The sequence below is a fragment of the Oryctolagus cuniculus genome, chromosome 18 (genome assembly GCF_051225735.1).
Source record: "Oryctolagus cuniculus isolate XC-2025 breed Fujian yellow rabbit chromosome 18, ASM5122573v1, whole genome shotgun sequence".
NCBI classification, from domain to species: domain Eukaryota; kingdom Metazoa; phylum Chordata; class Mammalia; order Lagomorpha; family Leporidae; genus Oryctolagus; species Oryctolagus cuniculus.
The window spans coordinates 69182206-69254294 of NC_142884.1; the positions used below are offsets into that span (position 1 = coordinate 69182206).

The window sequence follows — 72089 nt, forward strand, 5'->3', positions numbered from 1 at the left end:
AGGACCTGGGCCATCTTCTACTGATTGTCCAGGCCATAGCAGAGAGCTGGATCCGTAGAAAAGCACCCTGGACTAGAACCGGTGCTCATGTGGGATGCCAGTGCTGCAGGCGGCGGCTTCACCTGCTAGGCCACAGCGCCGGCCCCAGCTGTTAGTTTCTCAGGTGGTTGGACATCCAGTTGAGTTGAAAGCGTGGGTTTAATAGTACTCTCTAGACTTTATTGATCATCTAAGTGGGAAGTATTAGTACATTAGAATATCAATCATGTCCAGGCTTACAATGTTATATGCGGTAAATCGGGAGTCAGTTTTTCTTTTCCCCATGAAATTGGGTGATAATACTGACTTCACACAATTTTTCTGAATATAGTGATAATGTGTTTGGTTCATTGGTTGTTTGGTTGAGTAACCAGAACAGATGTAATACAGGGATTCTGAAGTTTACAAATTCAGTGGAGGAGATTGAAGGTACTGATTCTAGTTGGGGTCTCTTTCATAAGTCCAAGAAGAATATATAATAACCCCACACACCAGACTAGCACCAGATGTGACTTTCTGTCTGACTCACATGAAGAGTTTGTTACAGCAGGTTTTGGGCATTGCCATCAGTTTCTTACCCAGTAAGTCTTCTCACTAGCTCCCATGTGATAGTGATCCAGCTGCTCCAGGGACCAGGTTTGGAGAAGGATTGCTCTAGGAAAACTACCGCCATTGTGGCTGCACTGGGACCTACCTGGGAGGCAAGAAGTTGCAAGGTGAGTGGAGATTGGGTGCCATTTCAGACCAGTGAGTTAAGGAAGCCGGTACTGCTGCTTCTGCCTCCTGACCTCCAGGAAGCTAACTGACTACAGAAAGCTCCTTCAAGGTAAGCCCCGTGTTTTTGTGGTCGTGCCAGTCAGTTTGTCTTCTGTTCATCTAAAGGAGATTCTGAGAAATGGTTTCTTGTTGTTGCGGCTGTATTTTATTCAACTTCATTAACTAGAACTGGAAGGTATTGTTCAGGTTGAGGCTGAGTGACCCATTTCGGGATCACCAGGACAGGTTGTTAGTGGTTTTGGTGTGTGGGGAATTTCTGTTCATTTGGGATCTTTGCACTTGGCAGATTGTAGAAAGGGGATGTTTCCGTTTTTTGAAGCGATTACATGATCTCCTTTCTCATTGCTTTTTGTTACTTGTTTTTGTATAACTAAAATGTTTGTGCTGGAAAAAATCAGACTTGCAGAAAACTTCATGAGCGTTATTTTCGCCTCCCATATCTCCCTTCATCCAGATCATGCAACGTTAACATTTTGTCATGTCTGCACTCTTGATTCTATCTGCTTAGTGTTATTCTCATGTTTTAGCTGAATATTGAGTCATTGGAGAGATCATTTTTCACCACTAGATAAAGCAGCAGATTTTGACAAAAAACCGGTGGTATTTTCCTACATAATCACAGTGAAATTATCAATCTTGTAGTTTAATATTGATTCAAAAATGTTATCAGTAGAATTCCATAGTCTAATGTTGCCAATTATTCCCCTGTTATCTACAGTATTGTTTTTTACTCTAACCCAAGGTCCAACCCAGGTCATGCTTTCTCAAGTGTGTTAATCAGAACAATTCAGATTTTGCCTTTAAGGCATTGACAATTTTGAAGAATTGGCTGGCTGTGTTGTAGTCAGAGTGTAGCTGAATCTTTGTTCATGCTTCGATTCAAATTAGGTGATATTTTATCTAGGTGGGTGGATCAGACACCTGCCATCACTTTGGTTCCATTAATGGTAATGCTAACTTCGTTCAGGTGGTTAAGGTGGTGTGCACGAAATTTCTCACCTACAAAGGTACTTGGTTCCTTTTGTTACTCAGGGTGCTCACTGGTGAGAAGTTTTGAGACTGAGTTACCTGATTGTGTGCTAGTTTCAAAACGGTGGTTTTTCTACATTCGTTCTGTACTTTAAGAATTGGCATCCGACTCAAGGAACAGACTTTCCTCGCCTCCCATTTATTGGTTTGCTTGATGATACTGTGAGAGTGTATGAAAGGACCATTTTGTCCAAAGTGGTTAATGGTGTCCTGACAGATCTTAAAAATATGAACCAGACACCCACTGGATTTGATAGTAGCTGTGTGGGAAATTTGGTACAGGAATCCATGCCAAGTACAATTTACTTGAATATTAGTGCTACAGAATCTTTGCTATTTCTGGGTACACATTTGACTGGTATATGGAAGGAGTTTCAGGGAGTGCCAGCTCTTGGAATTTTTGTGTGGTGTGGAAACAGGATACCAGTAATGTAGAGAGGCTGAGGAATCTTAGTCTGCATACTCAAATTTAGAAGCATGCTTTTACATCCTTGGGTCTCTTAGTGGTTACTCAGAAGAGATGGTATTTTGCTTTTCTCAGCCAGTGAACCAACATATTTATCTTTCCAGTTTGGACCAGTTGATTCTACATTTTACATGTGCACATATGGAATATGTCAGATCTGTTAATACATTGTAAATGCTTTGATTTACAATGCTTTTCAAATTTTTTAGTTTCTAGAAATTTTTGTGACAATGAAATTATTAGACGTGATGGTTAGTTTACAGTTCATCCATCCATTTTATACATATTTTGTTGCCCCTGTTACCTGATATTTTGTCAGAAGCCATAGATGTGGACCAGGCACCTACACTGAGCCCATCAGATCAGACCAATAGTTATATCACAGGAATGCCTGAAACCTGGTTGTTTACAAAAGATTTTGTAGCCTATTAAGTAATGACGCCATGAACAGTCAACAAAATGAGTCTTGAGCCATTGACTGGTTGATAAACTGAGCTATAGACAGTCCAATTGTTTCCTATGCCTCTACTTTATTTTTCTATAAATGTTGACTGGCTGTGTTCATGGTTAAGGTTCTCAGAACTTGCATGGTTCTGAGAGCTGACCGATCTACACGTGGTCTTTGTTATGCTTTCTGAAGTAAAGTCTACTAAACTCAGTTGATCCAGGAAATTTTTCTTTTAATACCCATAAAGGCTAGATGTTCTGTTTGGAGACACTCATATTCACATCAAATCTGTACTTACTGAATCATGTGCTCCATCTTCTGTTTTGCTTATAGAAAATAGTTCTCACACAACATAAAAGTAAGATGAGGATTGAAAATAGTGCATCTCGCCAAAATGTAGCCTACTGTGTAAATACAAAAAGTAGTTTATGTATATTTTTAAAAAGCACAGAATACATTTTCTTTGGTTGTATCAACAAAGGTAAATTAAGATTTTCTGAAGTCACCAGGTCAGATTTTTCGTTGGCTATGTGTCAGGCTCTTTTCTGTTTAGTCATTTTCCTGCAAATATTAAAGTTATGTTGCCCATAATGCATATGCTACAGGTACCATCCTTGCTTGATACCTTAATAGAGACATACTGTATGCATTTGGTATAAAAATAAAAATGAACCCAAATCCTGTTGAGATCCATGGAGATACTACTATCTTGTATACTGAATACAGACCCTGCCCCCATTGTGTCTCCATGGGCCACTCTCCATTGATGAGTGTTGGGAGGGAGTAAATACTGCTCTAGTCAAAGATGTGATGAGAAGATAAAATGGAAGGGCGGGATTATGTAGCAACTTGTTTTGACACTATTTTTTCAAGCTACTCACACTAGTTTTTCAAGCTACTCACATGTATTGGGTTCCTTATGGCATGCAGAACAGATCAGAGCAGAGGAAAAGGTCAACTTTTAGAGGTGTGAAGAGTTTCATCCATTACAAGAATGAAATGAACTAGAGGCCAATTATCTACCATGGTTAAATTTCTTAAGTGATGTGAACTACCACTTCATCAAGGCGAGTTCATTACAGCGATGACTCGAGAAGGGGACAGATCGTTTGCCATCGGCACATTTGTCACTCTGCAGAAACTCAGCCTTACATTCTCCTGTGTGTCAATGGAGCGCTGGCCCTAGTGTGTTTGTCTCAGTCGCTGAAGGTGACATCCTCTTCGCAATCCCTAGATGTATATTAATTTGTAACTTAAAGCTTTTCAATGTCAAATGAAATACAAGTTAGGTGCTTTTTCAGCTTTCAAAATATATTCTGAAATGATACTCTTCTAAAATATAGACTGCTGGAGACCATTTGGTCCAATGGTAATATCCACATGCAATAGTAATTATAGTAATCAGTAACACATACCATGGACCATTTTACTAAATACCAGTCTCTGTGCTAAGCCCTCTGAATATAGGAATTTGTTAATGTCTTTCAATAAGTCTTTGAATTTGGATTTGTTTTGCAAGTGAGTGAGTTGAGTCTCAAGGTTATGTAAATATACCGAAGGTTATTCAAGAAAAATTAATTTTATGCATAATCTGAGATAATTGATAAATATGTGAAATTATGTAGTCACTTTGCATCTTTCTAGAAAACATTAACCCATGTATTAATATATCAATATGTAGTTATTTCAGTTACAGTCTAGAAACTATTTCTAACCTAGGGTTCTATAATATGTGACAGTAGCCAAAAGTGTAATTCCTGTTGGCAAAGATATATCCTGGTGTTTTCATAAAGATCTATTAAATTGTAACAGTGGCTGTGGAACTCGTGTTAGCTTCGATGAGCTTTCAGACAAATCAGTCACACAGATAGCACTGCAGCATTCATTTCAAGGGTTTTTTGGTCTTTATTTTCTTTCCATTATATTTTCTTTCCATTATATTATTCTTGAAAGTTGATTTGTGTTGCGAACTGGGCATTACACATGATTTTTGTGTCTTTTGTTCCTGCTGAGCTTGCTAGGATGTGTGTAAGAGTAAATATGTGTCAAAAAGGGGATTACACATAGTATGGGTGAAACCTAATAGATGCTTCTCAGGGAAAACACCCCACATTTATCTTCTGCTGCTCTTCCAAACAAATCACAATCGTTCTGTAGATACTGGATTAATGGATTCAGTAATGTTGGGGTGTGAATGCATTTGTGTATACATGTTGATGTGTGTACCTGGGCTCATAAACTTAATTTCATCTTGTGGGGAGCAGCTCGGACTAGACTAAGTTACTGGAATTAAGACTTATTCTATGCATCTGCTCTCCTCTGTGGGGAGCAGCTCGGACTAGACTAAGTTACTGGAATTAAGACTTATTCTATGCATCTGCTCTCCCACAATATGGCGCTGGGAGAGAAGTAAACAGCTTCCGCACAGCTGCCTCCAGTTCAACCAATAAACTGTAGGACCTGCTCCTGATTGGAGAGCAGCGTACTCGGCGTGTGGGCAGCCGAGTTGGGATTGGCGGAGGAGGACTATAAAGGAGGAGAGAGACGGCATGCACCAGGAACATCTATGGGGAACATCTAGCTGAAGGAACACCCGTGCAGCCCCCGAGAGACCCGGCCGGCGGTGTGCCGCTCCCCTGCGGAAGTGGGGAATGCGGCCAGGGGGAACTGCCCTTCCATGGAGGTGGAAGGGATAGTAGCCAACCCGGGAAGAACCAGCAGCAAACCCGGGGAGGGCCGAGCAGACGAAAGAACAGCGCAGGGTCCTGTGTCGTTCCTCCACGAAGAGGGGGAGCGACACATCTGAGTGAAGTTGCTGTGCTTGCCTGCTCCCCATTAAGGATGACCTTTGGGGAATTATTTTGCTGCTTTTCCTGAGTTTGTTCCCCAATTAAGAAATTAACTCTCTGATTTAAATTATGGAAGAAAAGAAAAGGCATGAGCAAACAGGGGAATAGTGGAAGAAGGGCAAGGAAGATGATTGGTGAAATTTTTATATTAAGTGGAATATCACTGTTGAAAAATTTATACCTGATATTAATTCACTAATAAAACTGAGACCCTTAGGTGGATTTCATTAGATGCCCAAATGCAGTACTGTGAGGAAGTTGATGACATTCGCAATATCACTGGGTTAGAATTTTCTCTAATGTAAAATCAAGAAGGAAAACTTGTAGATCCTCTGTCGAGGTGTTTTCTGTTTCTGTCACAGTTGACAAAGAGACTGCTACTTTCCACGTGGATCAGAAACATTATAAGTGACTAGATAGTTCTTGGTATTTGCATTGTCAGACTTGCCGGAGTCATTTTGGGAGAATGTTAGTTGTCCAAAGTCCTTGGAATCACAGGAAGCACAGGAATGTGTCTTGTGTTTCCTTCTCCCCATTCCTGATCATGTATGAGTATCCCTGGATGGGCTGCTGCTTGATGGTAGTCAACTCTGTGAACTTGCTACAGGGGACCTAGAGCAAACCATCATGGGAGAAGCTGCCATTGGAGCACACAGAAGTGTAGGTTGAATTCCACAAGGCTGAGGTAAACAGGGTAGGGAACAGAGCTGATTTGGTCCCTAACAGGGTTCTCACTTCCAGAGCAGACCATCCAAGGCAAAGGAGTACTTCATAGTCTGTCCGGATCCCACAGGTGCTTCTTACCATAAATAAGTTCTTTGTGTAGAATTTTGGTAATGTGACCCTGTTACTCGAACTAAAATGAAATAGTCAAGATTCTGTAATCAGTGAACAAAAATCAACTATAAAGTAGTGGATTCATTACTTTGTTCAACATATTTTGATGAATCACGTGTTCGAGGCATTGACTGAGTGCCTGCATATACAGCAGTAGACAAAATGGACAAATGTCTTTATCTTTTCACTCCAGTAGGGGAGAGAGGTAATAAGAATGTGAAGTAAAGATGCTGATATTTTCTAAAGAGAAAAATTAAAATACATATAGGACTGGAAGAAGGGGGTCAGTGGGAGGTGACATTTGCAATACTTGAAGTTTCCAAAGAGATTTCATTGGATAAATCCTACTGACCAGTTGAGTAGAGCCTTCAGAGGGCAGCTAATGGAAGAGAACAGATGGGAAAGGAAAGGAAAAGGATTCTGGGTGAATTCAAGCTTCACAGGTAAGAAGACGGCATGGCTACCATGCAGTTAGCAAGGGCAGAGTAGTACGGATGGCACAGTAAGCGGTAGCCAGGTTATGCAGAACTGTGACAGTTCTTAATTAAAAAAATAACTTTATTGGTGACAAGAGACAAGACATTAAGCACAGACGGGTGTCCTCACCTGTGGTTGAGTCCTCAGAGGTAATGCAATGTGCATTAGTGTAAATCCTGGTTATGGCATTTACATCATGTGATGATGGGATAAAGACTTAACTGTACAGACCTCAGTTTCTTAAAATTAATGTTAAAGAACTGCATCACATAATTGAACTTTGAGTATAAGAGTTCATGACTCTTTGACTTGTCATTGTTTGTTAATAGGGATCTATGGACTATTAGTCAAGGCCCATTTAGTTACCAAATTAAAAAAACTCATTTCAAAACTAACACATGATAAACTGTGCTGGAGAGAGGACACGACGCTATTATACACTGGTGCTTCGTTCATGCCAAGAGCAGGAGAGCAAGGGCAAAACTGGGATTCTCAGGACTCCATGTCTCCTGTCCCCGTACTCTGCATGTTGCTTTCCTTGCCTCTCCTGGCTTTTTCCATGAGATGGAAGCTTTGTTTTGTGCAGCTTCTGGAACGCATGCCCCAGGCTTTGGAATGGAAACTCCCCCTTTCAATTCTAACTAGAAAATCCTGGGGCTACACACCTCTCCGTCTTTGGGCCAATCCATAGGAAAACAACATCATGAAAGACAAACCGAAGACTTCCAACTCCTCTGCATCCTCACCAACATTTTTTATCCAGTGTTTTATTTGAATATTTATCATAGCAGCAGAGAGAGGGAGACAGACAGAGATTAGATGCCCCCCTCTGCTGGTTCACTCTCTGAATGCCCGCAACAGCTGGGGCAGAAGCTGGGAGACAGGGACACAATCTAGGTTTTTCATGTGGATGGCGGGGACTCAACTATTGGAGCCATTTCTACTGCTCTCTAGGACCTGCATTAGCAGGGAGCCAGAGTTAGGAGGCAGAGCTGGGGATGAAAGCAAGACTCTCTGGGGTGGGATGCAGGTATCTTAACTACTAGGCCAAACACTTCGCCCTACAGTGTTTTTGATAAGGGCTGTCCTGACAAGTGAGACTGGATGCCTCGTTGTGATTTTGATTTACATTTTCCTGTTTTTGGTGATGCTGAATAGCTTTTCCTATGTTTGTTGGCTATCTGCTATACAACATTGTACTTATCACTATCATTCCTAGCTTGTGTACATAGAAATTTCTTCAGAGGGTGGAATTTATGCCATGTGTTCTTAACACAAAGGTAGGGTAGGCCGGCGCCACGGCTCACTAGGCTAATCCTTCGCCTGTGGCACCAGCACCCCGGGTTCTAGTCCCAGTTGGGGCACCATATTCTGTCCCAGTTGCTCCTGTTCCAGTCCAGCTCTCTGCTATGGCCCGGGAGTGCAATGGAGGATGGCCCAAGTCCTTGGGCTCTGCACCTGCATGGGAGACCATGAGGAAGCACCTGGCTCCTGGCTTCGGATCAGCACGGTGCGTCGGCCGCAGGAGCCATTGGGGATTGAACCAATGGAAAAGGAAGACCTTTCTCTCTATTTGTCTCTCTCACTGTCCACTCTACCTGTCAAATAAAAAAAAATTAAAAAAGGTAGAGTGAAGCGCCCTTCCATCAAATTGAGGAAGGAGCATGCTGTCATCAGAGCAGATAATTTATTCATACATTAGACAATACTAAGCTGCTTTATAAAATTTCAAGAGGCTGGAATTTAAACTTAAGTGGACACTGTATGTAATTTACTGGTTAGCAAGCTTTAGTCACTGTAGTGTCATGGATCTCACAGGGTTGTCATACCAGAGTAACCTGCAGAAGAAGGAATTAAAGGTCAGATGCCTTTAAAGTCTTCCCTATTATGGGAAGAAAAATATTTAGTATGGTAACTACATAGGTATTACATTTTTTCTTTATTATAATAGATAAAAATTCACATTTTATACATACAGTTCTATGAATTTTGACAGAAGTATATAGTTTTGTAATATGACAGTCGAGACATAGACTAGACATGGTCCCAAATGTGTTTTCCTAGGCAGTTCCGAGGCCCTGGCTGACATCAATTAGATCTTTGTCCCAATAACCTTCCCTTTCCAGAATGTCATACAGTGGAAGCATTCCTGTTATAGAAAGTCTAGATTCTTGCATACCACACAATGCTGTTGAGATTGATGTAAGATGGTTGTGTATATTAAGAGTTTTCTCTTATTTACTGCAAAGTAGTACTTGGTAGAGTACATGATGTACCCATTCAGCAATTGAATGATTTTGGGGTTGTTTTTAGCTTTTTGAAAACTATGAATGGAGTTTATCAGTGTTCATATGGTAGTACAACTTACTTTTCTTTTCCCATAAGTAAATACCTGGGTATTTAATGTGATGTTGTTGGGTCTTATGTTGACGTAACTGAAGTCCTTTCAAAGCAGCTGTATCATTTTGCATCATTGCAACCAACAAGAAATGAGGGTTTGAGTTGCTCCATATCATTACTGTATTTGGCATTGTCCTTCTTACAGGTAGTGTTTGTGTGTGTGTGTGTGTGTGTTTTGACAGGCAGAGTTTTTGAGAGACAGAGAGAAAGGTCTTCCTTCTGTTGGTTCAGCCCCCTAATGGCTGCTAAGCCTGGCATGCTGCGCTGATACGAAGCCAGGAGCCAGGTGCTTCCTCCTGATCTCCCATGGGGTGCAGGGCCCAAGCACTTGGGCCATCCTCCACTGCCTTCCCGGGCCACAGCAGAGAGCTGGCCTGGAAGAGGAGTAACCGGGACAGAACCAGCGCCCCAACTGGGACTAGAACCCAGAATACCGGTGCCGCAGATAGAGGGTTAGCCTAGTGAGCTGCGGTGCCAGCCAGTCCAGGTAGAGTTTTTAAAACATAGCTGATCGAAGAGAAAGCTTGAAATCAAGCAAAACCCTTTTGACTTGGTATAGAATAAATAGGATAAATGTGTGGCTGTTAAAGAATCAAAGGCTTTTGTTTATTTTGTGGATTTTTCTATATGGAATCCGATTTTAATGAATGATGGTTTATCACTCCATTATCAAAATATAGAAGGTCATATTGGAACAGATAGATGATGGTGTGGATTTCATTGATTCACTCTCCTAATGGCAGGATAAATCTTGCCTTTAACAAGTAACAATATTAGTAAAATTGGGTAAACTGAAGCTTTAAGAAATTACACTTAAGGCTCAGGTTACTACTTTGATCCTTAGAATAAGGAATGCGCTTGTAGCTTGGGCAAAATTGAACTTAAAGAATAAACTGACTGCATGTGGTTGTTATCTTCATCCCTTCATCCATGACCGTTTGTGGTGGATCATCTCTTGACACTATTACACTATGCACTAAAGCACTGTGCATGTCTGTGGCAGCAAAAGTTAACTTTGTCCCCTCTCTGGTCACAGATATGCCTTGTGGAAAGGCCTGTTTTTTTTTTTTTTTTTTTTTTTAAGATTTATTCATTTATTTGAAAAGCAGATTTACACAGAGAGAGAGGTCTTCCATCCGATGGTTCACTCCCCAGATGGCTGCAATGGCTGGAGCTGCGCCAATCTGAACCCAGGAGCCAGGAGCTTCTTCTCAGTCTCCCACGCGGGTGCAGGGGCCCAAGGACTTGGGCCATCTTCTACAGATTCCCAGGCCATAGCAGAGAGCTGGACAGGAAGTGGAGCAGCCGGGTCTCGAACCAGCGCCCATATGGGATGCGGGCACTTTAGGCCAGGGCGTTAACCCACTGCGCCACAGTGCTGGCCCCGAAAGGGCTGTCTTATACACAAAGTAGAATTGCTTCTGCCCTTCTGAAATTTTCAAAAAAGAATAATTGATAGCCTTTGCCACTGCACATCTTTGTATAAGCAGGAACTATTTTGAAATTCCTTGTTAGCAAAAATTCTTCCTTGAAGTTGAAGGTGCTTGGTGGCGAATATAAAACAGACTCTGGAGCATAGGGCTTCTTCCACGTTGTTTAATCCTGCAGCCAATGATGTGTACACGTGGTCTCCTAGGAGTCCTTGTTACTATCTTTCCCTCCCTTTCTTCTCCAGTTTGAAAAATTCCTTTTAGGTGGTGTCTTCTTCTATCTCTATAAGAATAGATGATATGGCCCAACCTCTGTGGTCAAGCTCCACCCCCATCCTAATGGGATTCGCTGCTTCTGCTTCCCTGCCCGCCCTCTGGCAAAGTTTTAAAAGGGCCTGTTCCTGGAGCCGGCGCCGTGGCTCAATAGGCTAATCCTCCACCTTGCGGCGCCGGCACACCGGGTTCTAGTCCCGGTTGGGGCGCCGGATTCTGTCCCGGTTGCCCCTCTTCCAGGCCAGCTCTCTGCTATGGCCAAGGAGTGCAGTGGAGGATGGCCCAGGTGCTTGGGCCCTGCACCCCATGGGAGACCAGGAAAAGCACCTGGCTCCTGGCTCCTGCCAGGATCAGCGCGGTGCACCGGCTGCAGCGGCGGCCATTGGAGGGTGAACCAACGGCAAAAGGAAGACCTTTCTCTCTCTGTCTCTCTCTCTCACTGTCCACTCTGCCTGTCAAAAAAAAAAAAAAAAAAAAAAAAAAAAAAAAAAAGGGCCTGTTCCTGAACACATGCTCTCTTGGTTCTTCTCTCTAGTCTCCTCCTCTGGTCTGTTGGCGCGCGCGCTCTCTCTCTCTCTCTCTCTCTCTCTCAGCTCCTCTCATTTCTCTTCTCTCTCTTCTCTCCTCTCTGATTCTCTTATACTCTTTCTCTTTTTCCTTCACTGCCCCTTCACTCCGGTCTGTTGGGTGTTCCCCAATAAACCCTTTCCCTTAAAAAAAAATAGATGATAACCATTTCCTAAAACGTCCTTGTGTTTCTTCTAGGAAAATTTCAACTAATCTAGTATCAGTAAGATGATAGTGAGAAATAATTCATTTGCTTTGTATACTTTTCATGTAAGGTGCCTCTTTATTATTTTTTAAATACCAAGTCTTTTATTAGTTTCATGTTATTTTAAGGATTTATTTATTTATTTGAAAGGCATAATGAAAGAGATGGAGATTTTCCACCTACTTATTGATTGACTACCCCAAATGCCTACAGCAATGAGAGTTAGGCCAGGCTGAAGTCAATAGCCAGAAATTCCATGTTGGTCTCCCACGTGGTGTCAGGAACCCAAGTACTTAGACCACCATCCACTGCCTCCCAAGAGCACTGGCAGAAACATGAGTAGCTGGAACTTGAACCAGGGACTCCAATGTGAAATGTTGGCTTTCAGAGCAGTGGCTTAACTGCTGTACCATAGCTCCTGAACCTCATGTGATTTTTTTTTTTTAGGTGCTTGATGACAATGAGAGAATTTAGCTACATACATAGGCTATGTGATCTGTATGGCAATTGAACATCTTCTCAGTTGCTTCTTGCAAAAAGTATTGTTTTGTGAAGAAAGCAACTGTGCATACAGTAGGATTTAGCAAGGTTTTGGGAACTACATCATGTACCAAAGACAGGACAAATACCCAGTATTAGTCACTGTTTCTATTTCACTTTAATCCATTCAACCATTGCATGTTTTCTACAGACTGTATTTTAACTTTATATTCCAATTGTTTTCATGAAAAAAACCCATTTTCATCACAATTGTTAGTCTTGTCATTTTTTTCCCCAAAAAGTTAAATTCAAGAGGGAAGAGTCAAAGAATAGCTATTAAGGTAATTGTCTCTGAAGCTGGTGGTTCTCAGTTCTAATCCTACCACTTCTGGCTGTATATAACTGGGAAACTTACATAAACTCACTATGCCTGGTTTTATAATTTGGAGAAGTGATTTAGTAGAAGTTCTAGTAAAAGTGCAGATAATACATCAGGCATTGTAGTATTCAACGAGTTACTAACATATTACACACACAGTTTATTTCCTGGAACATGGACAATGCTCTTGTCAGTTGCCAGTTTATGCTGTAGTTCCAGGTAGAGTAATTTCATCCTTACTCTGTATACTTGCAGAGCTATGGGCAACTGGTCCCTTGGGTTCTCATCCTCTATCCCAGAGGGCTTGTTGAATAGTTTGTGAACAAAAAGTAGCTCCTTCCCAAGAGGAAGTCTCAGGTGGGATCAATGGTGCATGTGTTTATCAAGCTGAAAGGGACTCATGTCCTGTGAAGTCATAGCCGAAATAAATGACGTAGGACAGGCATTGTCTCAGCTGTGTGAGGCATGTCTGTGAGAAGGGCCAACACTTTGTTGAAGCTAGCAATTAGCAATCACGTATGGGAGTAGATTATATCTTTCTAGGGAAAAAAGGAGTAATAGTATTTCCAACAGCATGTCTCATGAGATTTCTACAAGTCGCTGTAGGAGAGGTATTAGCCAATTTGAATCATTGCAGTGCCACTGTGGATTTCACACTGCGGTACTGGGAAAGAAAATGGACCTCAGCAACAGGAAATTCTGGGTTTGTAACCCGATCTACCTGTTGCCAGGTGTGGGTGGGGATATTAGAAAGTAACAGGACTAGGGCATCTCTTCTGAGGTGGGTAATACCCCTGTGAACACTGATTGTAAAGATTGAGGTGATGCACATTATAACCCACAACAAAATGCGCTATGTATACCTGGCAGGGACTCCATAAATTTTTATCCACTTGTCCATTTGCACACACAAAAGGGGCAGGAGAATTATTCTTTCACATCAAATTGATTGCATAATGAGCTCAGATACTCCATCTACTGCTAACGCCTGTGGAGACTTAGAGGCACCATCTATAGAAGTTCCAAGTCCAAGCTTTGGACAGTCAGAAAAGATGGCAATCAGAGGCAGAGAGGGCTGTACTCCCAACTGTGCGGTTGCAACCTGAGCAGAAGCAGAAATGACAAAGGAAATTGACATCTATGCAAGAAACCAGGGTGGAGAGCAGACAGGGGCACAGTCGGCTGACTTCTTTAATGTTCGCTGTGAGGAGAATCATACAAAAATGAGCATCAGTTTCCATGGATCTGTGGGTCAGCTGGGCTTTCGCTGACCTTGGCCAGGCCTGGCTGAGCAGCCCTGTTTCAGGCTGCAGCCCCTGGGGTGTCCGTGCTCCATGTGGCCTCCATTCTTCTTGGCTGATGATAACCAAGGCATACTGCTGTCATGGCTAAGGCAGTCACGAGAAAGGACGGGTGGATGTGCACGAGGGTGCTGTAGACCTGAGCTAGAATTGGCACAGTCTCCCTCTGCCAGCGTGTCTTAGGCCAAAGCCTTTACTTGAGTGTGCCTGCTACACAACGCTTTCATTTATTTTTGTTTTTCACTTAGAGAAGGGTTGGGAAGGGAGAGAGAGAAGCAGGCTGAGAAAGCTCTTATTTGGTGGTTCACTCCCCCAGATGTCTGCAACAGCCAGAGCAGGAGCCATGAGCTGAGAAATCAACACAGGGGTCCCACATGAGTGTCAGAGCCATCCCTGCGGCCTCTCGGGGCTTGCGTGGGAGAGAACTTGGAATCCAGAAATGGGTCTGAATCGGAACCCAGAAGCTCAGATACGGCCTGCAGGCAACTTGGCCGCTATTTCCGCCTCTAGGCCAGGTGCTTGTCCTGTTTATTGTAATCATTTATAGAATCCCAGCTGTTTGAATACAGCACATACATGTAAGGACACTTCAAAGACTTGGTGGAAAATGGAATTCAAAGATGAGCTTATTTGGATGCAAAAACCTTTGAAATCCATGCATAACTTTTCCAGAATATTTACTTCTAATCAGCTTTTTTGCAAAAACTCCTCATGTGTGTGAATTTAATTTTTAGGTACCAAAATGAAATTTTAATTCCATTTTCCCATGGACATTTGCGGTACTTTTTTTTATTATCCAACAAGGCTCACTAACATGGCCTGCAAAGCACTTTAAAATCTTAAAAATCTTTAGCTCTGTGGCCAGCATTGTGGTGTAGTGAGTGAAGCCGCCGCCATTGACACTAACGTTCCATATGGATGCTGGTTTTAGTCCAGGCTGCTCTACTTCTGATCCAGCTCCTTACTAATGCGCTCAGGAAAGCAGTGGAAGATGGCCCAAGTTCTTGGGCCCTTGCATCCACATGAGGGACCTGGAAGAAGCTCCTGGCTCCTGGCTTTAGCCCAGCCCAGCTCTGGCCATTGCTGCTATTTAGGGTGTGAACCAGCAGGTGGAAGATATCTCTCTATCTTTCTATCTTCTCTTTCTTTCCTGTCTGTCTTTCAAGTAAATAAATCTTAAAAAATCTGATCCTCATGCTATGGCCAAACCATGTATATTTGAACCATCACTTTATAATTTGGACCTCTTAATTGGTATTATGAGTATTTAGAATGTACAGAGTTGAGCCGGCACTGCGGCTCACTAGGCTAATCCTCCGCCTTGCGGCGCTGGCACACAGGGTTCTAGTCCCGGTTGGGGCGCCGGATTCTGTCCCGGTTGCCCCTCTTCCAGGCCAGCTCTCTGCTGTGGCCAGGGAGTGCAGTGGAGGATGGCCCAAGTGCTTGGGCCCTGCACCCCATGGGAGACCAGGAAACACACCTGGCTCCTGGCTTTGGATCAGCGTGGTGCGCCGGCTGCAGCGCGCAGGCCGTGGTGGCCATTGGAGGGTGAACCAACGGCAAAAGGAAGACCTTTCTCTCTGTCTCTCTCTCACTGTCCACTCTGCCTGTCAAAAAAAAAAAAAAAAAAATGTACAGAGTACTGAGTTTTTTGCCCAGTCACTGGCTTTCCAATAATTTACTGTAGTTGGTGTAATTTTTTTTTTTTTTAAAAAAGAGCTTTGATCTGGCTATTAGGGACTTTAAAATGTGGCTTGACAATGTATTTATCTTTGCAGAAAGATTTTGAAAACACAAAATACTTAGTCAGAAAACTGAACTGTTGTTACAGATTCACCTTCTGTCCCATGAAAATATTGTCAAATGCAATCCACGTTCTACAAGTGTAAACATAAATGAGGCCTCATGAAACTTAGCATGGCTCATTGAACCATAAGTAAATGGCGTCTTTTTTTTTTTGGTATTACAGCAAATTGTCAGTCATTTGCCTAAAATATCTTCTCTGTTTTAATTCATGGGTGATTGATTTTGTTTGCTCTTGAGTCTTTTTGTTTTAGCTTTTTGTTTGTGATATTTTGTGCTATTCGCTGTAGGTTTAATTGGTGGTTTACAGAGTCCCCCATCACCCATCCCTCACTGCACTCTGGGTGGTGGCCCCTCAAGCCTCATGGATGCCCACCCACTGTCTGGAAATTGCCTTCAGTTCATGGAAGCTGACTTCTCCCTGTGATGAATTACCCTGCTCTCCATCACTATATAGTCATGACATGGATATTCTGTAAAACCTCACTTTGGTTCATTATATTTAGGGCATCTTATTAATTTGTTGAGAAAGATAAACTACTTGAGTTTTACTTCTGCCTGGTTTGAATCTTAATGGTAAGTACTGGAATCGGTGGCTTATAAGGTATTGTAACCAAGGAGTCAGTCCTCTCCAGGGTGGGGACTTGGCTCACTTAACCACACAAACCACCTAGAGTGGCAGCAATGCCCGTGGAGTGAGAGGGAAACCTAAACTGAACTGGGAAGATGATAAGAATCAGTTGCCACTTAGCAATCACCCTAGCAATGGGAGCCATTTCTGTTTAGGCACCTCTACGCCTCTTGGAAGTATTGATACCCCAAGCTTTGTGGCCAGGTAGGATTTCAGGGAAGTGGGGCCTGGTTGAAGGGAGCTGCATGTAAGAGACAAACATCTCAGTGAGGCCAACGTACTCTGCCCAGACCTGGCCTCTGTGCCGCCCTGGGGAGTCTATTCTTAATGGCTGCAAATGGTGGTTTCTACTGAGTTAGGGTTGTTCCCTGCTGGAGAGAGCTGTCATTCAGTGCAGGATGCCATCTTGCCACCGACACGGTGAGCTCCGAGGTGAGGCAATAGCCAATGCTGGATCAGCTGGCAAGAAACATGTGAAAGACCACATGGCTTGTCTCCCATGGGCTCAGGGATGTGAGGGTGACGCATGCTCCCAGGCCCTGTGATGGGGCCTGGCTGGACTCTGTCCGAGGATGCATTACTTGGCTCTTTGTTAGTCCCTACCTTGCTGCTGTCACTATGCCAGGATTTATGTCCAGGGAACTTAAAGAAGTCATAGTTAAAATTTTCTTGACAAACATCTACTTACTAACAATACAGAATCATAAGAGCAATATTCTTTCAATAAGCTTTTAAAAAATACTTGAAATAACTTTAGTTTATATAGGAGTTACAAGTATAGTAGAGAAAGTTGCCATACAGCCTTTTTCACTTCTTGGAATTTTAAGATGGTACATAATCACAGAACAGTTCTTAAGTGCAAGGAACTACCCTGGGTACAATCCTGTAAGACTGCAGGCATTATTTGGATTTTAGGATTTTTCTACTGAAGGTCCTCTTTCTGTTTTAGGATTTCACCCAGCTAAGATACTTCATTTAGTTATTACATGTCTTTTAAAGAAATTGCTTTGAAAGTCAATAAGTTTGTTTAAAGGGCACCCTTAACTGTCCATTAAAAATGGTTATTAACTTTAACCTCATTTGAGAAATAGAGATATTGATCATTCTCTGGTTCATCTCCCAAATGCACATATCCGCTAGGGCTGGGCCAGGCCAAAGCCAGGAGCCTAGAATTCTATCTGGGTCTGCCCTGTGGATGGCAGGGAAAGAACTACTTGAGCCATTATCTGCTGCTTCCCAGGATGCACACTAGCAGGAAGCTGGAATCCGTAGTGGAGCTGGGACTTGAACCAGACCCTCCAATAAGATATGCGGGCCTTGTAATCGGCAACTCATGACTGTTGTACCAATGCCCATCTCCATGTCTCACCTTGATTACCAGATTCTCCCTCTTTGCCATGACCTTGTAACTTCAGAGATGACTGGTCAGGAATTTCTAGAATGGCCTTCAGTGTAGATTTTCTGCTACTTTATCTTCGTGAACCTGGAGCTACAGGTTTGGAGGAAGAATATAACCGAAGAGAAGTGGCCTCCTGTACCATCTCGCAGGCACTTGTTATCACCTTGACTTCTCAGTAGTGATGTTAAGCATCACCAGGTGTCCTTGCTGTCTTGTCCTATTTTATTTTTTTTCATTTCCATATGCTATTCTTTGGAAGCTAGTGATGAAATCCATGCCACATGGATCAGCAGAGGAATTAAGTTATTCCTCCAGGAGGATATTAGCTACAGATGTTATTGTAATATAGTATTACAGCATTATACGTGTGGGCTAATATATAATAGCTACATATATTATTTAGAATTCTTTTTTCCTCAACTTTTATTTAATAAATACAAATTTCCAAAGTACAACTTTTGAAGTATAGTGGCTTTTCCCCCCATAACCTCCCTCCCACCCACAACCATCCCATCTCCTGCTCCCTCTCCCATCCCATTCCTCATTATTATTCATTTTTAATTATCTTTATATACAGAAGATCAACTTAGTGTATAAGTAAAGATTTCAACAGACTACACCCACAAAGACACACAAAGTATAGAGTACTGTTTGGGTAAGAGTTTTACTTTTAATTCACATAGTGCAACACATTAAGGACAGAGATCATACATGGGGAGCAGGTGCACAGTGACTCATGTTACTGATTTAACAATTGACATCAGTAATCACCTGAGGCTCTTGTTATGAGTTGCCAAGGCTATGGAAGCCTCCTGAGTTCACCAACTCTGATCTTAGACAAGGCCATGGTCAACATGGAAGTTCTCTCCTCCCTCCAGAGAAAGGTACTGCCTTCTTTGATGGCCCATTCTTCCCTCTGGGATCTCACTCACAGAGATCTTTCATTTAGGTAATTTTTCTTTTTTTGCCACAATGTCTTGGCTTTCCATGCCTTAAATGCTCTCATGGACTTTTTAGCCAGATCTGAATGCCTTAAGGGCTGATTCTGAGGCCAGAGTGCTGTTTAGGGCATTTACCATTCTATGAGTCTGCTGTCTATCCTGCTTCCCATGTAAGATCATTCTCTCCTTTTTAATTCTATAAATTATTATTTGAAGACACTGATCTTACTTATGTAATAGTCAGATCTTCTCATTTTTCTTCCACCTTTATTTTTAATCATTAATTTATGTCAGTATTGACTCTTTTATTTTACTCTTCAAGTTATAAATAGATATAGTAGTACTTTTTTTTCATGAAAACCATCCAGCTTTGACTGGGGGCTTGTTCAAGTTGACGCCTTTGTCCTTCTGAATGGCCTTTTTTTTTTTTTCTTCAGCTGTTTCATTTTTCTGGCACTATTACATGTTCCAGGCTGATCTTAAATTTTTCTTCTAAGCCTATAAGCAGCCATTTCTCCAAGGAGGCATAAGGGTCACTTTTAAGTGTGTCCTAGAAAATGGAATATGTATTTCATAGAATGTTTATTATGGAATAAGTTTCTGAGGAATACAACACAGGAAAATGCATTCTGGTGCATAATTTTCTTTCTCAGCCCTGTTTTTATTTATTTTCAGTGATAACTTCTTTGGACTCCTCAACATAGACATTTTCTTTCTTTTTTTTTTTTTCTAAAATCTTGTTCCTGAACCTTTTTTATTAATTTTTTTTTTTTTACATGCAGAGTGGACAGTGTAAGAGAGAGAGACAGAGAGAAAGGTCTTCCTTTGCCATTGGTTCACCCTCCAATGGCCGCTGCGGCCGGCGCTGATCCGAAGGCAGGAGCCAGGTGTTTCTCCTGGTCTCCCATGGGGTGCAGGGCCCAAGCACTTGGGCCATCCTCCACTGCACTCCCGGGCCACAGCAGAGAGCTGGCCTGGAAGAGGAGCAACCAGGACAGAATCCAGCACCCCGAACCGGACTAGAACCCGGTGTGCCGGCACCGCAAGGCAGAGGATTAGCCTATTGAGCCGTGGCACCTGCCTCAACATAGACATTTTCATAAGTACTTTTGTTTTTCCATTAGGAGAGAGTTGTTTGTAAACTGGCATCATAATTGATCTCGATTCACTCCACCTCCAGTTACTGCTAGCAGCTCCAGTGGTTAAAGTTGAGGATGTGATGCCTTCGTCAAGATCATGCAGTGGGAAACCGAGGGCCTCGCTCTTGAGAGACGGACAAGGGGGCCAAGATGTCCTGGATGTCAGTGACTCCTCCCTGATAAGTGCCGACTCCTCCTTGTTTGCGGAGCTGCTTGGGAACAGCCCAGGAATTCTGTGCCCCACGTACAGGGAAAGGAACTAGAACAGAAGGGAAGACCACACTGTTTTCGCACTGAATACATTTGTTTACTGGCTTTTTGACCCAGGATAACAATTTGATTACATGATTAGAGAGTAGCTAATTAAAAAACCATGCACAGAAAGATAAAAATTCCAGGGGTTTTCATTTTTGAACAAAGGTTAATGTAACAAAAATGAATGAGCAGTCAAGTTAAAATTTTTCAATAAGAAATTTCCAAATAGATCTGAAATTCTCAGCTGTTCTTCGCTCTCTCTAGGAATTGCTTCTTTCTCCTACTGCACTTTGTCTTGAATATATTATGTAAATGTGGAAATGGATACCTTGTTGTGGGGGTTTACATGGGTGAGAATATTTGAATATAGCCACCAGGAAGTTTCCAATACTTGCAGTAATGATCATTGCATGTGCTGATTTATTTCTGAAGCAGGGGCTATTTGTCTGGGAATGGACTCATCTCCAGCATGTTCCACTATTTAATTAATTTCCTGAAGATGAAACTTCATGGTATCATCATTATGAATGCACAGAAAATGCTTCTGTTAAATTAAAAGAAGTCGAGATGCAAAGCTTAATTAGCAGAATATATTTACCAGTGAAAAATAATTAAATACACATTAATCAACGAATATAAACGTAGCAGTATTCTTTTCTTTTAATAACGGTATTCATTCTCTTCTGTTGCATTAACATGTCTTCTCTTTGTTTTATTCACCATTATTCCCTGGTTCTGCCTCCCTACCCACTCCTTGTATGTATTTTTTGGCTTCTCTTTCTAGGACTTCTGTGTACTTGTTCCTCCTTAGGTTCTGGATTTAGCTTTTCTCTCCATTTATCGACGCATTTCCTGTAAGAATTAATCAGGCCCCAGCTTTAAATATTGTCCATGTAATGTGAGCCCTGGGCACTCCTCACAGTGGGAGGTTCTGACATCTGGTTATATCTGTGGCTTCTAACCCAGTCCTTTATAGAGCATTTAAACCGCCCATCTGTGAGTAGGCCTATACCCCGACCATCTTCTCCATGTCCGTAAGTGGACTCAGTATCTACCGCCTTCCTTTTGGCTAGGTTTTGGAAGTTATCCAAGAATCTTGCCTCCTCACTTTTAATGTATCATCTGTCTAACTCCAAAGTATTTCTGGAATCACCTAGAATAATAAATATGTGGCTTTTCACCTCTCATTATTGTAATATGATTTCAAGGCTCATTCATATTATGGAATGCATCAGTAGTTCCTTTTCTTTGCTTAGGAATCTTCTGTTGCATCAAGATACTAGTTTAATTTTCATTTGATGGACATTTAGACTTTCTATTTTTGGGTATAAGCAATAATGCTACTATTAACATTTTCATACAAGTCTTTGGAAATAACTTTTCCTTCACTAGGATTAATTGTCACAAGTAGCATTTCTGATGTGTAAAATATGTAGAATTTTGCCAGAAACTACTAAACTGTCATCCAAAGTTACTATACTATATTAGGTGCCCACCAGAAATGTACAAGGTCTCCCATTTTCCTACATCCTTGCCAACCCTTCTTATTTCTGCCTGATCATGATCAATTTCATTTTATAAATTTAAAATTGCTGCTAGAAGAGACAATTGACTCACAAAGTGAATATCATGTCCTATGACATGTTTCTACCGAGTTAAAAAAAATGAAATCATGGTAATGAATGGATAAAAGAAACTAGAAATGACTGAGTTGTATGCAGGACAACTACTTCACAACCTAGAAGGTCAGCTAAATCTTCCTCATCCAGTGAGGTTTGCTGATTTAATTAAGTGAGAATTAACCTGTTTCAACATAACTGGCGAGGTCGGTTTTTCAATAACCAGACAGTCACGGTACATACATCATAGGTATGGGTGGGATTAATCATTCTGCGAAGAAAGTGTAAGATTCCATATATGAAGCTGCCGATTACCCTAATGTGATCATTATACATTGTATACATTTATTAAAAGGCCATTCTATAACTCCATAAATACGTACCATTAAATGTCAGTTAAAAATAAAAATACAGTAAACAAACACATGAAACCAGTAATAAACATTACCAAAAAATGATACCCATGTCCATGGGAAAACTGAATAGATTTCATTAGCTTCTGGGTAGTATGGAACTGTAGAATATTTTTTCTTGGTCAAACCCCAAGAAAATATTGTAATTGAATGATTGATTATACAGTAACTTAAAGTTGTCCTTCAAAAATTAAATGACCTCATCATAAAAAATGAAGTGGGCCGGCGCTGCGGCTCACTAGGCTAATCATCCACCTGCAGCGCCGGCACACCAGGTTCTAGTCCCAGTTGGGGCGCCGGATTCTGTCCTGGTTGCTCCTCTTCCAGTCCAGCTCTCTGCTGTGGCCCGGGAGTGCAGTGGAGGATGGCCCAGGTCCTTGGGCCCTGCACCCGCATGGGAGACCAGGAGAAGCACCTGGCTCCTGGCTTCGGATCAGTGCGGTGCGCCAGCCGCAGCGGCCAGTGGGGAGTGAACCAACGGTAAAGGAAGACCTTTCTCTGTCTCTCTCTCCCTGTCCACTCTGCCTATCAAAAAAAAAATAAAATGAAGTGTAGGTATTATGGACAGAACATTAGCAAATAGCTGGACCTCTTAGGATAAGTATACTTTGACCTTAATAAATTGTCAAGATATTAACTAGTTACCAGTTAATGAACTAACTGGTGAAAATTAAGTTAACCATTGTCTTGCATTTGAATTGAGATCACTTTATATCCTGTAAGGTTACTGAGTTCTAACTAATTTCTATTCCAACATTTGAATTTGAAATAATGAAATAAAGAAAAAACCCACTGGATGATAAATACTGTTAGGGGATTTGGGAGTCATTGTTTTCTTTGGATGACAATGAAAAACAAGGATCTCATTACAGAGAAAATAGCTTTCTCATTGTAGACAAATAGTGCAAGAAAAGTCGAAGGGCTATTTGATGTTTCATAATATTTTGCTTGCACAAAGCTCAGGAGTTTGATATTTTAATACAGGATAATATATCATTTTTGGCAGAGGGTAATTAAAGATTAATAATCTCCCCTTTAACCTTGATGTTGAAAAGAAAATGAGTCCCACGTCTTCATTATATCCTATATTCTATGTATTTATCTCCCCTTCACAATTTATCAGCCTTCTTACATACACTAAATGTGTCTCTTAGAATATAAATCTAATATCTTATTGAGATTTCCCATATTATAAAAGCAAATGTTTGCATTGTTAATGTATTCATAGATATTTCCTTTATTGAAACTAATTGACAAAACTCATTTATCCCAAGTCTTGATAGCCCTATAGAAAATTTATGTAATTTTAATTATTTAACAAAGTGGTACACTCTGCAGGTAATTCCTAATTCAATTGAATACCAATGTGACTTTTCTAACAGCCCAAGTGGTCTCTTAAATAACTGTGCCGTTCTTGAATACGCACTTACTATGTTCCTAAGTATTATGTTAAATGCCTAGATAAATCCCTCCCACCGGTCATTGTTTAACTGTATTTACCAACTTTCTTACACAGCTTAACTAAATCTGTTGGTTTTAGACCACTCAGACTCAAAGCACGAGGTCTCAGATGGCAACATTTGGTTCACTGGACTGTTGCCCCATCCTATCCTTTTCCTAAGTCACTACTGGAAGAAACTGCACAGACACACACTGAGGTCACTCCAGGACTCAGTGTCACCAGCCGAGCCAAGGCTGCAGGGGCTGATGGCTCTCGAGGATCTACTATTGGGACTCATTGTTGGGAAAGCAGCTACATAATGAAGGGAGGATGATTCATGAAGAAAAGACACTTAGGATGAAAAGTTACAACACAACTGGTCCAGTTGGGGGTATTTTGTGTATGTTTCTGGCTACAAGTTCCCCTCTCTGTCTGTTCTAGGAAGCCCTGTATGTATTGTGGTGGTGGTTTAGAGGGACCTACTGCCGTGCTACCCCCCAAATCCGGATCCTTGAGGGTCCTCTGCTGTTCTGCATTTCTACCAGAAAACAAACCAAAACAAAGTGCCAGGTGCTGTGAAAATGTGACAGATGCCCAGTTTACCCCTAGAAAGAAAGAATTTATCCACTCTGAGCCTACAATGCTGGGGGGGTGGGGCAGTAATGTGTATGCAACAGTGCATCTGGCCTGCCCTCGTGAGGCCCACTTTCTATTTGGAAAACCGTCAGTATGTAGAAATCCAGGGAACAGTGGTCTCCGTACATCCTGGTGGCACACCAGACAGTGGAGGTCAGTGCCGGAGTTGTTCGCTTTCCTGGAAAGCAAGCTGTGGGAGTTGGTGCTAAGGACGGCTGTCCTAGTCCTCACCTGTGGAGACATCGTTGAGTTGCAACTAAAGCAACTCAGGAAGGAATCTAACCATACATCTGCCTGGCTCAAACATTCAGTGAAGGCCAAACAGACTGAATGCCACGAGTTTTGCAGCTGCTACATCTATGTAGTGAAATAATTCCAGGTAGTACTTTCCATTTTGGGTTAATGTGGTTTTGTGTGGTTTCCATGGCAGGTAGAAATGCCAAGACGAAGCTGGAGCGTAGCCTCCATCCTTTGGCAAATAAATAAGTAGTGTCAAAGTCACAACCAGTAGCTAATAGGCATACCCCGTGTGTGCTCTCAGGAAATCCATGAGGTGCCGCTGGAGAAAGGCCTGAGGTTTCACTGCTAGGAATCCCGGCAGGTAGGATGCTAGGCCCAGCTTTGAACTGATGAAAGAAACGATATCATTTGCTCCATGGTGTTGTTATCTTGGAAAACTATTCTAATAAAAGACAAATTCCATCTTAGGAAAACATGAAAATGTGTGGCTTTCAGGGGGGAAAGGAGTGAAACTGAGTACACTGGAAGTACTTATTCAAAGCTGTCTAGTTGCTGTTATTACTTGCACAAAGCAATTTGGTGGGGAAAAAAAACATTTGAGCTTCGTTCAGAGCATGACATGATTAAAGTTCCCAATTTGCATCTGAATATTATTCCCAGAATTGTAATGTGTTCAAGTAAAGAGCAGCTTTTGGGGGCACAGCGTTGTAACTTAGCAGGTAAAGCATCCCGGTTTGTGTGTTGGCCGCTCTACGGCTCATCCAGCTCCCTTCTAATGGCCTGGGCAAAGCGACAGAAGACATTGCAGGTGCTGGGGCCCCTGCCCCCATGCGGGAGACCTGGATGAAGTTCCTGGCTTTGGCTGGCCCATCCTTGGGGGTTCCAGTCATGTGGGGTGTGAACCAGCAGTTGAAGATCTCTCTCTGGCTATGTCTCTCTAACTCTGACTTCCAAGTAAAGAAATAAATCTCTTTTTAATTTAAAGAGTAGCTTTTGAATATATTTCCTAAGTTTTATCTTTGATGCTAGAAATTGTGTTTGTGCTCCCTCTGTGGGATTTGTAGATTTCCTTTTTTGGTGCAAGATTCCTCCTTTCACCTAGTTTGATAACCTTCTTACTGCTACAACAGAGCAGGCAACAGCTCAAACAAGATGTGTGCAGTGTATTATCACCGGTATGAAAACCCGTGAGCATATAAGATAAAAGCATCAGAAACGCATCATTGCCATTAATCTTTCTCAAGAAAATGTGCCGGCACCTTGCAGCTCCCAACATAGCAGCACCTGACCTTCAGGTAGGTAATGCTCTTTGTTAGAAAAAGTACATCCCCTTAAACATGCGCTTGCACGCACAATCTCTTAACTAGGCTCTTGCAAACACGTGTGTGACTACTTCACAAGAAAATGACAAACAGGCCGGCGCCACGGCTCACTAGGCTAATCCTCTGCCTTGCGGCGCCGGCACACCGGGTTCTAGTCCTGGTCGGGGCGCCGGATTCTGTCCCGGTTGCCCCTCTTCCAGGCCAGCTCTCTGCTGTGGCCCGGGAAGGCAGTGGAGGATGACCCAGGTGCTTGGGCCCTGCACCCCATGGGAGACCAGGAGAAGCACCTGGCTCCTGCCATCGGATCAGCGCGGTGCGCCAGCCGTGGCGGCCATTAGAGGGTGAACCAACAGAAAAGGAGGACCTTTCTCTCTGTCTCTCTCTCTCTCACTTTCCACTCTGCCTGTCAAAAATTAAAAAAAAGGAAAGAATAAAGGAGCTAATTAATTAGCTTTAAAAAAAAATGACGAACAGGGAGAAAGTAAAGATGATTGGCAAGAAGTGACATCACATTTAAAACCACTAAGGTGGGCTGGCTTCAGCTCAGCAGTTCCTTGTTCCTTGTCTACTTGTCTACTAAAACCACTAAGGCAAAAAGGCAAAGGTATTAGCGGTCTGGCTATCAAGAAGTTCAAGTCTTAAAAGCAGGTTTGCTATCTCCAATGCCACATTCTTTTTCTGCACATTGTGTTAGGTCAAAGGAGCACCTGAAGTTAGAGGGGGTGGGACATGTTGGGTGGGCATATCAAAAAGGAAGTAGCAGATCCTGTCCTTGACTTACTTCCTGGCAAGCTATGTACTTTTAAAATGCTAATTTACTTTCCTAATCCTTTTTCCCATTCTGAAACTTAAAAAGCAAACTTTTATATAAAAGGTCCAAGCCTTTTCCTCTCCAAACCCCAATGTCTTCTGATGTAAATTGAGGCTTACTGGTTTTTCAATGAAAAACAGATGTCAGATTAAAATGAGGTCTTAGCAAATGTGTTCAATTACTTCAACATTATTCTTCTTGAAGATTTATGTATTTGAAAGGCAGAGCAAGAAGAAAGAAAGATCTTCCATCTGCTGCTTTACTCCCCAGTTAAGGGCGACATCGAGGTCTGGGACATCCAGGTCTCCCACTTGGGCAGGAGGCCCTGTTATTTTGTTCATCTTCTGCTTTCCCGTGCACATTAACAGGGAGCTGGATAGGAAGTGGAACAGCGAGGACTTGAACCAGCCCTTAATATGGGAATTGGTGGCTTAACCTGCTGCGCCATGATGCTGGCTCCATTACTTCAAAGTTATTTTATTTTCAAATAATTCCTAGTCTGTCAAGTTCCACAAAGTATATATAGATCAAGCCTTCATATACAATGAGCTCGGGTCTGAAATGAGGTAGGACAGGTGAAAGAGTCCATTTTCACTTAATCCATGAATTTTATTTATCGAGTCCACCACTTGAACTTCACGGCACTCAAGGACAAACCTATGTCCCTACCTTCACGTCCCTCTGTGCAGCCTGCTTCCTACCCTTCTTCTCTTCCCCCTGTTGAGTCTTCAGGGCTGGGGGCAAAGTGGGGAGGGAGGTAAGAGCTGTTGAGTCACCCCCAAAAGCAGCTCCCTAGACTCCACTGTAGGCGCTGCTTTGTCGAAGTGGCTAAGCCCACAAACCTGCTCGTGTTCATACATTTTAATGTTTCCTCTCCTTGCAGAGTCTGGCTCAGAATCTAGATAGAAAGCATCACCATTTATTTTATAAGTCTGATATCTATTATCTCTTTTACCCACCGTGTTATGAATCATAAAAATGGAGGTGATTGCTTCTGAGTATACGACAATCATTTATTGTTGAAAAATAATCTGATTCCTTCAACTGAAACCTGAAAAAATACATAATGAATATTTGAGAAAATGAGAGCCAAATCTTTATATTCATGTATAAAATATACAAAAAAAAATCCCAAAAACTTAAAAAAAAAAAAAAACACAGGGTAAAGCTTCTTAACTAATAGATCCCAATCTCATAGGAAATATTTTAAATAGCTCTTCTTATTTTAAGAACAAAATAAGCCGTTTTGTCTCTTTCCTCTAATTTCAAAATGCCCATGGTTTTATTAGTTCTGTTTCTGGTGTTCTATTTTCGGAGCTGTGATGAGAGCTATTTCACATCTCTAAGAAGTGATAGTGCAGAAATAACGGGATCTCTGCACCCCAGATAATTTAACATGACAATCCAAGTGGCAGTTCTGGGAGAGATAAAGAGCAGCCATATGCACAGACAGACTCTCTTGAGTCCCAGCAAAGTCTTCAGAGTCTTGAAGAACACAGAAAGTAGGATTTTCTCTGGTAAAACGAGGGTATGGTTTGATGTTACCTGATTTTATTCTGGGACAATGTAGAGGAAGCCATGAAAAAATAAGAATCTACTAGATTCTGTCAATGTCTTGTAAGTCTGGTGTGATAGCCTTAGGCAAACTATTTCATCAACCTCGAAAATCATGTTTAACTTCTTTTAAGTGTATTCCCATAGTGAAAACCACAAGAGTGGATCTCATGAACAGTTTATGAGGGCTTCATCACCCTGATGACTGTTCCAGCTTCCTTGTCAGCAGCAGCTGTCACCGTTGACATTACCATGGAAGGCAGAAGGAACCACCTGAGAATCCCATCAGATTGTTGCTTTGAGGAAAGATGAGCTGATGTCATCGTCAGACATCCTGCTGTATTTTCTAGTGAAAGTACACAGAGCTCGGACAGGAATTTCAGGCATAATGGAAGTACAAACAGAAGATGTAGCAACATTTTTAGTAGTGTTTTCCCTTTGATGAAGGACCTCAAAACAGGGGCCTTGGTCTGGTCACTGTCACAAAGCCTATAATGAAACTGAAGCTGCCCATCAACAATACGACCTTTATTCTGTGGCCAAAGAATGGAGAAGCAGGAGCCTGCCTTGAGTATTAACTTCTCCACCTTCTGGGGGCTGAGGACTCATGGACATGGGGCAGCGGAAATGAAAGGGAGTAACACGCTAATAACTGGGAGGGTATTCACAGGTACTCTGGAGAAGGGTGACATAATTCTCAGAATCAGGGAGTCACCACCATGTTGTCCTTTTATTGTCTTTTCTGATGGTTGCCATGGTGACATCAACTGTCATGGTGCCAGTGGGCGTGTTGTCTGGCATGGAATGATCATAATGCCATTTGAGTGTTGCACAGGCAGCCGTACTGCCTCTAGCTAGTCTTGGCCACTTAGCCTGCAGAGAGGAGCTGTTGACTGCAAGGCATTCTATTCTCGCAAAGAAGCCTGGTTTGAGTAGGCATAGAAATTGAACTAGGTCCTGCGGGCATTGCCCTGGGTAACAGTGCTGTTCGCTTGTCATCTTTATCCCTTGCAACAAATCCGCTGTAAATCACAATTGGAGCATCCTGGTTGGACCCGCCTTAAATGATGGCCCCGTGTCCTGGCACTCTCTTGCTTCTCCTTGTCTGCCCAGGTGTCTGAGCCCCCATTCTGTCTCATTCTTCCTTGACAGTATTGCAGGCTTGGCTTCCTAAGTTTTTGCACAGTTCCTATATCATAAATCATACCTTAAAACCTTTAAAATACATATTTTTCTTCTAGTTGTACTCAAAATTCTTAGTATAATAGCAGTGCTTGGAGAAGGAATTCTCATCTGTTCCTTTTGTCCCCAGTACGTGGTACAGTATGTGACCCCTGCCGTTCAATAAGTAAAACACTGAATAAATGAATCAATTTAGTAGCTTTCCAAGGTTAATGAAAGATCTCGGTAGGTTTCTCATCACTGGGAGATCAGCACCTTCCTGTTAACCGCTCAGCACTAATGTCCTCAGTCAGCCAGTTGGGATTTGGAATCAGAGAGAGGGTTTAAGACAGTGTTTATTTTTACTTCATGACTTGGTACACAGGGAGGCAACACGGGGCTGCGAACGGAGATGGAATCACTGTGAGCTTTGAATGTCAAGGGAATACAAAGAGGAGAGCCAGACTGTGAATAATTGAATCAAAGCAGGCACTTCTTGGACCCGCACCGTGCACTTAGGCCATTTTGTGTCCTAAATTGTGCATCGGCCCACTAGGAATGCACACTGTTGCACACAGTTTCTTGCTGGATTTTGCCCTCTGGGTTCAGCAGCTCAGTGAGGCTCAGCGTAGGGAGATGCCAGACTTTCTGTGAAAGGCTTCTAGGCGGGAAGCAAAGCTCTCTGCAGCAAGATGAATGGAGAGATGAGGAAGAAAAGTCTCAACGAAGTCTGGCCTAAACGGTCTGTTCCTATACACGTGGCGTAGATAACCTGGGCTTGGAGCTCCCAGGGAAAGACTGATGCAAATGCAGTGATGCCAGAGCTTTGTTTTCTCCTCCCACCTCAAAAACAGTGGTCACTGGAGAAGACGCGTGTGCCATGATTTTCCCATAAGCACAGCTCTGTTGCCCTTGCTCTCCAATCCCAAGAATCTAGATCCTGCTTAGAGACAAGAATGCATTCATAGACCACCCTCACCCTTGTGATTTTGCAGATGAAAGCAAGCAAGAAACAAATACTTCTTAAGACTTTGCTACCAATTTTGCAGGCCTTACCTTCAGATCAGCACTACCTACTTTATGGTGGGCATGGATAATGAATTCTCTTATCTCTTCCCTTAGTTACCTTCCTCAGAGGACTTGATAACATCCAGCTCAAGCTCCTCTGTCAACCTCTTTACTGAAAAAAAGAGAAAGCTGAGTCAGTGTTAAATTGGCTTAAGCTTAAGTTCAAGTCGGGTATAACAGTTGCCCTTCTTGAAAACTTGATTTCCAAAGCAGCAGGTTGCTGGGCAGGATTGCTGTTACTCTATGGTGGATTCCCTCTTGAGGTTCTTGGGTTTGGCCTTGAATTGCTTGCTCAGGAGACCTTGACTTGTAGAGAATCATAACTGATGTCATATTCTGTATTTTATAGAATCTCCAGTTTATCTTAGGTGGCTTACAACTGTGGATCTCTCTATATGTAGAGTTTATGTATTTCTGTATGTGTCTAGACAGAAAAACATATTCATACCAAAAAAGCACACAAGTAGAAGTAGATCAAAGTGCTTTAGGCATAGACGGAGTAAATATAGAGAATTCAAGTCCCAGGCAATGATTTTGATAAATTTTTTTAAAGATTTTTTTATTTGTTTGAGAGGCAGAGTTAGAGACAGAGGGAGATAGACATAGAGAAAAGGGTCTTAGATCCATTGAGTCACTCCCCCAAATGGCTGTAATGGGCAGGGCTCAGTGGATCCAAAGCCAGGAGCCAGGAGCTTCCTCCTGGTCTCCGACACAGGTGCAGGGGCCCAAGACTTGGGCCGTCCTCCACTGCTTTCTAAGTCCACAAGCAGAGAGCTGGATAGCAAGTGGAGAAGCTGGGACATGAACCAGCACTCATATGTGTTGGGGTATGCAAACAAAAGGAGAGACAGGACACAGGGACTCTTCTTTATTGATAAGGATCACAACAGACTATTGTATGACACATGTGTTCATATGTCTTGCTAAACACATTTTAGTTATATTAGCTAAGCGTGTCTGGGGAAGCAGCTGCATGTCATTGTAAAGCCAATGTTCCCACAAGGACTCAATGCTCTTCTTGTTAGAAGGTCATAAACTATCCTTATTCAGTCCTTGCAGTCACTCTGTGTTCTAGGAAGAAAATAACTTCACTAGGAACGCATTGGCAGAAATCTTAGTTCCACACATATAATTTCTGGTGTCGAAGATGGAGGCTTAGCTTACTATGCCATGGCACCACCCCCTTGATGGATAATTAAAATAAATTCTTGCAGGCCAGGGTATGGCACCACAGGTTAAGCTGCCACTTGTCATTGCAGCATCCCATATCAGAACACTGGTTCAAGTCCCAAGGGCTCCATTTCCAAGCTAGTTCCTTGCTAATATGTAAGAACAATGTAGACTGGTACATGTGCTTAGACCCCTGCCACCCACATGGGGACCCGGGTGGAGTCCTAGGCTCCTGACTTTGGTGTGTACCAGCCTAGCTATTGCAACAATTTGAGGAGTGAACCCATTGATGGAAGATTCTCTATTCCTGGCTCTATCACTGTGCCTTTCAAATAAATAAATTTTAGGTGTCCTTTCTAATGCTGTCTGGTTGAGTAAATCATGCCTTCTGGTGCTAAACTGTAGGATAATTAGCTGTAGCGGTCCTACAGGGACCACAGCTTCTTACGAGCACCATTAGAGAGGAGGGAAGACAGTTGATGAAGGGAGCCTGGGAGAGAGGAGACCTTGGTTCTTAACTCTGGGTGATGGACGGCTGCTCATATTATTACAACAGTGCTCTGTTGACCATGTTCTTATCTTGACACAAACATGCAGTGGTGAATGCAAAATACTACGTATGTGAGAAAGTTGAGTTGGGAGTAACTAAAAATGTTCTAAAAGAACAAGTATAGCCAGAGGGTTTTGTGATTGTATTTGGATTTCTCAGCAAGGAAGCCACGCAGCATATCCTGTTTTTTTCCTTCCCCTTAGGGGATCATGAATGATTAAAAACTTAGTAATACAAAGAAAAATCAATTATAAAACATAAAAGGGAGAAATATTGGCTAATCATTACTTTGCAATCAGTGATAGAGAAAACAATTTCTTTCTTTCACCCTCATCAGCTTCACATCCAGGGGTGCTGCTTTGAATGGGTCACAAATTCTGTTCCAACGTACGTGTAAACACAGTTTCTTGTAGCCTACCCACTGACCCCAAATAGACCAGAGAAGGTTGTCCAGTAGAGTAGGTTAATGAAGAGATGCACATCCTAGCAGGACATACTAATGATGCTTTACTCGTGATCCATGCAGTAAGTCACCTGGTCATCAGTTTTCCTTGAACATTAAGTTCACTTCCTACATACAGCCTAGCTAACTGCAATACAAATTGATGTTATTTTCTCAAAAGATTGCTTATAACATAAACAAAATATAATTGTAGCTCATACACATTCCCAGACTCTGACACATATACCTATTATATTGTTAAAAAAAAAAGTGAAAAGAGAAAATGTAGCATAGGATTGTTGAATAACCACCTTGAATCAGCAACTGCTGATGCAACAGAAATGGATGCTAGACTAGAGAGGATGTTTTTGCAGCAAAGTTGTTGGCTGCTAACATCCTCCCACATACATGAAATCAAAGCTTGTGGAAAAAAGAACAAATATTTAAACAAACTATCGGTCCATTTTATAGTATTATATTAGATTTTACCATAAGTGTAACCTTGTCCCCCCCCCCCCCCCCCGCTCTTGGGATAAAACTAATTGGGGACTGGGCACAGTTTCTGTGGTCTGAAGTGTTTTCTTTGTGTATCCCTTGCACCTGCTACTGTGGCAGTGGGCCATTGTAGACCTTTCCCACATTGGGGGATAAGAAACAAGTGAGCCTAGCAAGCTGGTCAATAAGTAGGCATCAGAGACATAATTAAGGATCAGTGAGCACCCGAAGTGTACTCATTAGGATGAAAACGAGCTTCCAGCAAAGTGTTAAACCACAGGGGGCCTCTGACAAAAATGATTGACATCTTCCTTGGTGAGTTGCTGGAAGCAAATATAAGGTCAACAGAACTGCTGCTATGCAATGAAAAAATTTTGTTTCAGAAATGTAATGAAACCCACAACTTTGAATTTTCCTCCTGGTGTTTGACGTGTGAGTAAGAAAATGGAAACCAACATGGCATCCAGAACTGCTTTGAAGTACTGTAAAAGCTTTGTAGTGGCTGTGTTGTGTGGTAGTCAGATGACATAAGGGACAAAGACACTGTACAGCCGGAGAGAACATTCAAGGAGGCATCCTTTTAGCCCTTGAAACTTGTCTCTCACTCGTTGGAGTAGTCCATGTTAGTGACATGCTTGAACTCTAATGTCCTTGGGAGTTTCAATGGTGTTTTGAGGAGAGTATGGTGAGTCTTAAAGTTCGTGGAAAATACATATTATGTAGAAGCTATGCATGGATTTCAGAATTGTTGAGCATCAAAGTAAACTTAATTTTCAATATCATTTTCCCATGAACTTTTAGAATTTCTGAGGGGTTGGCATGGTGGCAAAATGGGTTATGCCACAACCTATAATGCCGGCTTCCCATATAAGTACAGGTTCAAGTCTTGGCTGATCGAGCTCTCTGCTAATGTGTCTGGGAAAGCAGGTGATAATGGCCCACATGCCTGGGCCCCTGGCAGTCACATGGGAGACCTGGATGGTGTCCAGGATCCTGGCTCCAGCCTGACCTACTCCTGGCTGGTACAACCATTTGGACTCTGGTTTCTCCCCCCTCCTCTCTCTTTGCAACTCTGCTTTTCAAATGAATAAATGAAAATATTTATGAGACAGATAAAGAGAGACAGGGAGAGTTCCTATCTGCTGGTTCACTTCCCAGAAATCCACATGGCTGGGTTGAAGCCAAGAGCCAAGTACCCAACCCAGGTGTCCCACATGCATGGCAAGAACCTAATCACTTGAGCCATCATCCTCTACCTAGCAGACAGTGGAAAGCTGGACTCGGGGGCAGAATGGAGACTTGAACCCAGGGCCCCCGCTGATGGGGGACATGACCTAACCAGCGTCTTCACCACCAGGCCAACCACCTGCCCTTTCCATGAACATTTTGAAGTACTCTCTTAACATGACAAATTAGGGGAAAATGTAAGGAATATTTAATATGATTTATCTTTGAGCATAAAACATTTTTAAAAATGATTAAAAATCAAATAAAAATTTTCTACTTCTCCCTGACAGTGAGGGATGGAGTCTTACTGTACATGATCCTCAGCACTGGTGGCTTTGGATGAGACGACTTCAAAAGACTGCAGATTCATGGAGACAGCGTAAGCTGGAGTTGATGCAAGTGTTTCTGCTGTTTTCTGCTTGGACGAGTTTTTGGTGGACATTTTTCTGGAAATACCTGTGAGAAAGGAGTCACAAAGGTGGTTTCCAGTGAATCATTTACCAGATTCCATAATGAAAGCATCTTAATCAACACTCTGTACTTTTTACTTTTGACATTTCAATACCTGATTCCTGACCATGAGTGATGCATGCAGTATGTGTTTATACAAATTCTAGACCCTTTCCTTTCTGGGTTTCCCATGTGAAAGAGACCGTTGATATATGTTCCATTCTTTTTGCAAATTCAACTAATGTTTTCTCAATCAATAGAAATAAGGACCACGTTCTGTCATGCTGTGCTCCTGTCAAAAATAGTTCTCCCTTAGAGTTCAAAGGTTAGACACAAGTAGATCATTAAACAATGTTGTGGAGAGCACTGGTAGGTGCCCACACCTTATCATTTTGGTGCATGCCACACTATGGTACAGCCCAGAGATGTCCATAAACTTATCCCAGAAACTGTATGTTATGTTACATGGCACAGGGTATTTGTAACTCAGGTACTGGACCTTAAGATAGCAAGATTGTTTTGAGTTATCTGGGTGTAGTTAGTCTCATCTCATGAGCCATTAAAGGCAAAGAACATTGTCCAGCTCAAGTTCAAGAAGAGCAGAAGAGAGAGTCAGTATTGACAGCATGAAAGGACCTCAGCCTACAAAGGCTGGTAGGGAGCTCATGCAAAGCACGAGAAGGAATGTGGGCAGGAGAGAAGGGGACCCCGGGCCTGCAACCCAAGAAAACAGCTTGTGCCAGCAACCTGAATGAACACAGAAACAAATTAATCCAGGGCTGGCGCTGTGGTGCAGTAGGTTAAGACTCCACCTGCAGTGCTGTCATCCTGTATGTGCACTGGTTCATGTCCCAGCTGCTCGCATTCCAATCCTGCCCTCTGCTTCTAACCTGGGAAAACAACAGTAGATGGTCCAACTGCTTGGGTCTCTGCACCCATGTGTGAGACCTGGATGAAGCTACTTGGTTTGAATCTGCTCAGCTCCAGCTGTTGTGGCCATTCGGGGAGTGACCCAGTGGATGGAAGACCTCTCTCCCTCCCCCTCCTCCTCCCCCCCTTCCCCTCCCTTGAGCCTCCAGGAAGGAATGGTACCAAACCAACAAAGTGATTTTGGCTTTGGGAACCTCTAAGTAGTAGACCTGGTTGAGCCATAATATTGCCAGAATCCTGACTCCCAGAACTGGGAGACAAGAAGCTGCTGCTGTTTTCAACTACTAAATTTGTAGTGATTGATCATGGAGAAGTAATATGAGGATACTTCATGAATCTCAGGGAAAATGGGATTAAAAGCTGTTGATTTGGGTTCAAAAATTGAAATCCATGCACATTTTTCACACAACGTGCATTGCTATGAACTTTCTGAAGGTCTCATATGCATGGGTTTCAAAATGTTTTGCGCTGACATAAACTTACTCAATTCTAATTTTCCATGAACATATGTAAGTACCCTGTGCACATATCCACCTCCATTTTCCAGTAGAACCGATCATCTTCTGAAGACTTTACCAGGCTGCCAAAGTCCTCTCTGCCCTACAGGCTGTAGGCAGTTGATGTAGGAATCGATGATCCGTGGAAGGTCACCTTTGGCGTTACACACCCCAGCTCTGTTGTACCTTTCGTGATAGAACCTCGAGTTTGTGTGTTCCTCATTGTTGCCCAGAGTTTGTTGCCAGAGCTAAGCTCCAGCAGCCCATGGAAGCACGCCTGATGACCTTGGTAATTGTCGCTCCCCCTCTTCGTGGAGGAATGACACTAAACCCTGAGCTGTTCTTTTGTCTGCTCGGCCCTTCCCGGGTTTGCTGCTGGTCCTTCCTGGGTTTGCTGCTGATCCCTTCCACCTCCGTGGAGGGGTGGGCCCCCCTGCCACTTTCACTTCCGCGGGAGAGCGGCACACCGCCGGCCGGCTCTCTCGGGGGCTGCTCAGATGTTATTCGGATGTTCCCCTTAGATGTTCCTGGTGCATGTTGTCTCTCTCCTCCTTTATATTCCTCTTCCACCAATCCATGCTCTGCTACCCACACGCCGAGTACGCTGCTCTCCTCCAATCAGGAGCAGCTCCTGCAGCTTGTCAAGTTGGTGAGAGGCAGCTGTGTAGAAGTTGTTTACTCCTCTCCCAGCGCCATATTGTGGGAGAGCAGATGCATAGAATAAGTCTTAATTCCAGTAACTTAGTCTAGTCCGAGTTGCTCCCCACAGGTAATGGCTTCCCTTCCTTCTGCCTCTTCCTTCTCTGATCTGTTAGTTTCTCTTGTAATCATTTTCCCAGTAAACCACTTGCATTTAAACCAGGGTCTCCAGGTCTGTTTCTGACATGGGCCAGTCTAAGGCAGCAGTGTTCTTCCTACCTTACCTCGTTTGGAAAATTAAATATGCTGGTAGTTAGAATAGTGGGAAAATTTTTCAAGAAGATATTACCTATCTTCACTCTCACAAGCACTTGATATCCATCGTCTGTTTTAATTTTCTAAACCAAAACAGGAAGTTGGGGCTGGATTATCCTCAGGTCTTGAACAAGAAAACTGGAGTGGGAAAGTGTTTACATGTCTGGCTCAAGAGTTCTTACATAATAAAAAGAAGGTTGGCTTTGCATCTAAAACCCATGTTCTAAATCTAAAACCCACTGCCCTCTTGTTGTGCAAGCTGGAGTACTGTGGAGTGCACAGGAACCATGTAATGAGATACTACATGCAGTCTGTACTGAGAACACAGAATTCCCCAGAGTTTGTTACATGCTGCCTGGGGTCCCACATGAGAGGGTCTATGTCTCTGCTGTTTTGTCAGCAGCTTGCCCAGCTCCTGTCACATCACCAGTGTGTGTCTGCTGAATGTATGGATGCATCTCCAATCTCCTCCATGGATTACAGTTCTTTGCTCACAGACTCTGCTCAAATTTCTTCTACTTTCTCATTTTCGTTAATCAGTCTCATTTCTCCGTAGGCACTCGTTAGGAACTTGTTGAAAGGCTGTTTTGCCAGGCTAGTTACTGATATTTTCTGAGCTGTCTCAAGTTGCCCCAAGGTATCTCTCCTAAGCTTGAGCAGAGGCAGAAGAGAGGGAGAGGAAGCCGCCCAGTGAGGGACTCTGCTCTTTGTATGGGAATGCTTCCTTCACTGGGTTCTTCCCTAGAGGCTGTTGTATACTCATTCAAGGAAGCCAGCTAAACATTTATATGCATTATTTTACTCGTGTATGTAATCTCTCAGAAGTAGTAGTCATGGATGGATGGCTGAATTGGGGAAGATCAAGAAATGAAATTATTGACTCGAGATTGTACATCAAAATAGTGATAATTCTATAATAATATGAACTTGTCCCATTTCCTGTGGCTAGAGCTCTAAGTAAACACCAAAATGTGCTAGAGTGGAGTGTATTTTTTTTTAAATACTGAGGAAATTATATTACCTACACAGGGTGCTTTTGTAAGAAAATCCTTTGAATAAATTATTTTCTTCCCTGTGGACCTATTCCCCACCCTTGAAAAAATTAGACATTGTTGAAAAACACAGGGGTAAGGTGCTATATTTCAGGGTGAGGAAAGTGGAGACTTGAAGAAAAGCAAGACATTAGCTTAAATGGGATCATTTTTGTAAAATATTAGTCACAATGCCTGGCAGTAGTAAATATTCCGTGAATGTGAGTCCTTGTTATTTGTGTTACCATTTTTACAGTGACATGCTAATAGTTTAAGCTGCAAAGGGAGCCACAGCACATGTTCAACAGCCTCACGGAGCATGACCTCCAGGCCCCCAAGGGAACCACTGGTGCGTTGTATGGAAATCTTTCTGCTTTGCGAGCCCAGCTCAGCACTTGTTAGCTTTGCAGTTCTTGGAAATTCGCTTGACAGACATAGTGGTCAGTTCTAGCTCCCATAACAAAATAATATGAACTAAATAACTTCATCAACAAAATCTACTGGTTCACAGATCTGGAGGCTGGAAGTCTGTGGTTGGGGTGTCAGCATGGCTGGGTTCTGGTGAGGACCTTCACCCTGACCGGCACACATCTGCCTTCCCGCTATGTTCTCACACAGGCAGGGCAGGCAAAGAGAATGTGTTTGGCACATGTCCTGGTCTCTCTGATTCTTAGAAAGCCTCTACTCCGATTCTGAGGATGCTACCCTCATGAGCTAATGCAACCCCAATTACTTCCCAGTGGCCTGATCTTCGGATATCATCACATTGGGAGTTAGAGCTTCAATGTACAAATTTAGGTGGAATACAAACGGTCAGTCCATCAGCACAAATTTTCAGTTTCCGTTTCCCCAACAGAAGTCTCTACTTTAGAACAAGAGATGCTCTCTTCCTCTGGATTTTTGTGTCACTGTATAAGGCTAGCCATGAGGGTGGCTGTGAAGTAGCTAACCCAGACTGGGGAGTGAATACACACTGTATTCCCTTACCCACCTCTGGGGTAGTGTACCCTAGGGTCCAGTCACTCCTCCGACATAGCCCATCAGAGGCCTTGAAGCTGGAGGGAGAATCAGTGTGATGATCATTGCTACTCTGAAGTTTTGCTTCTCTTTCTGTCTAATGAGCTCAGGTCAGAGGCTTTGGAAAATCCCAGTAGTCATCAATTTCTCTCCCAATGAGTGTTTCATGTTAATACTAAATTGACTTCTTCAAATAATTTCTGTTCTACATAGTATGTAGAATTTGAGGAGCAATAAAATTATTAAATCTAATTAAAGCTCTGAAAAATATTCTTAGGACCAGATTTGATTATACGGTTATTTATCATAAATTGTAAAAGATATATTCTAATGTTTCTCACACCTCTGTTGATGATTCTCATTAGATACTCTCTTGAACTTATTAAAAGAGTTCAGTGCTTTCTAATTTCAGAAAATGAAGTAGCTACAATTACATGGAGAATACTCATGAAAGTAGGATAGGTTAAGCAAGTTGACAAATTATCCGAAAGTAGTGTGCAAGTTTTACTCAGAGAACAATAAAATTGTTAAAATTGATTTTGACCAAAGAACAGAGAGGAATGTACTCAACATTGAACTGAAGAAGACTCTCCCATGTCCTCTTTCACTACTGGCTTAGCAGGTACATTTTGCTCCCTGGTTGGCCAATCCTCTTTCTAGAATATGTATCATAGATCTTTGTTGATCAGCATCATAGTAGTATGAACAAAAGACTAAAATTAACAGTTACTACACTAAGACTTTGAAGGTCACTTTGAGTGAAAAAAAATAAAGCAGTGGAGAAACAAGGGAATTAGTTGTCAGCTTAATAGCTTCAGGCATTTTTATTTTCTTTAACAATACTCCTTACATACTTGAGCATTGTGTTAGCAAATTAATAGCGGGAACTGGCAGAAGCTGCTTTGCAGTTCTGCTCTATATCCTATTCAACTTCTAAAATCTCCAAAGTATCTGTCCAAGCATGGCTTGTGCGGAGAAGAGTACAAGACTAAATAAAACACACATGATGCAGAAGAACTCATTGCAATGATTGCTTTTAAAATGTTACTGAAGAAAAGGAAGAAAAAATCTACAGTACACAGAATCTGTCTCTGAAATTCTTGGAAGACAAATTGACTTTGTTCATGTAATCTGGGCAATACAATGATGGCCTCCTCATAGGAACATTTTGTAGAAAGAATGCCTGCCATCTGAGTGCTGCAAATCACCAGACACTTTCCAGATATCCATATTGTTTGCATATTTAGGACAGACTATCTCTAGAAATCTATTTTGCTGGACTTCAATATATGCACAAAATTATGATAGGAAGACTTACTAAGTGATTAGTATGCCTCTTATCTGAAATCCTGAGAAACACCCTTTTTTATGCAGTTGTCTTCTCCTGGTGATTGCTGGCAAAAGCCAGGATTTGTAGAGTGGCTTTCTGGCTTGCTCTCCCCTTCATGGCTAGGAAGTAGACCACCTCTTCTAGAATGGGGAAGATGGGAGCCGTCCTAATTTAAGAAGTGATAGAACAAAGTAATAGTTGCAATGCTGTGTTTGAAACCATGCTTAAAATGTTATCCAAAATTAGATTCTTTTGGTGATTAAAAAGAAATCTCTCCCTCGCAGAAAAATGTCACAAACACAGAGGCTAAGAAGAGGGCAGAGAAAATCTAGGATTGTGCTGTTATCTGACCCATAAGGGTGGGATAGATTTTCTGAAGTGCAGGGCGATACATTTCATTCCTTTCACTGCTGCAACAAATTCCTATAAACTCAGTTACTTAAACAACAAAGATGAATTGTCTGATAGTTCCAGAATTTGGGAGCTGGAATGAGGCCCACTAAGCTGCAGTCTGGGAGTTGTGTTTCTTCTGGAGGCAGGGAACAATGTCCCAGGGTGACAGAAATAAAGCATGAGTCTGTTGGCCACACATCAGAGGGCCAATTACCAGAAATGCAGACTTCTTTTTTCCTTTGATAGGAGAGAAAGGTTTTTCCAGGCTGGTCAGGGAAGGGGTCACGCTCAAATCAGGCTTGCCTAAAGGAGCTGCAGGCAGAGGCTGGGAAAGCCCTTCGGGATTGGGTCGGAGGGAGCTGCAGTGCAGAAAGGCTGGCTTGGAATCGGCCAGGCCTGCACAGTGTGACACGTGGAGGAGCTTTCCTGAGGACGCAGAAATGTCACGGGCAGTCTGCTATCAACAAGAAAGCAGAGAACGTTGCTCTGACTTTAGAGAGACTGCCTGCCATGCTTGGCTCCTGCTCCTCTTCCCCTGGTTCCAGCTCGCATTCCTCAAACTGCAGCCCGCATGGTTGAACCACTGTCTGTTCTAGCTTTGGCTCTCTAAGATTGACATGCAAACCTTCGTCCCAGTGCACTGAGAGGTCTTCAAAGGATGTGGACCTCCTTCTTCCAGGCCTACAGCATTCTGATCAACAAGCTGCGTGACATAGTTTGTCCTGCAGCGAGTCACTGGTACTTCTCCCTTGGGAAACTGTTGCAGCACCTGTCTGAGATCTCTGAAACAGAGCCACTGCTCCCAGGGCATCCCCTCCATGTGATCCCTGCGTAGTTGTCTGCATTCACCAGGGGTGCTTGTAGTACTGTTCACGAGCTCTTGCTTCTCACAAAGTACTTGCAGGTAGACCTTGGTGTTTAAACTAGAGAATAGTTTTTCTTTGTGATGTTGTTTCTCCCTCTCTAACAAATGAGCTAAAAATACGGCGAATGAACACCTAGAGATTAAAGACTAGACAAAGTTAGAATTGCATTTTGAATATGAGTGGAGCTCATAAATATTGGTAAAATGATTTTAAAAAACGGAATTCCAGGTAGGGGACAATAGAAGAAAAAAATGCATTTGCTTAACTTACGGGGAAAAAACTCTAGGAAAGGAGTTCTATGCCACGGCAGACCTCAGGAAGCCCTTGTCAATCATGAGTCTTAGAGACAATGAGAGCAAAATGTTTGCAGATAAACCCAAAGCATGGACACCAGCAAAGCAGTGTTGTTGTCATTACGGAGTTAGTCAAGAGGAAAACCAGGGCCACAGTTCTATGTAAACTGACAAGAGAGGCAAAAATCAATGCAGATGACTTGGAAGTTGAAAGTCAAAAGCCCTGGCTGACAGCGTGAACATCCCACACAGAGGAGGATGTCCTCAGATGGAAATGAGCGCTTGGTTTTAAGTAGCTCACGGTTGGCAGACGGAACCATCTGCCATGCTAATCACTTATTAGCAATGCCGTGGCTTCAGTTTGGGAGAAAGCAGAGAGTTAAACTCAACCTTTAAAGTTTTCATCCTAGCCGTGTAACAACTTTCAGACAAAGGAGCAAGGATTGTGGTGTTTTATTTATTTATTTTCAACTACTAATGAGAAAAAACATTAAAAACAGAATTTTTTTTACAATGTATGTATAGATCTCTAACCTGTATCAAATAACTCCTGGTAAAACTTAATGCATAATAAAAGTAATTCTAAAATCCAATAGAAAACAAAACAATTGGAGGTATTGAAGTAAGGCATAAGTCAAAAGGTTTGAATTTCCTGTGGTTCTGGCGTTAGCTACATAAACAAGATAGGCCACTTAACTTTTATGGCTTTGGTTTTTATCATGTATAAAGTGGAGATGATGCCCATCTCGCTGGGTTTTTATGAAGATGAAATGTGGCCATAGATTGGAAATAGGTTGCTTGCCTTGCACTCTGCTGGCTCCCCATCAAGGATTTTTTTTTTAGTGTTTTTTGATGTGTTTCTCTTCATCTTCCTGCTCACTCTCAGTCCTCCTTTGGTGGAAGGTAATAGGTATTAGATTAATAAATTGAACTCTAGACAAGAAAAAGCCAGCGAGTCCTGCCAGTGTTGATGAAGTCAGGACATTCTGTTGAAATAATTCTGGATAGCATACCTGAAATTTGTTCTGTGAAGAAGAGAATCCCATGTTTCTCAGGAAGAAGGTGTATTCCTTAGCAGTTATCCTGGCCAATAAGAAAGACGAGTGACCCAATTTTTCAGCCTGTAGCAATAGTAGGAGTGGGTCATGCAGCAGTCATGTTGAAACCTGAAGACTTGCGTCTGCCCACTGAACAGCAAGGCAATCACTTGACACGGAGGAAGCGGAAGAAAGCAGGTGCTGCTTTGGAAAGCACAGAGTGAAGCAGCCAGGTGTGGGATGGCAGCACAGGGTCTCAGGCTTGATGAGGAAGTTGAAGGGTCTGGAATGCTTGGGGCCCTCCTTCGAGTGGTCCGTGATGTGTCCTCCTGGGAGTTTAGGTGACTGCCAAGTGGGCCTCCTTCAGGTAGGTGTAGTTTTTCTTTCTCGGAGCCTGGGTTTCCAGAACCTCTGCCAAGAAGGAACGTGGAGATGCCATCGACCACAGGAAGAAGCGCCTTCCTGAGTCTTGGGCTCAGCAGCCTGTGGGGCCGGTTGCGCCGCCCGCTGAGACTTTAAGCTAAGGGGCAGGGGATGGGGGGAGACTCCGTCACCTGATCGTGTCTAATACCCACATCAGTGGCGTGAGGGACAGGGTTCCCTTTCAGTCACGCTCCTTCCTGGCACTGCCGGCTGCTTCTGCATTGCCCAATCCTAGCAGTGGAAGTTTGGAGCCACAGACTTTCCATTCTGCAGTGGTGACTGAAACTGTTATTCCAAGGAAATTTGAAGAGAACATTTCTGTATTTAGGTGTAAATGACATTATCTTGGTGTAAGAGTCTATCTTCTGGTGCTGGAATTTATCCTAGGATTCTCAGTGCTGCTGCTTTATACAGAAATGATCAAGTGGTATTTCCTTTATAAAAGTTTATTTATTTATATGATGGGCACAGTTGCACACACATACACACACACACAGACACAGAGGAGGGTACAGGGAAGACAGAGATCTTCCATCTGCGATTTCACTTCCCACATGGCCGCAGCAGCCAGAGCTGGGCCAAGCAGAAGCCAGGAGCCAGGAACTCCATCAGGGTTTCCCATGTGGGTGGCAGGGGCCCAAGCACTTGGACCATCTTCTGCTGTTCGCTCAGGCACTTTAACGGGAACTGGATCATAAGTGGAATAGCAGGTGTATAAACTGGCACTCATATGGGATGCCAGTATCACAGGCAGAGGCTTAACCTGTGCCACAACAGGTGCTGAATAACATTTCTTTACTTAATTGCTTCTTGATTTTTTTATCAGTTGAACACATGTATACGCACCTATATGTGTTAAATGCTATATTTATAGTCTCAATTCAAAGACCATAAAACAATTGTACCTAAAAATAAAATAAGCTTGAGGTTGGTACAAACACCACGTAATGATTTCAAGTGACTTTTAAAAAAATGCCAGCACCTATGAACAAATACTTTTCAAAAATTTGTAGGAATGAAAACTGCATACAAATTTTAGTTATTGATTTTTTCTTTTTGGTTTCATGAAATAAAGTTTCGTTGTCATTATTAAGAATGCAGACATTTTATCCTGTTGGCATCATGATTTAGTAGAATGTTTAATATTTAATTCTTAAATGTGCTCAACAACACTCCTCAGAGTCCCTTGGGCAAACAGCAGTGTGTACTGCAGATGCATGAGGAAGAAAGAGCCAACCTACCCGCGTTCTGACTTGCTGGTCGTTTAAATCCTTCACACCTCAGTGCGGGAATGGACTGCTCAGTACTGGGAAGCACAAGGCTACTTGCGTGTTATAGATTTGTCATTAAATTAAAATGTGAAATGTCACTGAAAACTTCCATAATTAAAGATTTTTAAAAATGTATAACCTCCATGCATTAAGTAAAACTATTTTTTGCTGTTGTTGATCTTGGTAATGACCTTATTCTAGACCATTACATAGTATTGAGTTTTGAAGTGGCAGCAAAGGAACAAGTCCCTCCAAAATCCATCCCATTGATTTCCATTCATGCAGATGCAGTAAGTTTTACATGGGTGATGTTCCTCTTCCCGAGTGGATTACAGTCAGACTGAGGAGCAGCGTTCCACATACTGCTCAAATCCACTTTCCCACGCACACATTTCCAAGGCTTGCTCAGTGGCGGTCTTCTTTGTTGTCGTCTTTTTTTTTTTTTTTTTGAAATGGTGTGTGTGGCGGGGGAGGGAGGAACAGTGAGAAATTGAAACCTTCTATCTGCTGGTTCATTGCCAAATGCCCACAACAGCCAGGGCTGGGCCAGGTCATAGCCAGGAGCCTGGAACTCCATCTGGGTCTCCCACCTCAGTGACGGGGCCCAAAAACATGAGCCTTCAGCTGCCGCTTCCTGGGTTTGCGTTATCAGAAAGCCGGATCAGAGCAGAGTAGCTGGGTCTCTGACTAGGCATTCCAATGTAATACATGGCACCCGAAGCAGTAGGTTATCCATCGCTGTACCAAATGCCCACCCCTTGTGTATTCCTGAACAAACACTCTGACAGCTTGAATTCTATCATGTAATGAGCTTTCTTTCTTTAAAATTGTGTTGCTATCCTATAATGATTTACATTAATGATGAGCTTAGGTACAAAGAATTACAAGAACATATCATGATTGCAAACTTAGAAAGAAATAGGAGAAGACAGTGTGACACATTTATTAAATATCAAATAGATTCGGGAATGTGAAACTGTAAAGATAAAATCTACCTTGCATTTTACCCCGACTGGGAAGCAGGGAGGCAGCTGGCTGCTTACGTTGGTAGTTCTTGATGCTCTTGCAAAGACGACACTACCTGTCTATGCAGGCTGCAGTCAAGTCAAGAAGGGGAGTCTCAGTCTTGGAAAGTTTGTGAGCTTGACAAGTCAACCAAAATCTTCTGGTTTTATTCGCCACTATATATCCTCAGGTTTTAACAATTTTCCATTCCAGAAATTTCTGCGAAGCAGCAGATCTGCTTCTAGAGTCAGTTTCCTTACACTCTCTCCCGGGAGCTCCGTAGTCACTGCTCTATTCAAATGGTCATTTCCCCCCAAGTCCGTAGGCTGACACGGATTTCAGTTGTTTAATGAGTGGCATCATTCAGCTCATCTGAGCCTTTTGAAAGTGCCCAATTCATCCCCGCGTCACTTTCCATCTCCATCCTTACTTGCCACTTTCTACGTTAGATTGACAGCCAAGATCTACACATTCTAATTCTATGCTCAGTTTTCCATCCATTTCTTCTTTTTCATTTACACTCCAATTGCTTGATTTGGGGGCTCCATTGCTTTGTCTCTGGATCACTCTAAAGGGATTTATAACATATCTCTCTGCTCTGTCATATTTCCTTCCCATTTTTTATATGATTATAATCTTGGAAAACAAAAACCTTGTCATGTTACACCTCTCCACCTTTTGCTTAAATTCGTTGACTGGCTTCTAAGAGATTCTGAAAAAAGTGTCAGTATCAAACAAGAACTGTATTATTAAATTTTGGCTAAAATTAAGGGGACCAATGGACCTCATTCTTCCCACCTATACAATAGTAGGATTTCATTAGATAAGCTCTAAGAACTATTCCATCTCCCCAAGTTCTATGAATGATGAAATTTCTTTGTATTCTGTTCCTGGCACCAGGACACCCCATCTCTCCACTACTGTGTACTTTCTGTATCTCTGATGCCTAGCTTATAAGAGATGAATAAGGTTATTGAGTCTTAGGATAATTTTGTGAATGTTAATGACCGAGGACACCATGGAAACAGGATGCCTTATGTTAAGGCTGCCTCTGCAAGGAACTGCAAGATTTTCCAGATGACTGCTGACCAGGATAGTACTTTCCCGGTGTTGCTCCTATTCATCCATCTCACTTCATCACAACTCAAATGTGGCAGTCAGTGATCAGTGTTATAAAAGAGGCCGTAAGGAGATGGTTGATGCCCGTCTTTCTAAAGTCTCTATCTTCTTGATGTCACAGATCTGTTGACATTTCAGACTGCACAGGCAACACCATCAAGTGAAACAATGTCCACTCAAACATGTGTATCCACGTGACTCAAGTCAACTCAAATCTCTACTTGTGCAAAAACTCCAGGTTTTATGTTACACTGACTTATAGGAGGGACAACACTGATAGGAGACTAGGATCATCAGCATTCTGATACTGAAAATTATTCTGGGGGCTGGTGCTATGGCGTAGCGGGTAAAGCCGCCGCCTGCAGTGCTGGCATCCCATATGGGTGCCGGTTTGAGTCCTGGCTCATCCTCTTCCAATCCATTTCTCTGCTATAGACTGGGAAAGCAGTAGAAGGTGTCCCAAGTCCTTGTGCCCCTGTACCCATGGGGGAGACCCAGGAGAAGCTCCTGGCTCCTGGCTTTGGATTGGCCCAGCTCCAGCTGCTGCGGCCATTTGGGGAGTGAGCCAGCAGATAGAAGACTTATTCTCTATCTCTCTGCCTCTCTCTGTAACTCTGCCTCTTAAATACATTAACATTAAAAATATTATTCTGAAAATAATTGTTAATAGGTTTTATTGTATCTATTAATTTTAAAAGATAATCAAAACTGTATACATCTATTCAGACTTAAGAAAGTCGATATAAGTAGGTCAGAGTTTCTCAGTGTTGGCACTTTTTTTTTTTACCTTTTACTTAATGAATATAAATTTACAAAGTACAGCTTATGGATTACAGTGGATTTCCCCCCCATAACTTCCCTCCCACCCGCAATGCAGCCATCTCCCGCTCCCTCTCCCCTTCCATTCATATCAAGATTCATTTTCAATTATCTTTATATACAGAAGATCAATTTAGTATATATTAAGTAAAGATTTCAACAGTTTGCACCCACACAAAAACACAAAGTGTAAAGTACTGTTTGAGTACTAGTTAGAGGATTAATTCACATTGAACAACACATTAAGGACAGAGATCCTACATGAGGAGTAAGTGCACAGTGACTCCTGTTGTTGACTTTACAAATTGACACTCCTGTTTATGGCATCAGGAATCTCCCTATGCACCAGTCATGAGTTTCCAAGGCTATGGAAGCCCCTTGAGTTCTCCTACTCTTATCTTGTTTAGACAAGGTCATAGTCAAAGTGGAGGTTCTCTCCTCCCTTCAGAGAAAGATACCTCCTTCTTTGAAGACCTGTTCTTTCCACTGGGATCTCACTCACAGAGATCTTTCATTTAGGTTGGTTGGGTTGTGTGTGTGTGTGTGTGTGTGTGTGTGTGTGTGTGTTTGCCAGAATGTCTTGTCTTTCCATGCCTAAAATACTCTCATGGGCTCTTCAGCCAGATCTGAATGCCTTAAGGGCTGATTCTGAGGCCAGAGTGCTGTTTAGGACATCTGCCATTCTATGGGTCTGCTGTGTATCTTGCTTCCCATGATGGATCGTTCTCTCCCTTTTTTATTCTATCAGTTAGTGTTAGCTGACAGTAGTCTTGTTTGTGTGATCCTTTTGACTCTTAGACCTATCAGGATGATCAATTGTGAACAGAAATTGATCACTGGGACTAGTGAGATGGCATTGGTACATGCCACCTTGATGGGATTGTATTGGAATCCCCTGGCACGTTTCTAACTCCACCGTTTGGGGGTGAGTGCGAATGAGCATGTCCCAAATTGTACATCTCTTCCCTCTCTTATTCCCACTCTTGTATTTAACAGGGATCACTTTTCAGTTAAAGTTAAACACCTAAGAATAATTGTGTGTTAATTAGAGTTCAACCAATAGTATTAACTAGAACAAAAAAATACTAAAAGAGATAAAGTATTAAATTGTATATCAACAGTCAGGACAAGGGCTGATCAAGTCACTGTTTAAGAGGGTTGGTTGTTTTGTTGTGGAGTTTCTTGAGCTCTTTGTAGATTCTGGTAGTCAATCCTTGATCTGTTGCATAGTTTGCAAATATTTTTTCACATTCTGTTGGTTGCCTCTTCACTTTCCTGACTGTTTCTTTTGCAGTACAGAAACATCTCAATTTGATGCAATCCCAATAGTTCATTTTCGCTTTGACTGCCTGTGCTTCTGGGGTGTTTTCCAAGAAGTCTTTGCCAGTGCCAATATCTTGCAGGGTTTCTCCAATGTTCTCTAATTATTTGATGGTATCAGGTCATAGATTTAAATCTTGAATCCATGTAGAGTGAATTTTTGTGTAAGGTATAAGGTAGGGGTCTTGCTTCATGCTTTTTCATGTGGAAATCCAGTTTACCCAGCACCATTTATTGAATAGACTATCCTTACTCCAGGGATTGGTTTTGGATCCTTGATCAAATATAAGTTGGCTGTAGATGTTTGGATTGATTTCCGGTGTTTCTATTATGTTCCATTGGTCTATCTATCTGTTTTTGTACCAGTGCCATGCTGCTTTGATTACAACTGCCCTGTAGTATGTCCTGAAATCTGGTATTGTGATGCCTCCAGCTTTGTTTTTGTTGTACAAGATTGCTTTAAAAGTCTTCTGTGCCTTTATATGAATTTCAGCATCATTTTTTCCAGATTCGAGAAGAATGTCTTTGGTATTTTGATTGGTATTGCATTGAATGTATAAATTGCTTTTGGGAGAATGGACATTTTGATGATACAGATTCTTCCAAAATCCATGAGCATGGAAGATTTTTCCACTTTTTGGTATCCTCTTCTATTTGTTTAAGATTTTGTAATTCTCATCGTAGAGATCTTTAACGTCCTTGGTTAAGTTTATTCCAAGGTATTTGATTGTTTTTGTAGCTATTGTGAATGGGATTGATCTTAGAAGTTCTTCCTCAGCCGTGGCATTGCCTGTGTATACAAAGGCTGTTGATTTTTGTGTATTGATTATATATCCTGCTACTTTGCCAAACTCTTGTATGAGTTCCAATAGACTCTTAGTAGAGTTCTTTGGATCCCCTCAATAAAGAATCATATCATCTGCAAAGAGGGATAGTTTGACTTCTTCCTTCCCAATTTCTATCCCTTTAATTTCTTTTTCTTGCCTAATAGCTCTGGCTAGAACTTCCAGAACTATATTGAATAGCAGTGGTGAGAGTGGTCATCCCTGTCTGGTACCAGATCTCAGTGGAAATGCTTCCAACTTTTCCCCATTCAATAGGATGCTAGCTGTGGTTTTTTCATAAATTGCTTTGATTGTATTGAGGAATGTTGCTTCTATACCCAATTTGTTTAGAGTTTTCATCGTGAAAGGGTGTTGAATTTTATCGAATGCTTTCTCTGCATCTATTGAGATAATCATGTGGTTTTTTGTCTGCAGTTTGTTAATGTGGTGTATCACATTAATTGATTTGTGAATGTCGAACCATCCCTGCATACCAGGGATAAATCCCACTTGGTCTGGGTGGATGATCTTTCTGATGTGTTGTTGCATTCTATTAGCCAGAATTTTATTGAGGATTTTTACGTCTATGTTCATCAGGGATATTGGTCTGTAATTTTCTTTCATTGCTGCATATTTCTCTGGCTTAGGCATTAAGGTGATGCTGGCTTCATAGAAAGAATTTGGGAGGATTACCTCTCTTTCAATTGTTCGGAATAGTTTGAGAAGAATTGGAGTCAGTTCTTCTTTAAATGTCTGGTAGAATTCAGCAGTGAATCCATCTGGTCCTGGGCTTTTCTTTGTTGGGAGGGCCTTTCTTACTGTTTCAATTTCTGTCCGTTATGGGTCTGTTTAGATTTTCTATGTTTCATGGTTCAATGTAGGTAGGTTGCATGTGTCCAGGAATCTATCCATTTCTGATAGGTTTCCCTGTTTGCTGGCATACAAGTCCTTGTAGTAATTTCTGATGATTCTTTTTATTTCTGTGGTGTCTGTTGTTACGTTTCCTTTTTCATCTCTGATTTTATTGATTTGGGTCTTTTCTCTTCTTTTTTTAGTTAGTTGGGCCAATGGGGTGTCAATTTTGTTTATTTTTTCAAAAAACCAGCTCTTTGGCTGATCTTTTGTAATTTTTTTTTTGATTCAATCCTGTTAATTTCTTCTCTGATTTTAATTATTTCTCTTCTAGTTTTGGGTCTGGTTTGCTGCAGATTTTCTAGATCCTTGAGATGCATTGAAAGCTCATTTATTTGGTACCTTTCCAATTTCTTGATGTAGGCACCTATTGCTATAAACTCTCCTCTTTACACTGCTTTTGCTGTATCCCATAAGTTTTGATATGTTGTGTTGTTATCCTCATTTACTTCCAGAAAGTTTTTGATTTCTCTTTTGATTTCTTGAATGACCCAGTGTTCATTCAGGAGCATGTTGTTCAGTCTCCATGTGTAGTGTTGACACTACTGACTTTGGACAGAACAGTCTCTCTTAGGAGGTAGTTGTCCTGTGCATTATAGCAAAGTTACCAGAAGGCTTGGCCTATTCACATTATATGCCTATAGCATCTTTTTCCTAGATATGACAACCAGAAATATCTGTAGGTATTCCCAAATGCCCCCTATGCAGTAGGGGCTGCAAGATTGCTCTTGATTGAGAATTACCAATGCAGATAGAGATTTATTTATTTATTTGAAAGGCAGAGTTAGAGAAAGCAGAGGCAGAAAGGGAGAGGTCTTCCATCCACTGGTTCACTCCCCAAATGGCCGCAGCAGCTGGAGCTGGGCCAATCCAAAGCCAGGAGCCAGGAGCTTCTCCTGGGTCTCCCCCATGGGTACAGGGGCACAAGGACTTGGGACACCTTCTGCTTTCCCAGGATGTAGCAGAAAGCTGGACTGGAAGAGGAGCAGGCAGGACTCGAACTGGCACCCATATAGGATGCCAGCACTGCAGGTGGTGGCTTTACCTGCTTCGCCACAGTGCTGGCCTCCTAATTGTTTTTTGATAAGTCACTAGGAGTTAGTTTTTCATTTCTTAAGGAAACACCTGAGAATGGTAATTTATATTTTTTAAAAAAGGCTTATTTAGCTTACAGTTTTGGAGACTAAGAGTCCAGACAGCATGGCAGTGGCCCCATTGACTGTCACATGATGGTAGAAGGTATTATGGAACAAGCACGTGTGACAGGGAGACATCACCTAGAGACCCGGAGAGCCTCAGTGTGAGTCCCGCATCAGCCTTGCTGCTTTATAAAAACTTGTTCTCACAAGAATAACTTATTGACTCCCCAACACCAGTAGTGATCCCTACCAAAGTCAATGTCCCTCAGTGACCTCTATCAGCTTTTTCGTCTTCATGTTTCTACCGCCGCGCATGCTGCCACACTGGGAATGAAGCCTCCAGCCCAAGCACCCAAGGGGACGTGCTCAGACCGCAGCACTGACATGTTACTGAGCTGCTTTTCAAGAGCAGACAAGAGGTACGTGTTGATTTTTTCCCCATAGCATGAACACATTCTTTATTTCTATGGGAAAGAAAAATTAAAAAGAAATAATGCATAAACTCTGGTATTCTCAACTCGGTGAGCAAACATTTTCTATTGTGTTCTTGAATAGGAGTGTTTCAATAGCAAGTTTCTTTCTCTATTGTTTAGCCTTCCCTGCTCATCAAAGGAAATATCACATAAAGATATTAGCTGGATATCAAGGACTAATCATAACCAAGTATAAATAGAAAATGAATTCTCCTGGGGCAAAAAGAGATGAGAAACAGGACAAAGTAGGACAGGACAATCAGATTCCTTCCACTCTATTAACTCAGCAATTATAGTTCTTACTATGGACCAAGAAATCTGTAGAATATTTGAAATGTTAATTCATGTAAACCTCCTCACAATGTGGTATCATAGGTGCCATTATTACTTCTATTTCACAGTTGTGGAAACTGAGGCTCATAAAGTTTCAGTAAACCAAAATCACACAGCTAGTAATTGACAGAGCCAGAGTGTGAACCCAGCTAGGTTGGTCACTGGGACTGTTTTTCTAACAACTGAACTTTACGATGTATGGTAAGTCAGATAGTATGGATTCTACCCTCAGCTCCTGTGTTTCAACCCCCTCCTCCATTCCATCTGTGCTTTCTGCCTGTCCAAGGACACCCCCTACAATGCTTACTCTGAGATGGAGCTATGCCTGTGTAACATTGGCTAGTGTGGGCTCTTGGTATCAGTCCCTGTGGGAGAGGGGAGGAAGGAAGAAACTGAGTTCCATTTGCAAAAAAGGCCTCTACTGATCCTCTCAGAGGAGTAGTGGGAATGCCTTCTGTGTATTCTCATCTGGAGGCTGGAATAGAGTCTTCTTGTCAGTTCCTAGACCACTCATTGGATGCAGAAAGGGACTATCACTTTGGATAAGACAGCGCTTTTCAACCAAAGGCAATGCTCAGCAAGAGCCCCAGCTGGCAGCCAGCAACTGGGAGGTCAGGTTCAGCACACCTGCTTTCTTTAACTTTTCCCTGGTTGCTCATGGACCAAACAGAAAGGTATTGGTATTGAGACTGTGGACTGGGAAACTGGTTCCACAGCTCATGACCTTGAACCACTCCAAGCCTTAGCTTGCTTTCCAAGAATCATGGTGAATCAATACAAAGCCATTATCAACTGTCTACATTTGAGTGTGTCAGGGAAGAAATACAGGTGCACTGTAGCACAGGACTCCATGTGCCTTTGTCTGGGATGAGGCACCTTCTCCTGATGTAATTTTTTCTTCTGCTACTTAGAAGCCTGACCTTGGCTACAAGAATCAAAAAATTCTCCCTCCCCTGGAGGTTTTGTCCCACATTTGTGTTTGCCAATCCAGGGGAAGTGACCTGAGGGACCTCAGATCTGGCTTTCAGTTGTAAGAATTTGGGAGGAAGCAATCAGAGTTGGCAATGCCTTACGGTAACACAGATTTTCTCCAGAATGGATTAGATTCACTGCAGATCAAGTGTGCCTTGAAGGGGGTACCCTCCTCCAGAGGCGACGTGGTGACACTCATTATTTCCATCATGGGCCCTGCCTCTTCTAGTGCCTCATTCCCAGTTGTCCCAGGGATGGATTGGGAAGTGGGGTTGCCTCCCTGAAGGAAACAAGTCCTTCTCATGGCTGAACATCGTACCTTTAATTTCTTCAAACATCACTGTACTCTTCCAGTTTCTCTAGAGGATGCTCCTAGGCATCACCATGGACTCTGCGATGGGCCACTTGGTCTGCAGAGTCTTGACCTGTGAGGGCATTGAGAGAATCGCCTGCAGAGCCTTGACCAGGGGATCCTGGCGGGCACCAGGTTTCATATCAGGCGTTTCCCCTATTGATGTGCAGTATCAAGGCTTGATTGGACGAGGTCTGCTGTTGAGAGGTAGAGGTGGCAGAGTTTGTGAATCATTCTTTGTGTTAAAGAGACATTGCCGTTTAGAAGTTTCCATCTTGATTTTCAACATATCTGATTTCTCATCTTTGATCCACCCATTTAGATGCAAAGACTCGCATCCGGGGAGAGAGAATGGTGTCTATTTGGCCTTGAACTGCTAGAGTCATAACACACATGGATGCTGTTCTGAGGGCTCTGAAGAATCCAGTCGGCTGCAGGTGAAGACGCTTCTGCCAGAAGCTGCTGTTTGAACGAACTGTAGATGCCAAACACACAGTGCTTATGACAGTATGAAGGAAGATGGAGGAAGCAGCTGAGACCAGAGATACCAACAAAGGCTGCTGCACTCCCCGGTTCTCAGATAAGACAGACTGCAAGTCACTTTCTTTACGTGGACTCCAGCCACTCTCACCAACCTTGTGCTTTGTCTTGGAACATCAGCACCTGCTGACTGCCAAATCCCTCTGCTGTTGTACATGAGGAATCAAAGGCAGCTCCTCATTCTATTTTTTAAAAACTGTTTATTTGCAAAACAGTTACAGGGAGATGCAAAGAGGGTGGAGAGAGAGGAGAGAGGGAGAGAGAAAGAGAGATTGATTCCATTTGCTGATTCACTCCCCAAATGGCTACAATGGTCAGGGCTCTGTCCAAATCTCCCATATGAGAGGCAGGAGGCCAAGAACTTGGACCGTCTTCTACTGGAGCATCTGGAACTTGAACTGATAGTCCAACATGGATTCTGGCATCACAAGCAACAGCTTAGGCCAGTGTGCCACAAGGCCAGCCTCAAATAGCTCATAATTCTTAGTGGTTTCTAGTAAAGGAGACCATGAAGGAAGTAACAATTCAGTTTAAATGTGCTTTAATGGATTTGTTGAGAATCCTTGACTCAAAATTCTTATGGCCATGCCTGCTCAAAGTGTAGACAAGCATGCTTTCATTTCTTTTTTTTATTTTTTCTTTTTATTTTTTTTAACTTTTACTTAATGAATATAAATTTCCAAAGTACAGCTTATGGATTACAATGGCTCCCCCCCACACAACTTCCCTCCCACCCGCAACCCTCCCCTTTCCCGTTCCCTCTCCCCTTCCATTCACATCAAGATTCATTTTCTTTTTTTTTTTTTTTTGACAGGCAGAGTGGACAGTGAGAGAGAGAGAGACAGAGAGAAGGGTCTTCCTTTGCCGTTGGTTCACCCTCCAATGGCCGCCGCGGCCGGCGCGCTGCGGCCGGTGCACCGCGCTGATCCGATGGCAGGAGCCAGGAGCCAGGTGCTTTTCCTGGTCTCCCATGGGGTGCAGGGCCCAAGCACCTGGGCCATCCTCCACTGCACTCCCTGGCCACAGCAGAGGGCTGGCCTGGAAGAGGGGCAACTGGGACAGAATCCGGCGCCCCGACCGGGACTAGAACCCGGTGTGCCGGCACCGCTAGGCGGAGGATTAGCTTAGTGAGCCGCGGCGCCGGCCAAGATTCATTTTCAATTCTCTTTATATACAGAAGATCAGTTTAGCATATATTAAGTAAAGATTTCAACAGTTTGCATCCACATAGAAACACAAAGTGAAAAATATTTTGAGTACTGGTTATAACATTAAATCACAATGTACACCTCATTAAGGACAGAGATCCTACATGAGGAGTAAGTGCACAGTGACTCCTGTTGTTGACTTAACAAATTGACGCTCTTGTATATGGTGTCAGTAATCACCCTGGGCTCTTGTCATGAGTTGCCAAGGCTATGGAAGCCTTTTGAGTTCACCGACATCGTGTTTAGACAAGGTCGTAGTCAAAGTGGAAGTTCTCTCCTCCCTTCAGAGAAAGGTACCTCCTTCTTTGATGACCTGTTCTTTCCACTGGGATCTCACTCGCAGAGATCTTTCATTTAGGGTTTTTGTTGTTGTTGTTGTTGTTTTGTTTTGTTTTGTTTTGTTTTTTGCCAGAGTGTCTTGTCTTTCCATGCCTGAAATACTCTCATGGGCTTTTCACCCGCGTCTCCACGTCTTAAGGGCTGATTCTGAGGCCAGAGTGCTGTTTAGGACATCTGCCATTCTATGGGTCTGCTGTGTATCTCACTTCCCATGTTGGATCGTTCTCTCCATTTTTTATTCTATCAGCTAGTATTTGCAGACACTAGTCTTGTTTATGTGATCCCTTTGGCTCTTAGTCCTATCATTATGATCAATTGTGAACAGAAATTGATCACTGGGACTAGTGAGATGGCATTGGTACATGCCACCTTGATGGGATTGTATTGGAATCCCCTGGCACATTTCTAACTACCATTTGGGGCAAGTCAGCTTGAGCATGTACCAAATTGCACATCTCTTCCCTCTCTTATTCCCACTCTTATATTTAACAGCGATCACTTTTCAGTTAAGTTTCAACACCTAAGAATAACTGTGTATTGATTACAGTATACAACCAAAAGTATTAAGTAGAGCAAACAAAAAAATACTAAGAGGGATAATGTATTAAGTTGTTCATCAACAGTCAGGGCAAGGACTGATCAAGTCACCGTTTCTCATAGTGTTCATTTCATTTTAACAGGTTTCCTTTTTGGTGCTCAGTTAGTTGTCACCGATCAGAGAGAATATATGATATTTGTCCCTTTGGGACTGGCTTAATTCACTCAGCATGATGTTTTCCAAATTCCTCCATCTTGTTGCAAATACCGGGTTTCATTGTTTTTGACTGCTGTATAGTATTCTACAGAGTACATGTCCCATAATGTCTTTATCCAGTCTACTGTTGATGGACATTTGGGTTGGTTCCAGGTCTTAGCTATTGTGAATTGAGCTGCAATAAACATTAAGGTGCAGATAGCTTTTTTTGTTGGCCAATTACATTTCCTTTGGGTAAATTCCAAGGAGTGGGGTGGCTGGGTTGTATGGTAGGGTTATATTCAGGTTTCTGAGGAATCTCCAGGCTGACTTCCATAGTGGCTTAACCAGTTTGCATTCCCACCAACAGTGGGTTAGTGTCCCTTTTTCCCCACATCCTCTCCAGCATCTATTGTTGGTAGATTTCGGAATGTGAGCCATTCTAACTGGGGTGAGGTGAAACCTCATTGTGGTTTTGATTTGCATTTCCCTGATTGCTAGTGATCTTGAACATTTTTTCATGTGTCTGTTGGCCATTTGGATTTCCTCTTTTGAAAAATGTCTATTGAGGTCCTTGGCTCATCTCTTAAGTGGGTTGTTTGTTTTGATCTTGTGGAGTTTCTTGATTTCTTTGTAGATTCTGGTTATCAACCCTTTATCTGTTGCGTAGTTTGCAAATATTTTTTTTTTTTAATTTTTTTGACAGGCAGAGTGGACAGTGAGAGAGAGAGACAGAGAGAAAGGTCTTCCTTTGCCGTTGGTTCACCCTCCAATGGCCACCACGGCCGGCGCGCTGCGGCCGGCGCACCGCGCTGATCCGATGGCAGGAGCCAGGAGCCAGGTGCTTTTCCTGGTCTCCCATGGGGTGCAGGGCCCAAGCACCTGGGCCATCCTCCACTGCACTCCCTGGCCACAGCAGAGGGCTGGCCTGGAAGAGGGGCAACCGGGACAGAATCCGGCGCCCCGACCGGGACTAGAACCCGGTGTGCCGGTGCCGCTAGGCAGAGGATTAGCCTAGTGAGCCGCGGCGCCGGCCTGCAAATATTTTTTCACATTCTGTCGGTTGCCTCTTCACTCTCCTGACTGTTTCTTTTGATGTACAGAAACTTCTTACTTTGATACAATCCCAATTGTTAATTTTGGTTTTGACTGCCTGTGCTTCTGGGGTGTTTTCCAAGAAGTCATTGCCGGTACCTATATCTTGCAGGGTTTTTCCAATGCTCTCTAATAATTTGATGGTGTCGGGTCGTAGATTTAAGTCTTTATTATTATTAAAGGGATACAAATTGTGAAGGAAGAACTCAAACTATCTCTCTTTGCAGATGATATGATCCTTTACTTAGGGGACCCAAAGAACTGTACTAAGAGACTATTGGAACTCATACAAGAGTTTGGCAAAGTAGCAGGATATAAAATCAGTGCACAAAAATCAACAGCCTTTGTATACACAGGCAATGCCATGGCTGAGGAAGAACTGCTAAGATCAATCCCATTCACAATAGCTACAAAAAACAATCAAATACCTTAGAATAAACTTAACCAAGGACGTTAAAGATCTCTACGATGAAAATTACAAAACCTTAAAAAAATAGAAGAAGATACCAAAAAATGGAAAAATCTTCCATGCTCATGGATTTTGGAAGAATCTGTATCATCAAAATGTCCATTCTCCCAAAAGCAATTTATACATTCAATGCAATACCAATCAAGATCAAGATACCGAAGACCTTCTTCTCAGACCTGGAAAAAATGATGCTGAAATTCATATGGAGACACAGGAGACCTCGAATAGCTAAAGCAATCTTGTACAACAAAAACAAAGTCAGAGGCATCACAATACCAGATTTCAGGACATACTACAGGGCAGTTATCAAAACAGCATGGTACTGGTACAGAAACAGATGGATAGACCAATGGAACAGAATAGAAACACCAGAAATCAATCCAAACATCTACAGCCAACTTATATTTGATCAAGGATCCAAAACCAATCCCTGGAGTAAGGACAGTCTATTCAATAAATGGTGTTGGGAAAATTGGATTTCCACGTGCAGAATCATGAAGCAAGACCCCTACCTTTCACCTTACACAAAAATTCACTCAACATGTATTAAAGCATGATTTCATTTCAATCACTAATATTTCCCTGTTGTTTTACTGACCCTCCAAATGGAAATAAAAGTTTATTTAGTTATACTTCATTTTCTACTCTATCGCTAAAGCAAAGAAATTTACACTTAAATTATAAGAGAGGCAAAGAGACAGAGAATACCCATCTGCTAGTTCTCTCCCCAAATCCCTATAGTGGCTAGGGTTAGGGTAGGCTTAAACTGGAACCTGGAGCTTAATCCAAGTCTCTCACATGGATGGCAGAAATGCACTTACTTGAGCCATCACCACTGCTTCCCAGGGTCCTCACTAGCAGAATATTGAATTTGGGAGCAAGAACCAGGTGCAAACCCAGTTATTCTGAAATGGAATGTGGACTTAACAAATGTGTTAACCACTAGGACACCTATCCTGAATGTTAGAGTTTTCAAAAATTTGGTTTAGGTCTGGTTGTTTGGATTGGGCTCAGTAAAAACCAAAATAAACATTAAAAACACTATATATATATTATTATATATATAGTGATTTTATTATATATATTTATTTTATTATATATATATAGTGATTTTAGCCAAAATTTCAATATAGTGATTTTTTTACGATTTGTTTATATAAATGAATAGATTTCATGTATTTCATAAGTATAATTTTAAGAGCATAATGTTATTCCACACCTCTTCATTCCCTGTCTGCTCCCATCCACCCTCCTCCTTTTTTATTTTAATTTTTGCAGTGATACACTTTGAATTTACTTTATGATTACAAGCTTAATGCTCCACTAAATGAAGAATTCAGTAAGTAACAAGTAGAAAAACCACTGTTCCTCAGGAGTATAGACAAAGCTATAAACAATAATTAAGTCTCAAAATGTCAGTCATACATTAAATGTTCTTAGTAATTTTTTTTATTTTTTTGAAATTTTTTTTTGACAGGCAGAGTGGACAGTGAGAGAGACAGAGAGAAAGGTCTTCCTTTGCCGTTGGTTCACCCTCCAATGGCTGCCTTCCATGGGGTGCAGGGCCCAAGGACCTGGGCCATCCTCCACTGCACTCCCGGGCCACAGCAGAGAGCTGGCCTGGAAGAGGGGCAACCGGGACAGAATCCGGCGCCCCAACCGGGACTAGAACCCGGTGTGCCGGCGCCGCAAGGCAGAGGATTAGCCTAGTGAGCCACGGCGCCAGCATTTAGTAATTTTTAATATCCAGAACCTATAAAGAGCTCAAGATTTTCAACAACAACAAAAACACAACAATCCAGTTAAGAAATGGGCAAAGAACTTGAACAGGTGTTTTTTAAGAGGAAATTCAAATGGCCATTGGACACTTGAGGAAATGCTCAAGATCACTAGCCATCAGGGAAAGGCAAATCAAAACCACAGTGAGGTTTCACCTACTGCCATTAGAATGGCTCTCATACAGAAATCAACAAACTGTTAAGTGCTGGTGAGGATGTGGGGAAAAAGGTACCCTGATCCTCTGTTAGTGGGAATGTAAACTGGTACAGCCACTGTGGAAGACAGTATGCAGATACCTCAGAAATCAGAATGTAGACCTACCTTATGAATCAGTGATCCTACTCCTGGAAATTTACCCAAACCAAAAAAATCAGCACATGAACGAGTTATCTATATCCCCATGTTCATTGCAGCTCAATTCACAATAGCGAAGATAAGGAATCAACCCAGATGTCCATCAACTGTTGACTGGATAAAGAAATTATGATATGTATACACTATGGAGTACTACTCAGCTATAAAAGAAAAATGAAATCCTGCCTTTTGGAGCAAGATGGACGCAACTGGTAACCATTATACTTAATGAAACAAGCCAGTCTCTAAAAGACAGATACCATATGTTTTCCCTGATTTGAGTTAACTAATAGAGTATCTGAAAAGTAATATATTAGAGTGAAATTGACATTTTGAGATTCAATGATGGTTTACAACCTTAGACTCTTCCATAGAGGAACAGTGTTTTTGTTTTTTCTCTCTTCATACTACTTGTTGAACTCTTTCACTTACTGTAGGGTTAACTATACGATCGTTAAGTAAACTGAAAATAGATCTTTGTAAAAAATTGAGTGGGAATGTAAGAGGGAGGAGGAAGAAGGGTTAGAGTGTGGGTGGGGGGAGGGAATATCATGATATTCCTAAGTATATATACATAAAATATTTGAAACATATAAATTAAATAAAAATTGTAAAAGAAATAGTTTATGTATTATTTTCCTGATTGAAAGATAGGAAGTTAACAACTGGCACTTGAACCTGATTGCCTACAATGGTAAATATCATGCTATCAAATAATAAAGGACAAAATAATAGGGCACTATTGGTTATCACATTAGTTACCTGGATCAAAACAGCTGAACTGCCAAGGCCTCCTTCAGTCACTCGTTTGTTCAACAAAGGCTGCCCTATTATGTGCAACACTCTCATAAACGTGGTGAGAGGGGCAGATGTGACGATAAAACATCAAATTCCCAATTTATAAAGTCTGCACATGAGCTTTAGTCCTATGCTAATGCAAAGACACTAGGGACTCCTGTATGATCTCATGCTATGAATATTATTAGCTTATAGGGTACCTTATTTAAGTGCTCTTCCAGTTCTGTGCCATCATTCCCTGCAGCTAATACAGTTGGAAATTTTTGGTACTTGAACTTGAGACCAAAAAAAAAAAACTATCCCAATTAAATAGGTATTTGGATCCTAAGAAAGTGAATATCATCAGTTAAATAGTAAAAAAAAAATCGAGAATACTATGTGGCAAATACATAAATATATTTGTTTATCTTTTATGTCACAAGCCATAATTCTGTCTTCATGTGTTTATCTGTTTAGGGTTATCAAAACCAAAATCATGCTCATTAAAAATGAGCACGTAAATATTAATGCATTTCAGATAAAGTACCTTTTTAGAATTCTTGGCTATTTCATATATTTTTCCCAGTGAAAATAACAAATAACAAAAAAGTATGTGACATTTTCAGTATCAGTATTGTAACACTTGGGATTATGGTATTTAAAGTAAGCTGTTAATTTTTAATTAAAAAAAAAAAAAACAAGGGAAATGGATGTAGCTCTCACTGGAAATGTTTATTTTAATGCAAAATAGGACAAATTATGAGTTGTAAGCAGAGGGACTTAGAGAAGGCAGTTCTGTGCCTTTGTAAGGAACAGACATACTGTTGAAAGGAAGGGAAATGTCTGTGAGAACAACACTGGCTCAACATTCTACTTGGGAGTGCGTGTTTTTGTAAGATGTGCAGAAGCCCAGGTTAGTTTGCCTAAGTTATTTTTGGCCGTTTTTAATCTTGTCAGGTTTCCCTGTGAATCTTCAACATTTGACATCTACAGCAGTAAGAGTGACAGAAATTCACTCAGCATTTATTTTACTCTGGTTATCCTTTTCTTTTCACTGTGTTTCATTAGTTTGCTAGAGAGAATCTGTTTTATATATATAAGAAAAGAGCCATACTGGGCCTTTTAGGGAAAGCATGTGAGAATATTGTTGGTTCCCATCACAATATGCTTTTTATAGGATGATATAAACTGGTCCGTCTGTCTGTGGAGCAGAACAAGAGAAATGGCTGGAGTGCATAATTTATTTCTTTGGCTCATGCTCTCAGCAGTGACTACATCATTGCTCTCCGGCAGGCGCATGATTGGTTTCTCTTGATTTTTGTTATACTTCGGATCATTAAGCAATTCACTCTGCTTTCTCCCTGGGCAACAGAATACCATGTGAGCAGTTCAGTTTAGTTTATGTGAACATGTGAACATGGAACTGCCGCACTGAAAAAAGGCAGTACCCAAGCTGGGCTTCAACACTGCTGAACATTGCAATGTGGGACAGAGGTAGGCGTCGATTTAACTGGAGCGTCGCCCTGTGTCTCTGGCAGGATGCTCAGGTCCAGCATCCCGTTGTCATTTGGAAAACGATGTGTTTACTTGCAGATCTCTTAACACTTTGCAAACTGTGTTTCATGCGACATGATTCATGACACTCAGTCCAAAATGATAGATTATTTGGTAGCAAACGCTCTGTTAATAGAAAATGACCCACAGATCAAAGATGAGCTAAGAACACAGGTTTTGAAACTTACATGCTGACATACAAGGACAGAACTGTCAAATTCTGAGGACTTCAGAAGAATGCACGGGAAGAGGCAAGTTGGAAAAGACAACTAGAATTATTACAAGAAATATTCGACTTTTTTAAAGAATTATTCGTTTGAAAGAGATGAACAGGTCTCTCATTTGCTGGTTCACTCCCCAAATGCTTGCAGCTGCAAGGGCTGGGCCATGCCGAAGCCGAGGCTGCCACTTGGATGGCGGGGACCCAGTTACCTGAGCCATCACCTGCTGCCTCCCAGTGTGTGCGTTATCAGGAAGCTGGAATCGGGAACACAGAATCAAATTCGGGCCACTCCAGTAAGGGATGCGAACACTCAAGTGGCATCTTAACTCCTACTCTGAATGACAACCACAGTACAGGGTGTGACCTACTTGGCCCTGGGTTAGACACATACATGTCTATATAAACACTGATTCTAACAATGTTCCTAAAGCAGTATTTTTTCCCCACATTATAGATTTTTAAAAAAAGCAACCTAAGTCTACAAGATGAGCAACAAAACCTGGATCATAATATAATGAATTACATCTGAACTGAAATCTGAGTCTAATTAAGAAGTTTTTCACATTTCCATGCTGTCTCTCATTTGGTTAGGATAATTATAGTGTTGCTGAAGAAAAAAAAAAAAAGACCGTAAAATTCATAGACTTCCTATGGTCCAGATAAAACGGCGATCTCATCTTTTTATGCTTGTAGATCTTTTAGAACCCAGTCTCTAACTTTATGGTGAGTTGTTCACATAATTATAAACCTATAATTTATGACTCAAATTTACCACAAGTATCCATTAGATGATGGATATTTATTCTTTAAATAATTGTTGGAGGCCAAGTACATGCTACTGTCAGTGTGAAATATCAGAATATGGACAGAGTCCTTTATTTTTTTTTTGACAGAGTGGACAGTGAGACAGAAAAGGTCTTTCTTTTCCCATTGGTTCACCCCTCAATGGCCGCTGAGGCCAGCACGCCACACTGATCCGAAGCCAGGAGCCAGGTGCTTCTCCTGGTCTCCCATGTGGGTGCAGGGCCCAAGGACCTGGGCCATCCTCCACTGCACTCCTGGGCCACAGCAGAGAGCTGGACAGGAAGAGGAGTGACCGGGACAGAATCCAGCACCCTGACCAGGACTAGAACCTGGGGTGCTGACGCCGCAGGCAGAGGATTAGCCTAGTGAGCCGCAGTGCCAGCCCAGAGTCCTTTATTTCATATAGGGTTAAACATTTCTGAAAAACATGAGACGACTTTACAAAGTTTGTGGAAAAATACAGAATGTGTGTTGTTAAACTGGGCATGGAGTTCAATTTTTTGCACCAAAATAAACTTTTAATTTCATTTTTCATGAACTTCTTGAAATACTCTTGTATATAAACTTGAATTTGTACTTCTCACCTTGCATTACGATTAATCCTGGAATGCTAAAATAATTAAAAAAAAAAACAACAAATTGACTCTTCTCCAGTCTGGTGTTGCTGATAGGCTTCCTAAACATGACCCCAAATGTGAAACTATGAAGGAGAGGGACAAGTGTTGTAGCACAGCACGTTAAGTTGTGGCTTGTGAATCCCATATTCCATACTGTAACTCTGGTTCCAGTCCTGGATCTCAGCTTCCCATCTGTCTTCCTGCTCATGTACCTAAGGATAAGGTGGAAGGTGGTCCAGTACTTCCATCTCTGCCACTCAGTGGGAGACTTGGAGAAAGTTATTGACGTCTGGTTAGGTTTGGCCCAGCGCCAGCTGTTGCAGTCACTTGGGGAGTGAAGCTGAAGCTGGAAGATCTCCTTCTACTGTCTCTCCCTATCTGTCCCTCTGCCTTTCAAGTAAGTAAATTTAAGGAAAAAAAATGAAGGAGAAAGATCGAGTTCTTTAACGTGGCAGAAACTAACAATACTCATATTGAAGCCATCACCAAAAAATTAAATAGCATATGCAAAACCAGGAAAGCTATTGCTAACCAATATTAAGCAAATGATTAATATTTTCAAGAAATAAAGGGTTTTTAATTTGAAGAAATAGTTAAGTACATAAAGTAGTAATCCCCCCCCAAAAAATGTAAAATGCCAGCAAACATGGAAATATGCCTTGCTTGATTGGCAACCAAGGCCTGGGAATAAGATATGTGAGATGCAGCTTTATGCTTCTGTGGCTGACCCACGTAAGAACAGGAAACAACCAGCCTCGCTGGATGTCATTCATCTCAGACCAGTCCTACTGCCTTAATTTGGTGTTACTGTTGCCAAGTTTTTTTAAATTCACATTGGAAGGTCCACCTCACTGGCAAGCTAGTGCTTATTATCATCCCTGAGAGCTGTGAACCAGTGTTCTATGCACAAAATAAATTCCCACAGGGCGACAAATTGAATGATGGGGTTGGTTCATTGTTATCTTTGCTAATCATCTCACAATGCTCAATATCATTGTTCCTTTCTGGGACCTACATGTAGACAGAGATACAGAAAAGGGGTGTCGTACAATGACAGGTGTGCTTCTATATTTTAGTGATTCAGAGAATTCTCATTTTCTCACACCTGAATTTTCCAGTGATAAGGAGTTAATTGCTAAAAAAAATCATGCAATTCAACATGGCTTAAGGTTATCAATTACAAGCTCCATGGAAGACTGACTTCTAACTTTGTGAAGATACTTCCGCATATTCTCTACCCAACACAGATCTTCACTGTTAATTATCATCATTAGCATCATGCAACCCTTACAGTCTCAAAGATTGCCAGGGTCCTTTGAAATGCTTTTACTATTGCACTACAAATGCTCAGTACCACTTATCACAGTCTGAGGTCACACAATTTCGAAGAACTGCTCACTATATTATGATCATTTCAGCCAGAGGGGGCAAAGCCTTCTGTCAGTTTATCTGCTACCCAAGTGTTCAAAGTTGTAATTAATTAGGAGGAAAGAATGTAGAGAAAATACATTTCAAAGATAAATCTAGTCATGGAGCAATTCAGCATGTCTTATAATTTTCCCATTTCTATAGCAACTGCCAAATTCATGTCTGCCTACGGATCTGGGAACAGAAGCAATCATAGACAGGGATTTTTAAAAATCTGGCAGCAAACCAAGAAGAATGTCTGCTACTCATGTATTTGTTGTGATGTGTCATAAAGCTTCTGCAGTGCTGTTGGCCTCTGCGTGGTGAAGGACACTGGGTTCTGGGGTATTTACTTATTGCACTTTATTGTTTCCCGAGTGACCTGAGCGAGGCCTCATCTAGGTGATGCTGTCTGTGGTTGCACAGACCTCATCATAAGTTCAAAGACAATCTTATAACACTTTTTATCTACAAGGACAGACCCTAGAAGTTCTTCCTTCAGTCCTCACATCATACAATATAGCCACCATAAATTCGTGACACTCGGGGTGAAACCCTGGAAACCAGTTACCTGGATACACCCATGTATCACCACCTTCCCCCCACGCAGTGTAGGTCAAGTCACCAGCACGTTGTATCTCTCTAACGGGATTCACCATTTCCATTCCCAAGACAAGTCAGCTCTAAAGATGTTTTTCAAATAGAAATTCGTCCACGCCATTCCCATGCCTGCAACTCTCCTGTGAGTTCCCCCATCTCAGGTTGGCCACGATCAGCATCCCTAAACTCAGTGCCGCCTCTTTCCCCTTTATTCATTATGGATTTGACACATGCTTCTTCTTACTAGTCCTTACATAAGCTCAACTTTGCCCTACCTGGTAGATTTGCATGTTCTTTTCATGTACATTAGAATATATTCTTCCTAAAAATTGTGTGACTGCTTACATTCATCAGTGAAGTCTTAGCTCAAATTTATTTTCCTTTAAAGAGAACTCTCTCGCTATCCCATATAAGTGGTCCTCACTACTCCCTTGGCATTCATTTTTCAGACTGCTGTTTCATTTTCTTCTTAGCACATAAAACCACTGCAATTATCTTGTTTATTTGCTTATTTATATGATGATTCATTGCAGGTCTCCCCACAGTAGGATGAAAATTCCATAGGATCAAAGACTTCATTCTATATGTCATTTCTATCATGTACCTGGATATTCTTATGTGCTCAGAAAATATTGATAGAATAATTAGACCTTTAACTTCACAGATGTGAGATCACAGACTCCTGGGGTTTATCTGACAGAAGTTTTGGTTCTAAAAAGAAAAGAAATTTAGATTCCCTGATCATCTTCCAGTGCCTATGACGCATCAGAGAAACTTTTTTTAATTTAAAGGAATTTGTCATTTGAGACAACATGGATGGCACTGGAAGATACTTTCCTTAGTGAAAAACTGCCTTCTGAATATTTCTTGATCTGTGTGAGCGTTCACGTGGGATGGAGTGCTACAGGACCTGCTTTCATAGACAAGAGGGAAAAATACGCAGTCTTCACTCGGTCAACTGTGCCTGACCTTTGAACTGTCGTATTTTCATTTATTAGCTATTATGAGGGTGGTTTAAAACACCTGAAGAGGGATGAGTGTCAAAATGACATAGATCTACACATCGCATTCATGTATCCCAAAAACAGGGACTCTAAAGAAAAGGAAGGTAGACATTTTATAGCTGAGCAATGCAGTTCCAAGAAAGAGAGACCCCTGCTGTTTCTGGTGATCTATGTAATTACAAGGAGGAGTCGCCCTCCAGTTGGTTTTTGTGGGTTAGTGCAATTAAGCAGAAGAGCCTTCCTGCAGGTATTTCAGCCAGGGATGACTCACGCTCGTGGCCCTGTCATTACAGTGTAGTAGCATCTACTAGAGACTGCCAGTAGTAGACAAGCTACAATTATTCTACAGATTTATCTTAAAACTCATGCATGTGCTACAGTGGACATCTCTTAATGTTTTCTATTCACTCAATTTTCAACTGGACACCTCCCCATCGTTCATCCCGTGTGGTTCCGGTGGAGTTGTCAATCACAATGCCTTACTGGTCCTCCAACAAAAGTGTGACCTCTGATCTTGACTTACTGTGCTTTCTCCGCTTTTGGCCTACATTTATAAGCCTCCAGGGTGAACATGTGCCCAAATAAACTCAAACAGAACGCTTGTGAAATGATGACAGATTCTAGAGGAAGGTACTTCTCTTCAACTCCCTGAAATCAAGGAACATGTGAGCCTGGAGCCTTCTCTAATGGAGAAAACCCCAGGAATGCAGGCAAGACTATAAAAGCAAACATCATCCATGTGCAGCAAGAGATGAAGACACGCTTACGGGGTCTGAACTCCTAGATCCCAATGTTCCTAAAGCCGCATCTATCCTTGGACCAATTCTGTGAATCAAAACTTTGCTTTTCTCTTCCTCCTCCTAATCCATGTTAATTTAATTTCTGTTGTGTTCAAAGGCCTTTGTTCATGTATCTGGTATTTATACCTTTAGAAAGATACCTTTAGTCTTTTACTTCTAAGAAAGGACAGAATTTGGAACATTGAAGTGATGATTATCTCAGTGAAAGTCTATATAGGGTGATTTTTCATGGTGTAGCATATCTTTAGTTCTTCATGCTATTTACAGGTGCTTTTAGTCAATTTATTGACAATTTTATTCAAGATACTTATTGTTTCATCAGAAATTCCCAGACTGCAGTCAATTCAAATGAATTATTATTTATGCAGTCATTTTCCTTAGAAGGAATATATGATCCATCTTACTGACCAAACTATACAAAAAAGAAAGCACACTAAAAACGTGGTTCATGCTCCATTCCATATATTGTCTTTAATAATATGTTTTCATGGTTATAGAACCTAGGAAAGGTGATCTTCGCTTTAATTCTAAAAGACAAAGCTCCATTTCATCAGGAAAAATAATTGTAAATCCTGATGATAAATCTCTCAGAGGAGTTGCTGATTCAATACTTTGAGGCAACCAGTGTTCTGCCCTCAATTTTATTTTTATTGTTTTTGAATGATTAATATACAGGCATTGACTAATAATTTCTTTTGCAGAATAAGATTGCAATGTTATTGATGGATTTAGAAATGGTACTTGAAGGTATATTATAATAACCATAGAGCTTAGAACATTAAGCCAATGAGGCCAAAGGGGGAAAAACATGCAAGTAAATCTAAAGCTCAACTTCAAAACAAAAATTATGCATGACTACTTTGACAGTGGATGACAGATCTGCACTGGTCATGGTGCTCAGGCATTGATAGACATCCCATCAAGTGGAAAAGTAGAGGAGATATAAACTGCACCTGCACTCTGTTTTCTGTGCTCTCCACTTTCCAAATAAATCGGGTGTAACACAAATGATGGGAGTAATGTGGCTTCTAATAAAAACTGAGTTTAAATGGGTTTTCTGGCATGATTCCAAAGAGAAATGGTATACCACTGAGACTCGGGGAGCCTCAAGGAAACTTGCACTCTAAAAGGATTCTGAAAATCCTTGGCCATAACACAAATGGTATTTTAAAAAATAGTCAAGATGATATTAGAGATTTTCCTAAAATGAAGGTAACATTAAAAATTAAGATGACCTATGTCTATTGGGAGAAATTCATTAGGATTTTATATGATGGGTGACGGGGTAGAGTTTTCCATTAAAAGGAGTGGGCAGTCGAGTGTACTTTTCCCCAGCACCCGGCAGTACACTGCAGAAAAGGAAAACAATGCAATTAATAAAGGCATTAAGAATCTGTCACAATAGTCTCACCTGTGCCCCTTTATCCCAGTGGAGAAGCTATTACAGTAGAGGGCAAGGTCACATGCTATTTAAAATATGCACTTGAAGGAATACTTTAACACCACCATAAATTCAGTCCAGCATTTTTTTTCCTTTTTAATCTTCAGTTGTAATAAAGCAGAATGTCTTCGAGAAACAAGGTCATCTCATGGTTGAAACACCAGATCAGGAGCCAAGAATCAGAATCCCAGTTCTCTGCATTCTTGGACTAGCTAAGGTCATTTCTGTGTCTCAAATGTTCGCATCTGTAAAATCAGAATGCTGATGAAATCCTCGTTAATGTCCCTTTACATTCTACAAGTGGCCTACATCTGGATCTGTGCAGCACTGTAGTCATCTTTTATAAGCAGAATATTCAGAGGAGTAGTTTGTTCTATAACTTAATAAAACAAACAAATGAGCAAATAAAAATCTAACAGGAGATAAAGGAGTTTAAACCTGAAGGACTTTAGATGCTCTCTCTAATTCATCAGTTAGCCCCTGGAGGGAAACTTTTTTCTTTTCCTGTCCATTTTGCCCAGTTTTACCTTTCTTTAACCTGTCTGAAGATGAAAATGTTCTAAAATCCTGACTTACCAACATTCCTAAGTGAATTGGAAGTTGACTTCGTTTACATGGAACACCATCAAACATGGTCATACATGTAGTAGGCATGTTATTTTTTATATGGAGGTCTTGACTATTGTATTAGCTTTGAGTAAATGAACTCTCTGAACCAACTGATGATTGTGTATGATCTGTTCCCTATAATTGACCTGTTTGGCCTATATACTGTATTCATTTATCTAACTTAATAATTAAAACTTTAAAATTCATTCCTCTTTATAGGAAAGAATTTGATAAGAAATTAGCTAGTCCCATAATCTCAAAGTAGGTTTCTTATTAATTACAGAAAGGACAATAGTAGCTCTATGACAGGGATCCCTGGTGGACACTACCTTAGCCAGGTGGTCAAAGTGAATGTCACCAACAAGGAAACACGTTGACATCATTCCCTGCTTATGGAATCCGCTGAGAAAAGCAGTGACAGTATGTGGTGTGACTGCCTGAATGCATAACAGGAATCTAATCAGGAGATACATCAGACACATTCCAAATAACTGGCCCATACACTTCCAGAATCTCCAAGTCATGAAAAACAGAGCAGCTGAGCAATTGTTGCAGATTAAAGGATAATAAATAGACAAGGCAACTAAATGAAACGTGTGAGCCTGAATTAGATCCCAGGCTGAGAATAAAAATAGTCATAGAGGACATCTTGAGGGCAATTGGTAAAATTTGATTATGGGCTGAGATGTGAATAAGAATACGGCACCGATACTGAATTTCTTATTTTGATAAGTACACTGTGTTTACTTAACAGGATGTGCTTATAGTTAGGAAATAGACATGGAGGTATTTACAGATAACAGAGTGCAGTATCTGCAATTACTCTCTGAACAGCCGAACACTGAAGGAAAAATGTCAGTATATGTTGTGGGTGTGGGGAGAGGGAAGGAAAGATTAGGCAAAGGGATCTTGAAGTCAGCTCTGAGACCACGTATGGTGATGTGCAGGAGAGAGGCTCCCAAGGGCTATGGATGACTGGAGAGCTGCCTGTCCCTGTGCCTTTCTGTGCTGGCCAGAGCGTGGTCCACATGGCTGTGCTCCTGATTCTGGCTGCAATTTCAAAGGAAGCCTTGCCCTCATCTGGAGCATGTCCCATCTGGCAAAGGAAGGAGGACAATGTCCTCAGATTTCTTGCAGCAGGAACTCACTTAAGTAAGCGCCATCCTTGGCTTCTAAATGGAGCAGGCATCTGTGAAAGGCAAGGTGGTGGTGTCTGACCTGGGAGAGGCTTCGGCTGGCAGCTCATGCTGCTGTTGCCATTGGAAACCCTGCTGAGGTCGTGTCACATCCTCCAGGGACACTGGCCAGGGGCTGGGCTGATGTTTGCTGCTGCTGCTGCTGCAGCCCCGTGCCTGCTGACTGCTTCCTGCCTAGAACCCTAATTTTCCGGATTCAGAAGCCAGAATCCAGACGGCCTTCTTGATGACTGATCCCAAAGCTGACCACCAGCCCCTCCCCAAGGGATCTTGGATGCCTCTGCCTGCTGTTGCTCTGTGGGACACAGACCCTCCCCGTGGGTCTGCTGGGGTGAACGCCACTGACCCAGGGGCGTTCTGCATGTGTGCGCTATCTCCTGTGACACGCGTGGGGAGCCATGCGTGAGTTCCCTGGTACAGAGCTGCTGAAGGGACTCCAAGTGGAAGAGCAAATTCAGCCAAGAAGGCTGTGGCCAAGGAGACGTCTCAGGGAATGGATGGCTCCA

General features: G+C 41.9%; 1 long non-coding RNA gene across 2 annotated transcripts; it reads left to right on the forward strand.

Annotated features, from left to right (window-relative positions):
- The first annotated feature begins 650 nt into the window (after positions 1 to 650).
- Positions 651 to 34807, forward strand: LOC149121023 (uncharacterized). Of its 2 annotated transcripts, XR_016225082.1 has the most exons (3): positions 651 to 865; positions 25605 to 25769; positions 34565 to 34807. It is a non-coding gene; the product is annotated as an uncharacterized LOC149121023 (long non-coding RNA). The 2 variants fall into 2 exon arrangements; XR_016225083.1 differs by lacking the exon at positions 25605 to 25769.
- Positions 34808 to 72089: the final 37282 nt, after the last annotated feature.